This window comes from Vigna unguiculata, chromosome 3, assembly GCF_037176805.1.
Source record: "Vigna unguiculata cultivar grain cowpea cultivar isolate G323 ecotype 2 chromosome 3, ASM3717680v1, whole genome shotgun sequence".
Classification (NCBI taxonomy): Eukaryota; Viridiplantae; Streptophyta; class Magnoliopsida; order Fabales; family Fabaceae; genus Vigna; species Vigna unguiculata.
In genome coordinates this window covers 45,557,655-45,621,027 of record NC_140794.1, presented here as the reverse complement: position 1 = coordinate 45,621,027, position 63,373 = coordinate 45,557,655, and the positions used below count along the sequence as shown (strand labels likewise).

Genomic DNA, 63,373 nt, shown 5'->3' with positions numbered 1-63,373 from the left:
AATTACATAATTACATACACAAAAAAGAAGAAAATCAAGCATCAAAAGATGGATAATCACATTTGGAGATATAAAATTTAAATAAACAAATATTAAGCAAGGAGGAGGAATGTTGAGAATATTACTTAATATCTTTTTCATTTAAATTTGTTTTAAATATATTAGAGAAAGATGATAAGGTCTCCTTTGAAAATAAAGTTTGTGTGATCAAAAAATGCTAACAAATCTACAAGTGTGAGTCAAAGTCCCACATTGGATATAAAAGACAAAGTTAAACATTATATAAGAATAAAGACCCATAATATAATTGTCTTAAAGTTTTTGGTTAAAAATGGTGTCAAATACCTTATATGTGTAAGACTAATGTTATATATATATATATATATGAAAAATATAACCTCACATATTTCTCATATTTTTTGTTTTCCTTTCACAAAAGTATTTATGATCTCTTTTGATTTTTTTGCATCCTTCTTTACATCAAATTTATCATTTATCATTTAAAATTTAATATTTACAACTTTAAGTTGTGTTAAGTCTTATCCTCAATGTTTAATATTGATTTGAATTACTTTATTACATGATTTTTTGTAATTTTCACTTATACATGCTAAATTTCTATTCATACTTATGTTATGTAGAAACGCGATAATGGAATGCGAGTACGACAACCTCATACGTAGCTATCATACGTAGCTAACGATAGCTAGCACTAACAAATGGGGCGAGTGTGAGCGGTGATAGCGGGAGCAGTGCAAAGTTGCAGAAACTGTGAAAAGAAGCAACGCGAGAATGGAAAAATGACATTTTTTTTTCCTGATATTCAACACTTTTAACATGGTTCAACATGTTACAATCGTTGTTTTCCCTACATCTCACTAAAAATCTTTTTTATTACAAATTTGTCGCTATATTTTCTTTGACGGTGGATATTTTTTAAACATCTTTATTTGAGATTGTTGAATGCTTATTTTCTTGCACTAATATTTTTTATAAAAATAAAGTCATTAATTTATAGCCATTAAAATAATGACATATTAGAAACTAAAATTTACTGAAAGAAAAATAATACTAAAAATATTTTGTTGAATAAAGAAAAGAAGACATTTATCTACCAATGTAGATTAGCAAGACCTTTTTTTTATCTAAAAACATGGAAAGAAAATATCATATTTTCTCACTAAAAATATATCTTTTCAACTGAAGTAAAAGTAATTATTTTGATATAAAAATATAATACTTGTGAGAAATTTATAATTATTAGGGGAGGGGAAGGTCCTAAACCTATAATGTACTTCCTTTTTTCCAAAAGATTAACTGTCTAACACAAAATGTTATATATATATATATATATATATATATATATATATATATATATATATATATATATATATATATATTACAGTTGCATATTATAAATGTGTTATTTTAATTGAAATAAAAGTAATGATTTTAATAACAAATTAAACATTAAACTTCATTGCTCAAGTACAAACTAAAAGCATTCCAATGCTGAAGTTACTATTAGTTTTGTCTAAGTGATGACAAACTAAATGTGTACTTTACATTACTAACATTTATTTTATTTATGAAGGGCATAGGATGGATTTTATTATTAGCTTTTTTTCATTTTTTTTTTATAGTGGTAGAGGCTAAAGTGAGTTTCGTGTACCTTGATAAAGTGAAATGGTTTTATGAAATTGTTTAGGCTAACCAATGCTTCAACTAGCAAGTTAGGTTAACCAGGGCATTGGGGCTAAGGTAATTTGTTTTAGACGATTGGGTCATGAGATCCGGTTCAAAAGAATTGGGGCCCAAAAGAAACTTTCATAATTTTTTTAGGCTATTGCTTACTGCAATCTATAATTACTAACTGAACCCACCGACAATACTATGTCACCTCTTCCACCACCGCACACCGTTGTTACAGAGAAAGAAAAAGAGAGAGAAATTGTTACAGAGAAAGAAAAAAAGAAAATGAAAAAAATGTATTTTATGTATTCCAGGAAGTTTTTTTTCCAGAACATAGTTCATATATGAATTTCCGGAAAATACATTCTATGAGGCATTTTTTAGTTCTTTCCAAACAACTTATTTTGAAACACATTTCATATGTTTTGGAAATTTTATTCCAAAAACTACATTTTGAAAATTTTATTCAAGAAGTTCTGTTTCAGAAATTTCACTTTGAAAATATTGTTCTGAAAACTCCAAAATGTTTATTCTAGAAAGTTTTTAAAATATGTAATCCGAAAGTGACTTTTTCATAAAACAAAAATGGTTATTTTAAAAAGATGTCACGGGTGCGCGAATAAATTCTGGAACTGCAGAATAAATTCTGGAACTGCAGAAAATAAAAATCTTCTTTTATTGTATTCAATTTTTCCATGTTGTTGTAAGAATTTTATAAAATATTGTATCCTTTATATTTTACACGAATGTATAGATACTAATATTAACATATAGTAACATATAATTGTGCATGCATAGAGATTATGAATAAAAATGTCGGGTAGAACGGATAATATTTATTGTAATTGGACTTGAAAAGAAAATTTCACTCCCTACCATTTTATTATCAGTTGGATATCCGTTCAAAGAATATTCACAAATTTTTTAAAATGTGCAAGTACCATGAATAATTGTTGGTATTAAAAATAATATTTTATAAGTTTTAAAAATAAAATTTAAATAAGTTACAAAAAAAATATAAATTAAGTTAAAAAAATGAAATTTTAATTTTAATTAAATTTAATGTAATAAAATATATATTAAATTTTATTTTAATTAAATTTATATTATATTTTAATTTTAATTTTGTGTGGGTAACATATTCTCACGGTTACGGATAGTACAATATTCGCATTCAACTCGTTTATAAATTGGTATTAAAATACGTGCTACTTGTTACCAATGGGCAATAAATATCCGTGAGTACCAACTAACTACTGCGAATTTTATCTGCAGGTATCTGTGAGCACAAATATTTTTGTCATCACTAGTAAAGATTGAAAAATTATTTTTTTCACATAATAAAATTATTTTAATTTAGTAAAGGAAAATATTCTTACTATTGTAAACACCTACCAAAACATCATATATTGACCATGTCCATTGTACCATAGAAAGTAGAATAATCTTATTAAAAATGCTTAATACCTAATTTCGTCCTCTAATTTAATTTGAATGTTTAGGTGCATACTGTGTGTATAACAAACAAATGCTTGTCAATATTGACTATGTCCATTACACCATAGTCATTGCACAACAGATGAAACCTTTTACTCAATACAAAATCCAGTCCTATAACATATCACAATTCCTTGAGATCCACGTATCCAATTTGCTTAACTATATCTCTTATCTCAAAATAAATTCATCTATCTAGGTCACAAGACCACTTACGTTTATCCCCATTATATTCATTGTCCCATTATTAACAAAATGCCCACCACGGTAGATCACCATTTCATATATCAACCTATATATATATAATAGTTACCCTTTTAAATATTCATACCTTAAAAACATATTACAACCCACACCCCAAAAATAATCGAACAAGATTTATAAATGGGGAACCACAATCAAAATACAAAGAAGTACTTATTGTGCCTTAAAAAAGTGTCATTTGTATCTTAATTTTTGAAAAAATGCTTTAATTAGGTCTCTTTCAGACATAATTGACTAACGCCGTTAACAACGTGTCACGTGTCAATATGTGATTTTTTTGATTATTTTAAAAAAATTTAATTATTTTTTTATATTTTAAAAAAAAATTAAAAATACCACGTGTCAAGTTATTGTATACATCCATGGACGCACAAAATCTTCCAAATGTCTTTCTTAATCTCACCAATCTCACGAAACATTCCTCAACGCACGATGAAGAATGCCAATCTCTTCAATCACCGTCAAAAACCCTATTGAAGTACTCAAAGAGAAGCTACTGCATGAATGTTTTTTAAAAAATCTTTTACGATTAAAAGTAATAATCAAAATTAAATATTCATTTTCCAACTTGTCAAAAACTCTGCCACACAGTCCTATTCACTACTCTGTTAATGGTTTAGCATCTTCGGTCAAAAGAATCAAATTGACTTCGATTAGAAAATTAAAGGATTAAATTAGACAATTAAAATACTAAAAGTCTATTTAAAAATTCAAATTAAATTAGATAACTAAATTAAGTATTAAATATATTAAAAAATAACACCAAAGGAGTTAAAAAGGTTGTATTTATTTTATATAAGAAACCCATATATGTAATATGTATGTTTACTTTTTTTATAATAAAAAAAATAATTATTATTATATTTAAAATAAAAAAATATTGTAAATAATTTATATTTATTTTATATGTATTTTTTTTATTATAAATAATCATTTTAGTTTTAAAAAGTTGTTAAGTTTATAAAAAGGTTAAATACAAAAGTGACCAAATTTAAGAAAATAATAATATGGGTAAAGTAATTATTTTTAGTTTAAAAAGATGTTATTTAAAGAATAAAATTAGAAAAAAGCGTGTGCACTAAATGACCAAATCCTCTATATAATTTTTCCTTTCATATCGCATACAGTCGATTGACTCTTAACTTACGTAGAAAGTCACAAGTTGTTGCCATTTTTAGTAATTTGTTGTTAGGCCTTCTTAGGCATTCATCTCCAAATATTCCATAGATGCTTAAGGCATTCATCTCCAAATATTCGATAGATAAAAATAAATTGCTTTAAGTATTCCACTGTAGTTTTATCACCGATTCGAATATATTCATCAACATTAATATGTTAGTCATAAGCCAAAATATGAACAACAACGATACACTTTTGCAAAGGTGATATACTTTTTTTTGCGTTGCATATAGCTTTATAATAAACTAGTCATCGTGATTTTTAAAATAGGAGGACAGCGAAGCTACCTCTTTTCAATTAGATCCGGCCTTTTCTAATTAGTAACAAGGTATATAAAAGAAAAGTTCTCTATTTCTTGAAGTAAAACTATTTCACAATCTTATAGTTCAAACAATTCATATAGTAATTTAAAAATAATTAAGAGAAAATTTAGTTTTAACTAGACCATTATAGTTCAATTTTGTTTAATCATTTCAGTTTCAATTTTACTATGATTAATCGATTTGTTGTGTTTTCAATGTTTTTGGACCGACTTTACCGATCGAGTTTTTAGGTTGAGTTTGCTGGTCATGTTTACGTATCGAGTTTATAGGTCCAATTTACAGGTTGAGTTTATTGGTTAGGTTTACAAGTCGAGTTTATGAGTTGTGATTAGGGTTATGTTTTAAGGTCAAATTTGCGGGTTAAGTTTTCAGACCGAGTTTACGGGCTAAGTTTCATGGTCGTGTTTACTAGTCGAGTTTATAGGTCTAGTTTACTGATTCCGTTTACATGTTGAGTTTACGGATCGAGTTTACTAGACGTGATTACAGGTCGTGTTTTTCGAGTCCAATTTTCGAGTCGAGTTTAGGGGTCATATTTATACGTGTTGAGTTTGCTGGTCATGTTTATGGGTAAAGTTTAAGTGTCAAATTTACAAGTCAAGTTTATGGATCTAGTTTATAGGTTGAGTTCACGGGTCGAATTTATGAGTCTAGAGGCCGAGTTAACGGGTCGAAGTTACAGATCAAGTTTACGAGTTGTGTTTATGGATTGATTTTATGAGTCAAGTTTTTGGGTTGAGTTTACCGGTCGATTTTACAGGTTGAGTTTGTTGGTTGTTTTTACATGTTGAGTTTACAGGTCCAATTTACGGGTCGAGTTTATAGTTAGGTTTACAGATTGAGTTTATGGATCGAGTATACGGGTCGAGTTTACGAGACGTGATTTTGGGTAAAGTTTATTGATCGTTTTTACGCGTCAAGTTTACGTGTTGGATTTACATGTCAAGTTTATGAGTAAAGTTTACGTATCTAGTTTACGATTTGAGGTTACAGTTCAAGTTTACGGGTCAAATTTATGGTTTGTGTTTTGAGCTTTTAGGCTGAGTTTACTAGTCGAGTTTGCAAGTCGAGTTTAATGATCGTGTTTATGTGTCGAGTTTATGGATCCAATTTTTGGGTCGAGTTTTCGATTCATGTTTGTGGATTGAGTTTACGAGTCGTGATTATCAGGTCAAATTTGCGGTTTGAATTTACGGGTCGTGTTTATTGTTCATGTTTACAGGTCGAATGTATGGGTCGTGTTTACGGGTTGAAATTACCGGTCAACTTTATACCTCTAGTTTATGGGACGAGTTTAGAGGTCGAATTTACTAGTCAAATTTACGAATCGTGTTCACCGATCAATTTTACGGGTCAATTTTTCATACCGACTTTATGGTTCCAATTTACTGGCTAAGTTTACTAGTCGTGTTTATGGGTCAAGTTTAGGTGTCAAATTTACAAGTCGAGTTTACTAATTGAGTTTACGGATCAAGCTTTTGGGTGAAGTTTACGAGTCAATTTTATGAGTCGAATTGACAAGTCAAGTTTAAACATTGTGTTTACAGACCGAGGTTACGAGTCAGTTTTCAGGCCAAGTTTACCGGTCGAGTTAATGGGTTGAGTTTAAGGGTTTGGTTTACAGGTCAAGTTTTGGGTCCAATTTACTAGTTGAGTTTACGAGTCGAGTTTATGGGTCAAGTTTACAAGTGGAGTTTATGAGACGTAATTACAAGTCATCTATTTAGTCTCCAATTTGCTTGTCGAGTTTATGAGTCATGATTACGAGTCATATGTTGTCTAATTGAATTTGTGGGTCGTGTTTATTGTTCGAGCGTACGGGTTAAATTTATGGGTCAAGTGTTCGAGTTTTGTTTATGCGTCAAGTTTACAGGTCGAGTTTATAGGTCAAGTTTATGGGTTGAGTTTATAGGTCAAGTTTACAGGTTAAATTTACTAATTAACTTTTCGGGTCGAGTTTAAGGAACGAGTTTACCGGTCAAGTTTACGGGTCAAGTTTGTTGGTGTTGTTTACGAGTCAAGTTTATGTGTTGAATTTACAGGTTGAGTTTCCAAAAAAGGTTTGTGGATCTAGTTTACTATTCAAGTTGACGAGTCATGTGTTATCAGATCGAATTTGCGGGTTGTGTTTATTATTCGAGTTTATGAGTTGAATTTATAGGTCTAATGTATTAGTCGTGTTTATAGGTCGAATTTACTAGTCGAGTTTTTTGGTCAAGTTTATGGGTCGAGTTGACAATTTGAATTTGCAAGTTTATGGGTCGAGTTTACAAAACGAGTTTACCGGTCAAGTTTATTGGTCAGGTTTACGAATCAAATTTAAGGGTTTTCTTTACGGACTGAGTTTAGAAGTCAAGTTTTCGGCTTGAGTTTTCAGGCTGAGTTTACCGTTGGAGTGTGCAAGCCAAGTTTATTAGTCGTGTTTATGTGCCTAGTTTTTGGGTCCAATTTTCAGGTTGAGTTTTCGAGTTATGCTTGCAAATTGAGTTTACAAGTCATTATTACAAATCATGATTATCAGGTTAAATTTGTGGGTCGACTTTACAGGTCATGTTTATTGTTCAAGTTGACGTGTTGAATTTTTGGGTCTAGTGTATGGATCGTGTTTACGAGTTGAATTTACTGATCAAGTCTATAGGTCAAGTTTATGGGATGTGTTTACGGGTTGAATTTACTGGTAAAGTTTACGAATTATGATTATTGTTCGAGTGTGGGTTGAGTTTATTGGTCTTGTTTATGTATCGAGTTAACATGTTCAATTTATAAGGTGAGTTCACTAGTTTAGTTAACAGGTTGAGACTACGAGTTGATTTTACGAGTCAATTTACGAGTCGAGTTTATTAGTCTTGTTTACTAGTCGAGTTTACAGGTCTAGTCATGGGTTCAATTTACTGGTTGAGTTTACAATTTAAGTTTACGAGTCGAGTTTACAAGTGGAGTTTACGAGACATAGAAAGTCCTTTATTTTGAGTCCAATTTTGGAGTCGTGTTTATGTGTCGTTTTTTCGAGTCAAGTTTACAGGTTGTGATTGCAAGTCGTGTGCTATCAGGTCAAATTTACGGGCCGAGTTTGCAGGTCATGCTTATTGTTGGAGTTTACGGGTCATATTTATAGGTCGAGTTTACTATTCGAGTTTGTAGGTCAAGTTTATGGGTCTAGTTTACAATTCAAATTTACTGGTCAAGTTTATGGATCGAGTTTACAGAACAAGTTTACCAGTCAGGTTTACCAGTTGAGTTTACGGGTGTTGATTGTAGTTCGTGTTCATCAAGTCGAATTTGCAGGTCAAGTTTGAGGGTCGAGTGTACTAATTGTGTTTATGGATCGAGTTTAATGGTCGAGTTTATAGGTCAAGTTTATGGGTCGCGTTTACAGATGAAATTTACTAGTCAAGTGTACATATATAGTTTACCGGTCAAGTTTAAAGGTCGAGTTTATTAGTCATGTTTAAGGCTCAAGTTTACGTCTTGAATTTATAGGTCGAGTTTAATAATCAATTTTACGGGTCTAGTTTATGGGTCAAGTTTATGGACCACATTTACGGGTCGAGTTTCCAAGTCAAATTTACGAGTCGTCTTTACAAATCGAGTTTATAAGTCAAGTTTTTAGGTCACATTTTTGGACTGAGTTTACAAGTCCAATTTATGAGTTACGTTCACTAGTCGAGTTTACAGGTCGAATTTAAATGTCAAATTTACGAGTCGTGTTTACTGACCGAGTTTACGAGTCAAGTTTTCGAGTAGAGTTGTTGGGCCAAGTTTACTGCTCTAGTTTGCAAACCAAGTTTGTTGGTCGTGTTTACCTGTCGAGTCTATTAGTCCAATTTGCGGATCAAGTTTACTGGTTAGGTTTATGGATCGATTTTACGAGTCCGATTTATTGGTCAAGTTTACAGGTTGAGTTTACAAAATGAGTTTACTAATGAACTTTACAAGTCAAATTTTACGGTAGAGTATATTAGTCGTGTTTAAGGGTCAAATTTACAACTTGAATTTGCAGGTCGAGTTTACGAGTCAATTTTGCAGATCAAGTTTACGGGTCAAGTTCACAGGTCAAGTTTACAGGTCAAATGTACGAGTCATGTTTACGAAGCGAGTTTACAAGTCAAGTTTTCGGTTGAGCTTTTGAGTCGAGTTTATGGACCAAGTTTGTTGGTCGTGTCTTACGTATTGAGTTTACGGGTCCAATTTATGGGTCAAGTTTATGTCTTGAATTTATAGGTCGAGGTTACGAGTCAAGTTTATAGATATAGTTTACGGGTCAAATTTACGAATCGTGTTTAATGATCGAGTTTACGTGTCAAGTTTTTGGTTTATGTTTTCAGGTCGAGTTTACTGCTCAAGTTTTCAGGGCCAATTTATAGGTAAGGTTTACTGGTTAGGTTTTCAAGTCAAGTTTATTGCTCGAGTTTACGACTCGTGTTTACGGGTTGAGTTTACGAATTGTGTTTACAGGTCGAGTTTACAAGTCAAGTTTACGAATCGTGTTTAAAGGTCGTATTTATCAAGTAGAATTTGCGGGTCGTGCTTATTGTTCGAGTATATGGGTTAAACTTACGGATCGAGTGTGCAGGGTGTGTTTATGCGTCAAGTTTACTAGTCGAGTTTATAGGTCAAGTTTGGAGGTCGAATTGGTCAAGTTTATGAATCGTGTTTAAGGAACAAGTTTACCGATTAAGTTTATAGGTCAAGTTTTTGGCCCGAGTTTATTGGTGTTGTTTACTGGTCAAGTTTACATGTTGAACTTATAGGTCGAGTTTACAAGAAAAGTTTATGGATCTAGTTTACTGTTCAAGTTGACGGGTCAAGTTTACAAGTCAAATTTATAGGTTGTTTACAGACCAAGTTTACGAGTCAAGTTTTCGGCTCGAGTTTTCGAGCTGAGTTTACTGGTCAAATTTTCAAGCCGACTTTACTGGTCGTGTTTACGTGATGAGTTTTCGAGTCTAATTTTTAGGTCAAATTTTTAAGTCAGTTTTACGTTTCGTTTTTACAGGTCATTATTGCGGGTGATGATTATCAGGTCAACTTTGTGTGTTGACTTTACGATGTGTGTTTATGGTTCAAGTTTACAAATTGAATTTGCGGATCGAGTGTATGAGTCATGTTTACGAGTTTAATTTACTGATCGAGTTTATAGCTCAAGTTTATGGGACGGGTTTACAGGTCAAATTTCCTGCTAAAGTTTACGAATCATGATTACCGCTCAAGTTTATGGGTCATGTTTTCATCCCTAGCTTACAAATCAAGTTTACCGGTTGTGTTTACGAGTTAAATTTATGTATCGAATTTATATGTCAAATTTACTGGTTGAGTTTATCAGTCAAGCTTATGGGTGAATTTTATGGGACGAGTTTATGGGTTGAATATATACGTCAAGTTTACACGTGTTTATAGTCCGATTTAACGGGTCCAATTTACGGGTTGAGTTTACGAGTCGAGTTTACCAATCGAGTTTATTCGTCAAGTTTACAGGTTTAGTGTTGGGTCCTATTTACTTGTTGAGTTTACAATTTGAGTTTATGAGTCGAGTTTAGAGGTGGAGTTTACGAGACGTATTTACAAGTCGTCTACTAATTGTCCAATTTTTGGGTCAAGTTCACAGGTCAGGTTCTCGAGTCAAATTTATGGGTCATGTATGGACAAATTTGGGGGTCGTGTTTGCTGTTCAATTTTATGGATCAAGTGTACGAGTTGTGTTTATAGGTCGAATTTACTGGTCAAGTTTGTTGGTCAAGTTTATGGGTCTAGTTTACAATTCGAATTTACTGGTCAACTTTATGGGTCGAGTTTACAAAACGAGTTTACCAGTCAAGTTTACGGGTTGTGATGGCGAGTCATTTTCCTCTGGTCGAATTTACAGGTCGAGTTTGAGGATCATGTTTATTATTCAAGTTTACGAGTTGAATTTACAGGTCAAGTGTTTATAGGTCGTGTTTATGGGTCGAGTTTACAATTCAAATTTACTGGTCAAGTTTGTGAGTTGAGTTTACAGAACGAGTTTACTGGTCAAGTTTACGGGTTGTGATGGCGAGTCGTGTTCATCTGTTCGAATTTATAGGTCGAGTTTGAGGGTCATGTATATTATTCGAGTTTATGAGTTGAACTTACAAGTCAAGTGTACGGGTCATGTTTATGGGTCGAGTTTGTTGGCCAAGTTTATGGGTCGAGTTTACACTTCAAATTTATTGGTAAAGTTTACAGATCGAGTTTATAGAATGAGTTTATCGATCAAGTTCACAGGTTGTGTTTACGGGTCGTAATTGAGGGTCATGTTCATCTGGTTGACTTTCTGGGTTGAGTTTGAGGGTCGTGTTTATTGTTCGAGTTTATGAGTTGAATTTACAGGTCGATTGTATGGGTCGTGTTTGTAGGTCGAGTTTATAGTTCAAGTTTATGGGTCGAATTTACTGGTCAAGTGTACAGGTCGAGTTTATAGAACGAGTTGATCGATCAAGTTTAAAGGTCGAGTTTATTGGTCGTGTTTAAGGGTCAAATTGACGTGTTTAATTTGCAGGTTGAGTTTTCAAGTCAATTTTATGGATCTAGTTTACGGGTCAAGTTCATGGGTCACATTTACAAGTCGAGTTTACAAGCCGAGTTTGCTGATCGTGTTTATGTGTCAACTTTACGGTTATTTATGGGTCAAGTTTTTGTCTTGAATTTACAGGTCAAGGTTATGAGTCAAGTTTATAGATCTAGATTATAGGTCGAGTTCACAGGCCCAATTTACAGGTCAAATTAACGAGTTATGTTTACCGACTGAGTTTACGGATCAAGTTTTCGAGTTGAGTTTTCAGACCGAGTTTATCGCTCAAGTTTACGGGACAAGAATGTTGGTCGTGTTTACACGTCGAGTTAACGAGTTGAGTTTGCATGTCGAGTTTACGAGTCGAGTTTTTTTGTCATGTTTATTAGTCGAGTTTACAGGTCGAGTTTACAGAACAAGTTTATCAATGAAGTTTACAAGTCAAGTTTTAAGGTTGAGTTTATTATTCATGTTTAAGGATCATGTTTACGTCTTAAATTTAGAGGTCGAGTTTACGGGTCAAGGTTACAGATCTAGTTTACAGGTCGAGTTCACGAGTTGAGTTTACTGGTCAAATTTACAGGTCAGATTTACGAGTCATGTTTACAGATCGAGTGTACGAGTGAAGTTTTCAGCTCGAGTTTACAAGCCGAGTTTGCTGGTCGTGATTACGTGTTCAACCTTATAGGTCATGATTATTGGTCGTGTTTTACGGTTCAAATTTGCGGGTCGAGTTTTCAAGCAGAATTGACGGGTGGAGTTTATGAGCTGAGTTTCATGATTGTGTTTACTGGTTGAGTTTACGAGTCTAGTTTACATGTTTAGTTTACAGGTTTAGTTTACATGTCGAGTTTACAGATCAAGTTTACAGAACGTGATTACAGGTCATGTTTTTCGGGTCGAGTTTAAGAATCATATTTATATTGGTCGTATTTATGGATCAAGTTTATGTGTCGAATTTACAGGTCAAGTTTATGAGTTAAGTTTATGGATATTGTTTACAAGTTGAGTTCACAGGTCGAGTTAATGAGTCGAATTTACATGTCAAGTTTGTGGGTCGAATTTACGAATCAACTTTTTGGGTTAACTTTTTAGGTTAACTTTTTAGGCTGAATTTACCAGCTAAGTTTACAAGCTGAGTTTACAAGACATGTTTATGTGTAAAATTTACAGGTCCAATGTACACATCCATTATATAGGTCGAGTTTATGGGTTGAGTTCATGAGACGTCATTACTGGTTACATTTTTCAAGTCATGTTTACAAGTCGAGTTTACGAGACGTGATTCAGAGTTATATTTTTCGGGTCCAATTTTCGAGTCGGGTTTATGGTCGTGTTTATAGCTCGAGTTTACAGATCATGATTATGGGGTCGTATTTAGCAAGTCGAGTTGAGGGTCATCTTTCTTGCTTGAGTGTACGGGTCGTGTTTATGAGTCAAGTTTGAAGGTAAATCTTGGTGGGTTGAGTTTATATGTCAAATTTACTAGTCAATTTTACGGGGCCAATGTACGGAACGAGTTTACCGATGAAGTTTAAAAAGTTGGAGACACAATATCAACCCAAGTTATAAATGACTTTGAAAATTGCAGGCACTATATCAACTCAATTTATAGGATTTTCAGAATTGGAGGCACAATTGTTAACCACTATAAATACAAAGAGCTTCAGGAAACATTTTAAAGGGACGATTTTGACATGTGCATGAAAAATTTACGAAGAATAAAAATCAAAGTGTTATTCACCAGTCCCGTTTAGGGAGTATACCCAACTCAAGTTACATAGGGCTTTCAAAATTAGCGTCACACCTACAACTTGGATTTTTAGAATGAATAAAACAATATATTGTATGCTGTCAAATTCATATGAAGTACAAAGCAATTTTTGATACTAATAAAATCAATATATAGCCCAGTTCTAATATGTCAATTGCTCTCACAAACCATCCCCAATCCTTATTGTGAAGAATAAGTAATTCAAATTATGCTCCATCAATCTCAATGTGGATGCACACCCAAGTTACTGAGCCAATATTTGAATAGTAATATCCCGACATCATTAGGACTAAAGAAATAGCCACAGACAGAATGAAGCTTTCTTCTCGCAATAAATTATAAGCAACAACTCATATATATATATATATATATATATATAGGCATTTGAAATTTGAATTAGGAATAAATGTAACTTTATAGGGCTTTCAAAATTGGAGGCACTATATCAACTCAATTTATAGGATTTTCAGAATTGGAGGCACAATTGTTAACCACTATCGATACAAAGAGCTTCAACAAACATTTTGAAGGGACAAATTTGACATGTGCATGAAAAATTTACAAAGAATAAAAATCATGATCCATACTCAACTCACATTTTCAAAACAAATAAATGTGAACTCAACTTATAATCTGAAATCCTTCTACTTTGGCACATCAAACCATCAAAAGACAAGCAAGTAATTCATCAACAGTTCGAATAACAAGGGACAAATAAATTTTTTTATTGCGGATAGAGAAAGTCAAAAGTCACTTTGACAATTCTATTTATGGTGGCACAACTAAAAATATACCCATACGGAATTTGCATAGTGAACCAAGAAAATCAAAGTGCAATTCAAGAATTCTACATGAGACAACCCAAAATATACCCTTTTGGAACTTGCACTGTATACCAAAAAAAATCAAAGTGCTATTCACGAGTCCCGTCTAGGGAGTATACCCAACTCAAGTTATATAGGGCTTTTAAAATTTGCGTCACACCTACAACTTGAATTTTTAGAATGAATAAAACAATATATTGTATGCGGTCAAATTCATACGAAGTACAAAGCAATTTTTGATACTCATAAAATCAATATATAACCCAATTCTAATATGTCAATTGCTCTCACAAACCATCCACAATCCTTATTGTGAAGAATAAGTAATTTAAATTATGCTCCATCAATCTCAATGTGGATGTACACCCAAGTTACAGAGCCAATATTTGAATAGTAATATCCCGACATCATTAGGACTCAAGAAATAACCACAGACGGAATGAAGCTTTCATCTCGCACGAAATTATAAGCAACAACTCATATATATAACCATTTGAAATTGGCATTAGGAATAAATGTAACTTTATAGGGCTTTCAAAAGTGGACGCACAATATCAACCCAAGTTAAAGGACTTTGAAAATTGAAGGCACTATATCAACTCAATTTATAGGATTTTAAACATTGGAGACACAATTGTTAACCACTATCGATACAAAGGGCTTCAAGAAACATTTTAAAGGGACAATTTTGACATGTGCATGAAAAATTTACGAAGAATAAAAGTCATGATCCATACTCAACTCACATTTTCAAAACAAATAAATCATTAGGACTCAAGAAATAGCCACAGACAGAATGAAGCTTTCATCTCGCACGAAATTATAAGCAACAACTCATATATATATATATATATATATATATATATATATATATATATATATATATATATATAACCATTTGAAATTTGCATTAGGAATAAATGTAACTTTATAGGGCTTTCAAAATTGGAGGCACAATATCAACCCAAGTTAAAGGATTTTCAAAATTGGAGGCACAATTGTTAACCACCATCGATACAAAGAGCTTCAGGAAACATTTTAAAGGGACAACTTTGACATGTGCATGAAAAATTTACGAAGAATAAAAGTCTTGATCCATACTCAACTCACATTTTCAAAACAAATAAATGTGAACTCAACTTATAATCCGAAATCCTTCTACTTTGGCACATCAAACCATCAAAAGACAAGCAAGTAATTCATCAACAGTTCGAATAACAAGGGGCAAATCAAATTTTTTTATTGCGGACAGAGAAAGGCAAAAGTCACTTTGAAAATTCTATTTATGGTGGCACAACTAAAAATATACCCATACGGAATTTGCATAGTGAACCAAGAAAATCAAAGTGCAATTCAAGAATTACACATGGGACAACCTAAAATATACCTTTTGGAACTTGCACTGTGTATCAAAAAAATCAAAGTGCTATTCACCAGTACCGCCTAGGGACTATACCCAACTCAAGTTATACAAGGCTTTCAAAATTAGCGTCACACCTACAACTTGGATTTTTAGAAGGAATAAAACAATATATTGTATGCGGTCAAATTCATACGAAGTACAAAACAATTTTTGATACTCATAAAATAAATATAAAGCCCAATTCTAATATGTCAATTGCTCTCACAAACCATCCCTTATCCTTGCTATGAAGAATAAGTAATTCAAATGTGTTCCATCAATCTCAATGTGGATGCACACCTAAGTTACAGAGTCAATATTTGAATAGTAATATCCCGACATCATTAGGACTCAAGAAATAGCCACAGACGGAATGAAGCTTTCATCTCCCACGAAATTATAAGCAACAACTCATATATATAACCATTTGAAATTTGCATTAGGAATAAATGTAACTTTATAGGGCTTTCAAAATTGGAGGGACAATATCAACCCAAGTTAAAGGATTTTCAGAATTGGAGGCACAATTGTTAACCACTATCGATACAAAGAGCTTCAGGAAACATTTTAAAGGGACAACTTTGACATGTGCATGAAAAATTTACGAAGAATAAAAGTCTTGATCCATACTCAACTCACATTTTCAAAAGAAATAAATGTGAACTCAACTAATAATCCGAAATCCTTCTACTTTGGCACATCAAACCATCAAAAGACAAGCAAGTAATTCATCAACAGTTCGAATAACAAGGAACAAATAAATTTTTTTTATTACGGACATAGAAAGTCAAAAGTCACTTTGACAATTCTATTTATGGTGGCACAAGTAAAAATATACCCATACGAAATTTGCACAGTGAAACAAGAAAATCAAAGTGCAATTCAAGAATTACACATGGGACAACCCAAAATATACCTTTTGGAACTTGCACTGTGTACCAAAAAAATCAAAGTGCTATTCACCAGTCTCGTCTAGGGACTATACCCAACTCAAGTTATATAGTAATATTCCGACATCATTAGGACTTAAGAAATAGCCATAGACAGAATGAAGCTTTCATCTCGCACGAAATTATAAGCAGCAACTCATGTATATAACCATTTGAAATTTGCATTAGGAATAAATGTAACTTTGTAGGGCTTTCAAAATTGGAGGCACAATATCAACCCAAGTGAAAGGACTTTTAAAATTGGAGGCACTATATGAACTCGATTTATAGTATTTTACGAATTGGAGGCACAATTGTTAACCTTTATCATTACAAAAAGCTTAAGGGAACATTTTAAAGGGACAATTTTGACAAGTGCATTAAAAATTTACGAAGAATAAAAGTCATGATCCATACTCAACTCACATTTTAAAAACTAATAAATGTGAACTCAACTTATAATCCGAAATCCTTCTACTTTGGCACGTCAAACCATCAAAAGACAAGCAAGTAATTCGTCAACAGTTCGAATAACAAGGGGAAAATCAAATTTTTTTATTGCGGACAGAGAAAAGCAAAAGTGACCTTGAAAATTCTATTTATGGTGGCACAACTAAAAATATACCCATACGGAATTTGCACAGTGAACCAAGAAAATCAAAGTGCAATTCAAGAATTATACTTGGGACAACCCAAAATATACCTTTTGGAACTTGCACTGTGTACCAAAAAAATCAAAGTGCTATTCACCAGTCCCGTCTAGGGAGTATACCCAACTCAAGTTATATAGGGCTTTCAAAATTAGCGTCACACCTACAACTTGGATTTTTAGAAGGAATAAAACAATATATTGTATGCGGTCAAATTCATACGAAGTACAAAGCAATTTTTGATACTCATAAAATAAATATATAGCCCAATTCTAATATGTCAATGCTATCACACACCATCCCTTACCCTTGCTATGAAGAATAAGTAATTCAAATTGTGTTCCATCAATCTCAATGTGGATGCACACCCAAGTTACAGAGTCAATATTTGAATAGTAATATCCCGACACAATATCAACCCAAGTTAAAGGACTTTCAGAATTGGAGGCACAATTGTTAACCACTATCGATACAAAGAGCTTCAGGAAACATTTTAAAGGGACAATTTTGACATGTGCATTAAAATTTACGAAGAATAAAAGTCTTGATCCATACTCAACTCACATTTTCAAAACAAATAAATTTGAACTCAACTTATAATCCGAAATCCTTCTACTTTGGCACATTAAACCATCAAAAGACAAGCAAGTAATTCATCAACAGTTCGAATAACAAAGGTAAAATCAAATTTTTTTTATTGCGGACAGAGAAAGGCAAAAGTCACTTTGACAATTCTATTTATGGTGGCACAACTAAAAATATACCCATATGGAATTTGCACAGTGAACCAAGAAAATCAAAGTGCAATTCAAGAGTTCCACATGGGACAACTGAAAATATACCCTTTTGGAATTTGCAATGTGTACCAAAAAAATCAAAGTGCTATTCACGAGTCCCATCTAAGGAGTATACCCAACTCAAGTTATACAGGGCTTTCAAAATTAGCATCACACCTACAACTTGGATTTTTAGAAGGAATAAAACAATATATTGTATGCGGTCAAATTCATACGAAGTACAAAGCAATTTTTGATACTCATAAAATAAATATATAGCCCAATTCTAATATGTCAATTGCTATCACACACCATCCCTTACCCTTGCTATGAAGAATAAGTAATTCAAATTGTGTTCCATCAATCTCAATGTGGATGCACACCCAAGTTACAGAGTCAATATTTGAATAGTAATATCCCGACACAATATCAACCCAAGTTAAAGGATTTTCAGAATTGGAGGCACAATTGTTAACCATTATCGATACAAAGAGCTTCAGGAAATATTTTAAAGGGACAATTTTGACATGTGCATGAAAAATTTACGAAGAATAAAAGTCTTGATCCATACTCAACTCACATTTTCAAAACAAATAAATGTGAACTCAAATTATAATCTGAAATCCTTCTACTTTGGCTCATCAAACCATCAAAAGACAAGCAAGTAATTTATCAACAATTCGAATAAAAAGGGGCAAATCAAAATTTTTTATTATGGACAGAGAAAGTCAAAAGTCACTTTAACAATTCTATTTATGGTGGCACAACTAAAAATATACCCATACAGAATTTGCACAATGAACCAAGAAAATCAAAGTGCAATTCAAGAATTCCACATGGGACAACCCAAAATATTCCCTTTTGTAACTTGCACTGTGTACCAAAAAAATCAAAGTGCTATTCATGAGTCCCGTCTAGGGAGTATACCCAACTCAAGTTATATAGGACTTTCAAAATTAGCGTCACACCTACAACTTGGACTTTTAGAATGAATAAAACAATATATTGTATGCGGTCAAATTCATACGAAGTACAAAGCAATTTTTGATACTCATAAAATCAATATATAGCCCAATTCTAATATGTCAATTGCTCTCACAAACCATCCCTTATCCTTGTTATGAAGAATAAGTAATTCAAATGTGTTCCATAAATCTCAATGTGGATGCACACCCAAGTTACAGAGTCAATATTTGAATAGTAATATCCCGACATCATTAGGACTCAAGAAATAGCCACAGACAGAATGAAGCTTTCAACTCGCACGAAATTATAAGAACCAACTCATATATATAAGCATTTGAAATGTGCATTACGAATAAATGTAACTTTATAGGGCTTTCAAAATTGGAGGCACAATATCAATCCTAGTTAAAGGACTTTGAAAATTGGAGGCACTATATCAACTCGATTTATAGGATTTTCAGAATTGGAGACACAATTGTTAACCACCATCAATACAAAGAGCTTCAAGAAACATTTTAAAGGGACAATTTTGACATGTGCATGAAAAATTTACGAAGAATAAAAGTCATGATCCATACTCAACTCACATTTTCAAAACAAATAAATGTGAACTCAACTTATAATCCGAAATCCTTCTACTTTGGCACATTAAACCTTCAAAAGACAAGCAAGTAATTCATCAACAATTCAAATAAAAAGGGGCACATCAAAATTTTTTATTTCGGACAGAGAAAGTCAAAAGTCACTTTGACAACTCTATTTATGGTGGCACAACTAAAAATATACCCATACGGAATTTGCACCAAGAAAATCAAAGTGCAATTCAAGAATTCTGTTGACAAAAAGAAGAAGATGAACATCTTCCTCCAATAAGGAGTTTTGATGATGATGATGACTTATGAAAAAGTATGGAAGACTTGATGATGATGCATGAAAAAAATGTTGAAGACTTAAAAGAATGCTTCGATTCAAGAGATACATTGAAGACTTATGGGTTTAGTTATTTAGGTTTTGTAATATGTGTATGTTATTTGAAATAGTTAAATTAGTATGTCAAGAGTCAAAAGGCAAAACCCATGTAGTAGAGCACTAAGAGAATTTTATATATTTGCAAAACTCACTGGAATAATTGATTATTCTTAGTGATAATCGATTATCTCAATTAAAACTGATTTTTGAGAAAAGCCTCTGGAATAATCGATTATCACTGCTGATAATCGATTATCACCTGCTGATAATAGATTATCCTGACTGATAATAGATTATCACAGCAAGAAAAATATTTTCATAAAAGTTTCTGTGATAATCGATTATCACTTATGATAATCGATTATTTATGGCAGTTGCGACTTAACTTTTCATATTCTTAACCTAATTTCTAAATAGGCTTCTATAAATAGAGTGGTAGGCTTTCATTATAAAATACAGAAGTTAGAGAAGTCTGAGTACTTGAGAACTCTCTGTGGAAAGGCTTTGAAAAACCTAGTGTGGGTAGAGCGATAACTTTCATCAAGTGGGATCTTGAGTGATTGAGTGCTGCTGCTGTTGCTAGGAGAAGCCGATCATCCTTTGTGGGATTCAAAGGAGGTGTTCATTCCTTGTGTGATTCAAGGAAGGTGTTTTCATCCCTTGTGGATTTCAAGAGAGGTGTCTTCATCTCTTGTGTGATTCAAGAGAGGTGTTTTCTAAACCCTAATCTTTCTTATCATTGATTGTAAGTTTGGTTTATTTTAGTGATTTAGTTAATCTCGTTTTTGAAAGATTAACAACTGGACATAGGGTCTTTTGATCCGAACCAGTATAAATACTTTGTGCAATTTTCTCTTCTCTACTCTCTTTATTTTATTGTGTTTATTAAAATAAAGGAAAGATTTTTAATTGATCTTTGATACAAAAAGGGAAAATATTAAAAGCACAATTTTTATTAAGAACCCAATTCACCCTCCTCTTAGTTTTTGTCTGCACGCTCAAACATTCCGCTGCGCGATACCAACAAATTCCACATGGGACAAGCGAAAATATACTCCTTTGGAACTTGTACTGTGTACCAAAAAAATCAAAGTGCTATTCACCAGTCCCGTCTAGAGAGTATACCCAACTCAAGTTATATAGGGCTTTCAAAATTAGCGTCACACCTACAACTTGGATTTTTAGAAGGAATAAAACAATATATTGTATGCGGTCGAATTCATACGAAGTACAAAGCAATTTTTGATACTCATAAAATCAATATATAGCCCAATTCTAATATGTCAATTGCTCTCACAAACCATCCTCTATCCTTAATATGAAGAATAAGTAATTCAAATTGTGTTCCATCAATCTCAATGTGGATGCACACCCAAGTTATAGAGTCAATATTTGAATAGTAATATCCGGACATCATTAGGACTCAAGAAATAGCCACAGACAGAATGAAGCTTTCATCTCGCACGAAATTATAAGCAACAACTCATATATATAACCATTTGAAATTTGCATTAGGAATAAATGTAACTTTATAGGGCTTTCAAAATAGGAGGCACAATATCAACCCAAGTTAAAGGACTTTCAGAATTGGAGGCACAATTGTTAACCACTATCGATACAAAGAGCTTCAGGAAACATTTTAAAGGGACAATTTTGACATGTGCATTAAAATTTACGAAGAATAAAAGTCTTGATCCATACTCAACTCACATTTTCAAAACAAATAAATTTGAACTCAACTTATAATCCGAAATCCTTCTACTTTGGCACATTAAACCATCAAAAGACAAGCAAGTAATTCATCAACAGTTCGAATAACAAAGGTAAAATCAAATTTTTTTATTGCGGACAGAGAAAGGCAAAAGTCATCTTGACAATTCTATTTATGGTGGCACAACTAAAAATATACCCATATGAAATTTGCACAGTGAACCAAGAAAATCAAAGTGCAATTCAAGAATTCCACATGGGACAACTGAAAATATACCCTTTTGGATTTTGCAATGTGTACCAAAAAAATCAAAGTGCTATTCACGAGTCCCATCTAAGGAGTATACCCAACTCAAGTTATATAAGGCTTTCAAAATTAGCGTCACACCTACAACTTGGATTTTTAGAATGAATAAAACAATATATTGTATGCGATCAAATTCATACAAAGTACAAAGCAATTTTTGATACTCATAAAATCAATATATAGCCGAATTCTAATATGTCAATTGCTCTCACAAACCATCCCTTACCTTTGCTATGAAGAATAAGTAATTCAAATTGTGTTCCATCAATCTCAATGTGGATGCACACCCAAGTTACAGAGTCAATATTTGAATAGTAATATCCCGACATCATTAGGACTTAAGAAATAGCCACAGACAGAATGAAGCTTTCATCTCGCACGAAATTATAAGCAACAACTCATATATATAACCATTTGAATTTTGCGTTACGAATAAATGTTACTTTATAGGACTTTCAAAATTGGCGGCACAATATCAACCCAAGTTAAAGGACTTTGAAAATTGGAGGCACTATATCAACTCGATTTATAGGATTTTCAGAATTGGAGACACAATTGTTAACCACCATCGATACAAAGAGCTTCAAGAAACATTTTAAAGGGACAATTTTGACATGTGCATGAAAAATTTACGAAGAATAAAAGTCATGATCCATACTCAACTCACATTTTCAAAACAAATAAATGTGAACTCAACTTATAATCCGAAATCCTTCTACTTTGGCACATTAAACCTTCAAAAGACAAGCAAGTAATTCATCAACAATTCAAATAACAAGGGGCACATCAAAATTTTTTATTTCGGACAGAGAAAGTCAAAAGTCACTTTGACAACTCTATTTATGGTGGCACAACTAAAAATATACCCATACGGAATTTGCACCGAGAAAATCAAAGTGCAATTCAAGAATTCCACATGGGACAACCCAAAATATACCCTTTTAGAACTTGCACTGTGTACCAAAAAAATCAAAGTGCTATTCACCAGTCCCGTCTAGGAAGTATACCCAACTCAAGTTTTATAGAGCTTTCAAAATTATCGTCACACCTACAACTTGGGTTTTTAGAATGAATGAAATAATATATTTTATGCGGTCAAATTCATACGAAGTACAAAGCAATTTTTAATACTCATAAAATCAATATATAGCCCAATTCTAATATGTCAATTGCTCTCACAAACCATCCTCTATCCGTACTATAAAGAATAAGTAATTCAAATTGTGTTCCATCAATCTCAATGTGGATGCACACCCAAGTTTCAGAGCCAATATTTGAATAGTAATATCCTGACATCATTAGGACTCAAAAAATAGCCACAAACGGAATTAAGCTTTCATCTCGCACGAAATTAGAAGTAACAACTCGTATATATAACCATTTGAAATTTGCATTAGGAATATATGTAACTTTATAGGGCTTTCAAAATTGGAGGCACAATATCAACCCAAGTTAAAGGACTTTGAAAATTGGAGGCGCAATTGTTAACCACTATCGATACAAAGAGCTTCAGGAAACATTTTAAAGGTACAATTTTGACATGTGCATGAAAAATTTACGAAGAATAAAAGTCATGATCCATACTTAACTCACATTTTCAAAACAAATAAATGTGAACTCAACTTATAATCCGAAATCCTTCTACTTTGGCACATTAAACCATCAAAAGACAAGCAAGTAATTCATCAACAGTTCGAATAACAAAGGGCACATCAAAATTTTATTGCGGACAGAGAAAGTCAAAAGTCACTTTGACAATTCTATTTATGGTGGCACAACTAAAAATATATCCATACGAAATTTGCACAGTGAACCAAGAAAATCAAAGTGCAATTCAAGAATTCCAGATGGAACAACCAAAAATATACCTTTTTGGAACTTGCATTGTGTACCAAAAAAATCAAAGTGTTATTCACCAGTCTCATCTAGGGAGTATACCCAACTCAAGTTATATAGGGCTTTCAAAATTAGCGTCACACCTATAACTTGGATTTTTAGAATGTATAAAGCAATATATTTTATGCGATCAAATTCATACGAAGTACAAAGCAATTTTTTATACACAAAATGAGGCTCATAAACCATTGTTGTTTCATTTGATACTTGAATAGTTATACCTAGAAAGCAACCCCTTAGTGAGAGTGATGGGATAAACTTTTTCAATCTATAGAACTCACACAAGGTTAGGCTCCAAAAAGGCTGGAGGTTTGAAGAAGTTTGATGATGTTGAAAATATGTTTGGCATATGGTGGTTTTGATGTAATGCCAAACTCTATGACTAAAGGAAGGAGATGCTTGGACAAACTCTTAAGGAATTGTGGCTAAAAGAAACTTAAGAGAAGTGATCTAACCTTAATTACCTAAGATAAGTAATATGACATATAATTCACTGTATAGCAATACTCAAATTGAAAAGTGATTTACATGGAAAACACCCTATTTGTAACCTAGGAAGCCCTACATATCTCAAAAAGAAAAAGCAAAACCCTAATTCTACAAACTTAAAAAAAGATTCATCCTCAAATCTTCATGTTTCTCTATGACAAGACCTTTTTCTTATCATTGATCAACCTGCATATCATTCCCCAGGTATCAAAAATCTATATACAATAATCATCAACCAAAAATTCAAAAGATTTGTGTAGCACAAACAACATATATCTAAATGAAAGAATAAAAGAAGACGTTATTTTAATTAAGGCACTTCACAAAAATGCCTTTTCTACTTTAAGCTAATTGTAACCTAGAAGGTAACAACTCAAAGTGTGATTTTGAAAAGTCTAGTCAAGAGTTTAAAGAGGAAGTGAATTTGAAAAAGTTAGTAAAAATTGAAATTGAGAAAGATGAATTAATTTTAAATTAAGAAAAATTCAAAGATTGAAAAACTCCCCTTTATCATCTTGCACCAAACTTGTCAAAAGAAATTACGTTTGAAAGCCCTAAACTTTAAGCAAAAAGGAAAGCAAATAAGCTAAACTATGCGGCCTAATGGAAAGACTAGAAGGCACTTAGAACCTTCAAAGCACTTACCAACTAAGATGCGCTTCACTATAAGAAATTAAGGGTCTAATTAGGAGATGGGATTGAACACCAAAGGCTCCCCCAAGACACCTAATTAGGCCAAAATTACAAGAAGTAAAACAAGTAAAAGTTACAACTCAAATAAATAAAAAGTGCGCATCTTTTTCTTTCCAAGTGTTTCTCTCATCCTTTTCTTGTCTCTTTCGCTAAGGTTTCAAGTCTCCTTTAGGTTTCCACCGCAAAGATGCTACCTCAAAAGTTATTTCACCTCAAAAGAAAGTCTACACATAAAACAAGCAAAAGTTATTTCACCTCAAAGAAGAGAAATCAAGAAAAGGCTTAAAAACAAAGAAGGTTAACTTCAAAGGGATAGTTTGTATGACAAAACCAAGAGTACCAAGAAGGAAACAAAGAGAACCAAGGTTAAGCAAACAAAGAGAATCACCTAAAGAAATGTACTAAAATGAATGAACAACACCAAAAACAACTTGAATAAAGAGGATGCTTATTTATCTCTTTGGTTGATCGCTAATGGTGCATATAGTCACTCTTTTAGCTCAAAACTGAGACCAATAGTTCTAGAAAGTCCATTTTACAGCCTCAAAGTAGTTTCAAATTTCAAATGCAAGCAAAATAAACATCCAAAAGAAGGTAGTAGTGGTTTTAGTGCACTTGTTTTGATCATTTTTTTCTTTTGCTCTTTTTGTTCGTGAACTTCTTTTCTACTTTTCTCAATAATTTTTCAACACCAGAAAAAAACCACTAGAACATATTTTCAACACATATGTTGCACTTGAATAAGAAGCACATCAAAATGGAAAGAAACCTATTAGAATCAAAAGATAGAATATGAAACTCAAGCAAATATAATGAAAACATAACTCTATGAACTTGCTAATGAACTAATAACAATTAAGAACTCAAATATGCAAAATAAAAGCACTCAAATGAAATAAATTCTACTTACAACAACAGCTAACACAATTATCATCCTCTATTAGACTAAATATAAAATATGTCAAACAGTACATAGGTGAATTTTGTCTTGTAATAATTTTCCACAAGCATCACTAAGAAAAACACCATCACTAAATCTACAAAAAATATTTATGAGAACCTCTATTTTTGAATTACTCCTACCTTGTCAAACTTTTAGAGAAATAAACTCTCCAGGTTTATTTTCTCAAGCACAATCATAGATATTACATTAACAGAATTAATGTAATCTAATAATGACTAACATATATTAAAAGATAAGTTAGCTATGGTATCCCTAAATTCACATTCAACACGAACACTTTTTTGCTCAAGTGATATAAATTTGTTTCGAGATTCATTAACTAATCCATAAACTAATCCATTAATTGCATCATCACACTCTTACACAATTCTAATCATACAATCACACTTACACACTTAGCCTACATAATACTACATCACAATTAAGCAAACAAGACATAACAATTTTTTTATTAATACAATATTAAGTTCAAGACTCATGGCTAAATCAACAAAAAATATTTCACTAGAATTTCAACACTCAATTACTCTAAATAAATTCTAACCCCCAACGGCAATTAACAATGCTATCATCCTTTATTACACTAAATATAAACAAATTCCAAACCATACATGAACCATGTTTGGCTCATAATAATTTTCCACAAGCGTCACTAAGAAACACCATCAAATCTACTAAAAAGGTTTACAAGAATTTTTGTTTTCTAATTACACCTAACATGTAAAACCTTTAGTGAAAAATATTGATCTACTCTAATTACTAACACACAATTATAGATATCGCTTTGAGAGAATTTACATACTACTAACAATTGTCTATACAAGTTATTTCATTCTTAAATTCATGTTCAACATGGCCAATTTTTTTGCTCAAATCATGTGTTTTTTTCACTAGAACATTCACTTACTAATAACTATATCATCATATTACAAAACAATTCTAATCACACAATAACACTAACATTCCTAACCAACATAGAAACCCATCACAATTATGAGCAATATATAACAGATATATTGATAAAACAATCCTAAGTTCAAGAATTCATATTTAATTCCCAATACATCCTACAAAGTTGGCTGAAAATTAATCTACATAATTCTAATCCAACCGAAAATTAACCAAACTACCATCCTCTATTACACTAAATAGAAACATTTTAAACGATACATAAGTCAAATTTATCTCAACAATTTTTTCGTAAGCACGGGTATGAAAAGAATCAACATTATATTGATACAAAAACCTCTATTTCTTAATTACCCAAACATGTCGAACATTTCGAAAAAAAATATTAACCAAGACTAATTACTCACACGTAATTGCAAATACAGCATATTGGAATCTTATTAGGAGTAGCCCATTTTAAAAACAACACTCAAAGCTATGTGGTCATCAAACCATGTTCAACATAACCACATTTTCACTTAATTGATATGTTTCACTCGAAGATTAACTAAATTGCTAACTACATCATCGTACTCCATAATTCTAATCATACAATCACACTTAAATTCCTAACTAGCATAATAATTCATCATAATTAGGCTACAAGACATAACATATCTTTCCAAAACAATTCGAAGTTGAAAAACTCATACCTAATTTTTCAAAAGCCATTCACTAGAAATCAAGCACTCAATTATTCTACATAAATTCTAGTTATAACAAAAATTAAGATAGCTATCATCCTCTAATAGACTAAATATAAACATAATACATAAGTGAAATTCATTTCATAATAATTTTTTGCAGGCATCACTATGAAAAAAAAATCATCATTAAATCTGCAAAAAAAAAATTACGAGAACCTCTATTTTCTAATTACTCCTACCATGTCAAACTTTTAAGGGAAATAAACTCACCAAGTCTAATTTCTCTAGCACAACCAAAGATATTGCATTAGCTGACATACTCTTATAATGATTAACATATATTAAAAAATCAATTAATGTTATGTTATCCCTAAATTCACACTCAACACAACCAATTTTTTGCTTAAGCGATATGATTTCACTTCAAGATTCACTAACTAATTCATCGTCACACTCTTACACCATTCTAACCATACAATTACACTTACATAGTTAGCAAACATAATATATCATAACAATTTTATTCATACAGAATTACAAATTACCTTATCTGAAGAACATAATTATTTGTTCCACTTTTGTTTCCTTTTTATTGCTTCTCACCGCACCTGCAGCCAAATCCAACAAAATTTCTAAATTACAAGAAGTTTAGACACATAATGGAATGAATTAGAAGTGCAGGAAAATGAATTAGAATCCTAAATTGGAAGAACCTAAAGTAATAAATTCAAGATTTGCAAGAAAATGTATAAATTAAAATAAATAAATTAGGAAAGGGGGCGAGAAAATACACTAACCAAAGTTAACACCATTTATTTAGAAAAAATAAACCTCCCAATGTTGACACCCTTTCTTTAGGGAAAAAATTGTTTTATCCTAAGGTTAGTAGGCCAGCAGCTACTTACAGTGAAGAAAAAGCACATATCCAAGAGGACTCACTATCCTATCTTATCCTATAATGTTATCGAATTTGCCTGAAGGCTGAAGATGAATGTCGTTATGCTTCAGTCTTTAAAATGACCTTACCCATAAATGAATACTATGATTTACACAGTCCATTCAATGGCAAGGGTTCAGTCATAACCTTAAAAAATAGACCTAAATTTCATCTTTTTATGAGAAATTATACTGTCTCATTTTAATTATGAGAATGTTAATTATCATGATAGTCGTTTAGAGGGTAATATATTTGATTTACGAAGTAGATTTTTACATCCAGTACTACAAAAAAAATGGTTATTTGTGAAGCTTAAAATTACAAGTTTTAACAGTCAAAAATCGTCACAAATGAAATTTTTTACCATTAAAATAACCGTCACAATTACACATGTCAAAAATATTTTACTCGTTGGTATTGTTGTCAGAAAAGAAAAAAAATATTATAGTGGTTAAAAACCACTACAAAATGTAGCCTAACTTGATTATATTTTATCATATTTTTACGGTTAAAAACCAATACAAAATATATCATATTTTGACGGTTAAAAATCACTATAAAATAGATCATATTTTCACAATTAAAAACTACCAAAAATTATTTAAAATATTTTTAAAATGCCAAAACGTATTTATTAATTATTAGACTAACTCTATAATTAACTTTTTTCTCTTATATTGCATTATTAGACAAAATCTAGTTTTAATTATCCAAGGTTTCCATAAATTTCGAGGATATACTCTACACAACTTAAAAAACATAAATGAAAAAAAAAAAATCTAATTCTTATAATATAGGAAAACACGTGAAATGGATATAATTTCACTATAGATTCAAATCCCCTAATCTATAAAAATCTTAAACAAAGGAAACCAGTTTGTTTTGATACCAGATGAAGCACAAGACTTGGATGCTTTAGGTTTGTAACTGATAAGGGGTATCTATGTAAGATTAACTTTAACTAATTCACCGTTATCATTAACTTTAACTAATTCACTGTTATCATTAACTTTAACTAATTCACTGTTATCATTAACTTTAAGTTCAACTGCAACACCTGCCAATTTCAAGAGTCACACTCTAACCACTTGCCATAAAATCAAGTTCTATTAATAATTATAATAATAACAATCTATAGAAGATGCTAAAATACTGAAAAAGGACAAAAATAACACCAGTTTTCTATTTGCTAAAACCAAACAAGCATAAAAGTCATATAGTATACACTCAAATCTACAAAGACAATTTCTCCAAGGTTATCAATCCTAGTTTAACTACTTAGGTCAAAGAAGAACAATGGATTAACAGAAATCAGCAATCTATAAAGGGGTTATCAACGTTGATATTCAAATAAAAAGGCTTAAACACCAATACACAACCAGAGCAATGAAAGAATACATAAATTCCCATGATTACTCGGCATTTTACTATTTTCAACCAGAGCATTTAGTTTTCAATGAACAACTGAAATTTTAGATCTTAACCGGCCACATTTTACTACTTAGCTTTTAATAAAGGTGGAGTTGTGACTATTTTAGTTGTTTTCCCTATCTTAACAACTGTGTATATTTCGTAAAATGATGAACATAATGCCCTCAACTAGGTCCTACATTTATTTGAAGCTGTCAAGTTCACTTAATATTATTTGGGTCTGTATCGCACATCAACACCTCCTTAATTATCTTCCTTCTTCTTTCTCTTTTTTCTCTCATAAACTCCTCATAATGCACCAGTCTTGCTTAAGGCCTACTAAGGAATCTCCATCTGATCCAGCAGTATAGCCGCTGCCGCTATGTAGTCTATCATCGAATTAAGATACATGTTATGGCCTTTGTTTGTCAATTCAAGATGTTAATTGCACAGGCCATTTCTAATGTTTTGGTTTGGCAACTTATTCCCTAAAGCAGAACTCCATTTTTCCTTTTCATATCAATTTCAGCCTATAAATATTGTGGCAAGTGAAGTTTTAAGCTTCTGGTTGAATGATTTTAGTAGGTTTATAATATGGGTATGGTAATTTGATGATTTATTGCAAAGCCAAAGATGCAGCGTCCAAAATTATTGTCAACGGGGTCAACGACACTAGATCAGCTAATTTCATACACACTTTGTTGCCATTGAACATAAAGAAAGCCGCTAAATACAAATGCAAACAAATGTTTTAATGTCGCAAAGAAGTTCTGCCAAATTATTCAAAGATGTACCTCCTCTACGAGATCCCCTGCTATCCCTCTGACCACTTCACATAGATTGTTTAGTAAATGATTCACTGATCCAGAAACTCATGTCCTTGTAACAAGGAGGATACTTCAAAGATAAACATAAAAGAATTAGAATGTTCTAACAAGATTTTAGCAAGGTGTCCATTGAAATAAAAATATAAATTCTTCAACACTAAAGATAAAAATAAAGACAGACATGCTGAGAACATAAATGACAAGATCTAGGAAAGATTACTTAGTTAAATGCCTTCTTAGCATAATACATAGAAGATGGATATCATTTCACGACAATAAATTTGTTATTAGTATAAAATAACTAACTACCCAAATTTAATCATTACAAGGCTTTTAACATAGTAATGCAGTAGAGCCGTGAAAAATATAAGTCTACAGCTAACTGTAGACCATCTTAACTTTCAATCACATGAATATTTCTCATCTAGCTTTCTAGTTTCAATTGCAGGACACATTAAGGACTAAGAATAAGAGATATTCCTAGACGTGAACATACTCGGAAAAAAGTTATTACAAATGAGCCAAGTATAGGCAGCCATTTAGACATGTAGCTGTTACCTTTGAAAATGGCTTAAATTTGACTCCCAATTGACCCTTGGAAAACTGTATATAAAAAAATAAAAAAGGAAGCAATACATTAGAGACGATATTACAAAAAGAACTAAACAAATAACATTGTGAATCTCAAGATGACTACATCATGAATTTGTGTGGTCACAACACGTGGTTTCTTCCTTTGACTAATTAGAACAAATTACTCCTAAACTAATAGCTTCATTTGACTCTTCTAAGTATATACTGGTAAATTTCTTCATTAACACACTCGTGCTTTCCATTAGAATCCCTCTTCCCCTGTCCTTTGTATCCAAATACTGCACTAGGGAAGACTATGAATTATGCACATGTATTTTTTTTATATTATCCTACAATTTTTAATAAATTTTGGAACTGGTTAAAACATAAAGGGAAGCTCAGAACTCCTATCAGTGTCAGGTCTAGAGAGGTCAAACGTATACAACCTTACCCTCGAAGTGGATATTTCCAGAACATCCATCACCACTAAGTCAAAAGTCATAAAGCAAATATCTACACTAAATAATATTTGAAGAGTGTTTTTGAACAATACAAAATGCATGCATTGACATGTGCAATAAAGATGAAGTATCTACAAGATTTAAATTAATTAGTTTCTTCGCTTCAACTAATTCATCTTACAAAGCCTCATTAATATTAAAATGCAGCAACTAATAATGAAGTATGTCTACCGACCATTTCAAAATACCAAATAAATGACTTGCTAGACCCTCAAGGCATTTCTTTAAGTCTGTTGCTGCAAATAATTGAATCCCTACGATAAACATCTCCTGTAACAAGGAAATGAGTGTGACCACTTCTCAATAATTCTGCCTCATGAGCACTTGTGTGGCATCTTAAAACAGTCTGAGGGTCTACATAGTAAGTGTCATTATAGCTCCTACTTACATGGTCTTCAGGAATCAAGACATCATCAAAATTCTGCAACAAGAAAAAGACCGTAAGTAGCCTAGACCTCATCAAAATTCTGCAACAAGATTGTAACAAAGAAACCCAACCACATAGTTCAAAACACCGTGCAATTGATTTGATTCTAGTGCAGCCCCATTTAAAATTAATCAATCAATCATTGCAAGAAATCTTTCAGTATTAAAAATAGTTTTATATTCTTTCCCCTCCTTTTATGTTCCATTTGTCACAATAAACTCACATTGACACAACAATTTCCTTGTTTATTTCCATTAAAACAAACAATCTAGTAATCTGGAGTAATTTAAATACAGAAATAAAATCTAGAAAACGACATTATATAATTGTGAATTGACCAAATTCACCTAATGCACCACCAGTCTCTACAGCAACAACTACCTGGAGAAAATTGAATCCAACAAAAAATGTGCCTATATATTTGGAGTAACTTGTATGCAGAATACTTTTCCCTGTTACTGAAAATATATTACGCATAACTCTGTGATGCAGCCACTAAAGAAAAATGTGAATAAAATAATATAGATTGAATCAAACCGCTGCATGCTGATATCTTGATGATGGTGAGACACCTGGGGCAATTGCCCATTCCCAACGACCATCTCTATGTTTAGCAAGTTCATATGCACTTGCCAATGGATACAAACACAAGTAAAAAAATATTCTCAGAAAAGTATAGGAAGAAATAATTCAGCCGCAACAAATAATTGTCATTGAATAGGAATTCAGTTAGAGTGGTCTGAGTAACTCAAAGAACTCCAATAGTTTATGAATGTTTCTCATCATTTAGATTCAAACATCAATATGAAAAACATTCAATTAACTATTAACAGATTTTGTTCTATTATGGACCAGTTTCACAAGACAAAGAAATTATATAAAAAGAAAAAGTGTTATAGTATTAATATAATTAATATAATAAAAATAAAATCAATGAATTTGAATGCTATTAATACTCTAGCTGCTAGGTCCACAGCTTTTTCCACAAAATCAGAGCTCTAAATTGACACATGGAAAAGAGCTTAAAATTCATACTATTAAAAATACTTTGTCAAAATTTTCTAACCCTGTTATTCAAGTTTTATTAATAAGAATTATTGCTCCCACATTATCACTTCACTATTTGTTATTGTCTTCTACACACCAAACAAATGCACGTATGAGGAGTTATAAGCATAATTCACATTGTTATAATTGGAGGCGGAGAAGATAAACCACAATGATTATAGATCAGAACAATTAGGATATGAAAAATAACCTTTGTCTTCACATTTTACACATGCTATCTGCTTCACCTGTGATTCAGTGTTATCAAGTGTTTCAAATAAATCCTTAACAGGCTTCATACCAAGTAATCCCCCTTCTCTAATAGACTCGGTTCCTTTGCAGGTGGAGCAAGCCAATCGCCTCATGTTGCCACATCTCTTGCACATCCTCCGATGAACTGCAAATAAAAGATTGCAACTTGTGTCAATTAAGGGAGGATATCGTCAAAGAGAAAGCACCAATGCCTCACTGCAGATTTTGTTTACAACATTTTTCTCCTCATAGTTCTGCAGAATCTACTATTTTACTCTTGTGGTTCTAGCAAACAATTCCCGAAATTCATCACAATATATAATAGTATCTAAACCTCCTGCGGAACATCCAGATACAAGAGCCTGAAAAAGAAAAAAACAGAGATAATATCAAAACGAAAAGGGTGGGAAAGGAGAACAAAGTAACGAAATCAATGGGGTCTTTTTTTTTCGTTTTTGTTTTGATTTCATTTGGTTTATGTTTTCACTTTTGCTTTGATTTTAGGTCATGTGTGTTTTTGGTTTAATTTTTGAAGAAAATGATGCTGGAGTGTGGCAAATAATTTTCAAAAATTGACTGAAGCAATTTGAGTTGAAGCTTGATTAGGTGAAATGCTAGTGTCAATGAGCTTACACTCAAGGATTTTGTTTTACACATTGACTAACATGATATTGGTTACTTTTATTTGAGATTCTTTGCAGGCATAGTATTTGTTAGGTTAGGAACGTGTTGAGTAGAAATGTGAGGTTAGCAAAAGATTGGTACCTAAAGTATTAGGTTGGTGTGGGGTGCTCTTTTAGTACTAGATGTTTCTCAGGTAAGATTGGTACACAACAAACCAATGAATCATAGTAAAATTGAAACTCAAATGATTGAACAAAATTGAATTATAGTCATTTGTTAAAACTAAATTTTCTCAAAATTGTTTTTGAATTACTATATGAATTGTTTGAACTATTACCAATGGACATAAGATTATGAAATTGAAGTAGTTTTACTTCAAGAAATAAAGAGCTTCTCTTTTATGTACCTTGTTACCAACCAAAAAATTCCGGATCTCATTGGCTTTGTTTTAGATAGATATTTTCCTCCATATTTTTTGTCTGGCTACTATTTTTCTTACATTTCTGTAGATTTGATTCCAGGATGTCTAACTACTTATGTTCTCTGTAAAATAAATCAAATCATACATTTGTATTCAATGTAAAAGATAGAACTTTGGTACAATGCACACTTTAAACATAAAACGGAATAGATAAATTCTGATGTGATTTTATATGAAAAAAGAATTAATCTTAAGTAGTTATTTATGACACAAAAGTTCAAGATAAGTAAAGCAACATAGGTTCTTATTCAGTAGTATCTAAGCTAAACACCAAAGGAGACTTTATAGCTATAGTTATTGCTAGATCAGATAACACCAAAGGAGACTTTATAGCTATAGTTATTGCTAGATCAGATTACACCAAAGGAGACGTTATAGCTATAAAGTCTCCTTTGGTGTTTAGCTTAGATACTACTGAATAAGAACCTATGTTGCTTTACTTATCTTGAACTTTTGTGCCATAAATAACTACTTAAGATTAATTCTTTTTTCATATAAAATCACATCAGAATTTATCTATTCCGTTTTATGTTTGAAGTGTGCATTGTACCGAAGTTCTATCTTTTACATTGAATACAAATGCATGATTTGATTTATTTTACAAACAACATAAGTAGTTAGACATCCTAGAATCAAATCTACAGAAATGTAAGAAAAATAGGAGCCAGACAAAAAATATGGAAGAAAATATCTATCTAAAATAAAGCCAATGAGATCGGCCTTTTCTGGTTGGTAACAAGGTACATAAAAGAAAAGCTATATATTTCTTGAAGTAAAACTACTTCAATTTCATAATCTTATGTCCATTGGTAATAGTTCAAACAATTCATATAGTAATTCAAAAATAATTCAAAGAAAATTTAGTTTTAACTAGATGACTATAATTCAATTTTGTTTCAATCATTTCAATTTCAATTTTACTATGATTCATTGCTTTGTTGTGTTTTCAGTGTCTTGGCTGGTTGAATGGGGCGATCTATGAAACAATCTATGGTATGGGATTATGAACAAAGTAAAAATCAGTGCGACAATATTATTTTGCATAAGTTGTTAGCGCGCCTGGGATTGATTAGGCATAGGAATAGAATGTTGTTGCCCAGGATTGTGAACTTGATATGGAATTACAAGCCCTATTAAATAAACAGTGATTGGCTAAGACAGAGAAACCAACAAAAAACTAAAGTATAATATCAAGATCCAAATGAATGCTAACAACACACAATTGGAATTTTGCAACATAACAAGAAGTTGAAGTTACCAAAAAGCTATTAAGCAAGCAAGAAAGGTCCAAAAAAAGAAAGCAATTGTATGAACAAGCAAAACTACCTGTAATAATGGATACAAGTTGGCCTTCAGAGGGAATCAAAAGTTAACAATGTGGTTCAACCTTTTTGAACTTTCAAAAATTAAGCATTTCATCACATTTTTCCTTTTTGTGTAATTTGTATTGTCCATATTATTATTCAAAAATGTATCAGAAATACAGTAGGGTTAACAATCCTACTAACACAGAGCAAGCTCCTTCAAGGAAACAACATTCCCACTCCTAACCGGATTTTTTTCTCTCCCCACTACCTCTTATTTTACTTCCCCATATTCTCCCTATCCCTCTCATTCCTTAATTGATTCGGTTACATCTTTTGCCACCACAACACTACTTTTCACACCCTTTTTCCTCCTTTCATGCACCCTCCAAACCTTAGGCTTATTGTGAGTGTCTAGGCCCATCTTCCTTGCCCTATCAATTTTGGTCAAACGGTTACTCAGCCAACACCTAGATTTGTAATTTCAATGTGCCCTTTTTGGTCGAAGGCTTAAACTCAAGATTAACAAAAGATTCCTGATGTAAGATATAATACTCGCATCCTTTATCTTTTGGCAATCAATCACTTAGTTCAAATCCACATACAATCTAATCCAATAAAAAATAAAAAAACATACATGTATTTGGTGTTCAAATTCAAACCAAACAATTAAAAATAAATTTCTCTTTAGATACGAAAATCGCCATGGCAAAAAGCAAGAATGGCAAAGGAAACCAAAATTGCAAGTCAACAACGGCTTTAGATACAGACATTGCAATGTTCTTAACAGGTAAATTTAAAAAGTTAATATCAATGGAAAAGTTTAAAAGGAACAGTGTTTCAAAAACAACTACCAGGATCATATGTTACACCAGGAGACAAAAATCAAATGTTAACGATACCTCGCACCAATAGGACACAAGACAGTGTTTAAAAGGAACAGTGTTTCAAAAACAACTACCAGGATCATATGTAACACCAAGAGACAAAAATCAAATGTTAACGATACCTCGCACCAATAGGACACAAGACAGTCCCAACAACTTAAGCTGAACTTGAAACAACTCCAAGTCAAATCACGTTAGAATGTGAATATAGCCACTATGCCAAAGTCATAAAAAACTAACCTGGATCAGTCTATGAAGCTCCGACACGGCGTCGGAGCCACGCTTCCCCGCGTCGGAGGCGCACCGGACACGGACACTTGCCGGAAGCGCACACGACGCGGTGTCGGAAGCTTTGTTTTTGCCGGACACGGCCTTCTCTCTGGATGCAGAAAAGAGACGTTTGTGCTGCTGAAAAAGTGGAACGCGGACGCCTTGCAGAGTTGTCTGTTGCATAGTTGCAACCAAATTCGCGGAGAGGAGAAGGGAAGATAGAAGATAGGAAAGGGAAAGTTAAGCAAAACAAAAAAAAATCTGAAAAGAAATACATCTGTTCAGTTTTCACTTTATCTAAAATTTTCTTAAAATATTTTATTTAAAGAGATTTTAACTTCTTTTATCATTATATAATATATTATATTATAATTAATTTTAATCTATAACATCTTTCATTTTTTATACGTAAATAAATATAAATAAATTACTAGATACATGTTCCATATTTCAAATAAATATAAATAAATTACTTTATATATAAAAAAATAAAGATAAATATATAAATAATCTTAACTAAAAATCTTAATAAATTATATAGAATTAAAACTAAAAATTTTAACAAAATAATCCTTAAATATATCTATTTGAATATCTTTATATCTCATCTTTTAATAACAAAAACCTTATATATGTTCTATAAATACATATAGAGACTTACAAAATATACAAAGAAAAAGAAATCAGTTAGAGGTAAAAGAAAGAAACGTTGAGATTTAGTGAGCGAAACACATAGTCATTGCAAAAAAGCTCTTAGAGGAAGAAGGAAGAAGCTCGGATAGAAGAATAAAAAGAGATATATTTTGAGCAGGAGAAAAAAGTAAATACTGAGAAGAAGAAGTGTGTAGAAAAAGGTAAGTACTCTTTACGTCTTCTCTCCTTCTATCTATTAAATTCTTTGCCTTCTATATTAAATTTTATCCACACCCTCTTTTTTTTCTACTTATTAAATTCATCCATTAAATGCTAATAATTTAACTTTTTTAATACTTAATGTCATTCTATGCATCCATCATATTTGCTATAACTTATACATGTGAGAGTATTATGTTCCTTGTTCTTTTAACAATATAAAATAATTTAATAATTTAACATTACTTTAAAAATATATTATTTTATAAATAATTATATTTTATAGATAATTATATTTTATATTATTATTAGATTATACATGATACTTTATTAGTTTTTAATTTCAAATTTCAATACATATGCATTACATAATTTTAATTTATTTTATAATTTAAATTATAAACATAAAATTATAAGTTTTATATTTTGAATTTAATTTTATAAATATATTATGTATAAAAATTATTTAAATTATATACTTTGGTTTTATTTTTAAATTTTAAATATTAAGTAAATTTTGTATTTTCAATTTATTTTATTATAGGAAATTAAGATGAGTAGACCTAATCAAGCTATTGAACAAGAAGATGAAACAAAACCCCTTTGGAGATATTTTACAAAGATAAGAAAAACTCCTGGTGGTGGAAATTATATGGTCAACTGTAGTTTGTGTGATTTTGAATTTAATGGATCTTACACTCGAGTGAGAGCTCATCTCTTAAAAATTAAGGGAGAAGGGGTTAGAGTTTGTCCAAAAGTGAATCCGACAAAACTTGCTGAGCTTAAAAGATTGGATAATGAAGCAACTTTGAAAATTGAAAATTCAAAGAAGAAAAAGGTCTCTCTACCACCTGTATCCGAGGAAAGAAAGCAGACAAGCAGTGGTGGTGTTCACCAAAAACTCAAGGGTCCTCTAGAAGCTTCTTTCAACATTCAAGCTAGAGATGCTCTTGATTGTGAAATTGCAAGGATGTTTTATTCTTCAGGATTACCATTTCATCTCGCAAGAAGTCCTTATTATAGGAGTGCCTTTTCTTACGCTGCCAATACTTCTAACCTTAGTGGATATGTACCACCATCATATAATAAATTGAGAGGTCCACTGCTTAATAAAGAAAGAGCTCATGTAGAAAATCTTCTGCAACCTATAAAGAATTCATGGAAGCCAAAAGGTGTGACAATTGTTAGCGATGGATGGAGCGACCCTCAAAGAAGACCTCTTATCAATTTTATGGCTATCAATGAGAGTGGACCAATGTTTTTGAAAGCAATAGATGGATCTGGTGAGACAAAAGACAAGGATTTTATTGCCAAACACATGAGAGATGTAATTATGGAAGTTGGACCACAAAACGTGGTACAAATTATCACAGACAATGCAGCAGTATGTAAGGCAGCAGGTATGATCATAGAATCAGAATTTTCTTCAATATATTGGACTCCTTGTGTAGTGCACACCTTGAATCTTGCATTGAAAAATATTTGTGCGGCAAAAAATACAGAAAGAAATAGTGATCTTTATGAAGAATTTTATTGGATCTCACAGATTGCTGATGATGCTACATTTATTAAAAACTTCATTATGGGGCACTCTATGAGATTATCAATGTTTAATAACTTCAATTCATTGAAGTTTCTTTCTGTTGCTCCAACGAGATTTGCTTCAACCATCATCATGCTTAAAAGATTTAGAACCTTGAAAAGAGGACTCCAACAGATGGTAATTAGTAATGAATGGTCTGATTACAAAGAGGATAATGTTGATAATGCACGAACAGTCAAAGAAACTTTATTGAATGATAATTGGTGGATGAAGGTTGACTATATACTTGCTTTTACTGCCCATATTTATGATGTTATCAGAAAAACAGATACGGATATGGCTACTCTTCATTTAGTGTATGAGATGTGGGATTTAGTCTCCATTGTAAGCATCTTCAATGATATTTTCCATAGATAATCAGACTGAAATAAGGGAATATCCCATTAAGCAATCAATCTTTCATATTGAATGTAATTGTAAACATAATCACAAATTGATAAATCTATAATCAAATACGTACCTGGCTTGTTGCAGCAGTAAAAATCTTCTCTTCAAACCATTGAGCAATCTTCTAAAGTTCATGCAATCCCTCTTGACCAGAAACAGAAAGATGTCAGTTTAACGTGTCATTCTATAGAAGATGAAGAAAAGCGATTTAATAACTAAATAATACAAATTATAGAAAACTTATGGTCAATAGACAATCCCATAATGTTATAAGCTCGTTAAAATGTAAAAATTACCTTACTGAAATCATACACATATTCAAAACAAAAAACAAATATAGTAGAATGGATATCAGAAATGGAGTGCAAGCAGCAGATTTAAATTTAAATTTTCGAATTTCCCTCTCTTTTCCCTGTAATATTCTCAGCCAAGGCTAGCATGAGTGGTTAAGTATAGCAATGCCTTTCTTTCGAAAATAACTTCTAAAATATATGAAAAAATGAGAGTTTGAAGCAATTGTGAGAGTAGTTCTCATCCATGAGTTTTATCTTGATTTTTAGTAGTCCAAGTGATTACTCTTCCTTGTTGCTTATCATGAAGATGAAGATGGAACTTCAAGTTCAAGTAGCAGACCAGTTTCTTCCACCATTTAAGTATTCTCCTCCTCCACCTTTTCTCCATTAATTTGTGTTCATGTCCTTATGCTCTATAATTTTTATTTCAACTCTATCCTAATCCATTTCTATCCATAGTTATGTTCTTGTTAATGATTTTATTTGGCTAGCTTGAATTCTACATTGTTCTAGTATAGAATTCTAGATCCTACACTTGTTCCTGTTCTATATTGATCTTGTGATTAGTGTCATTGATTCAAGCCTCTCAAGAAATGATTTCAAGTTTTAACGCAAGGATAAGATTCAACTCCAATTGTTGTCTTGTTTCGTATGCATTTAAGTTTCCTTTGCATATATGAACTCTATCAAAAACATAAGAGAAAAAAAAAATCTACTAATAGTACTATAGTTTTCCACTAAATATCCATCAGCCACACATTCTCTATGAAGAGAAAATATGTATAAGCTATTTAAGAGCAAAATACACAATCCTAAATCTAGTATGCAAAGAAAAACATGCTCCTCTGTGAAAATAATGGCAGTAACCTCCAACCAAACACACCAAATGAGAGTAATGATAGTGCGTGAAAAATAATAACAGCAAATAGAAAAAATAAACTCAGCTCTCCTCCCTTAAGATATCTAAATATGCACCCACAATAGCAAAAGTTCATTCTAACACATTCTGCAATAACACCAAAAATTGAAAAACTTTCTATTTTTCGGTGATATCATGGTCAACACCAAAGTATGACTACTCCAAAGTTGTTAAACTCTAGTTACTACCTAGAATCAAGAGGGAATGGAAAGCTAGAAACTCGAATCATAAGATCTTAAATTTCAACCTAATAATAATTATAAATAATACATATGCATTAAAAGAACATAGGTAAAGAAAAAAAACTCACATCATTAGAAAAACTTAAATTGAAAATTCATAATCATAAATGTATAGACAACTAGAGAGAGAAATAAAATTTTTAACATGATAGAAATAATTCAAAACAATTCATAAAAGTTAATAATTTCAACCTGGTAAATCACATCACCAGAGTGATCCTACCCTCAATAAGTTCAGCTTGCGCAGGACCTTTGACATGTAAAATGATACGATCTTACAAGGCACAAATGATTTTAACAAAATTGTCCCACTAACACATCAATGAGCATGTGCAACGCTGACATGCTAAACCTCATCCCTACACTTTAATTATGACATTAAAACCAATAATAAAAGAAATATTTTATTAAATATTCGTTTGAAGGAAAAATGAACCCATTTAATTATTTTGTTAACCTAATCGCCAGACATTCGAGCATATATTTCATATCTTTTTGCATCAGAGGATTACAATTACACAATATGACGCTGTTATTGATGCTCTTTCATATACATTCATTTATCACTTGGAAGGAAGACCAGAGTCCGCACGGAAAAATCTATGAAATTATGAACAAAAGTAAAAATCAGTGCGACAATATTACGACTAAATCTTACATTCTGTTGACAATTCTTTGGCGTGACTCTTGCTGCAGTCCACCTCTCCAATCACTGCTATCCATATTGGCTTCAGTACCTTGATTAGGTCTCCAATGATTGTTATCCATCTAATCTTGATAAACTGAAAAACGAAAAACGGACTATTCTTGTCAAATTGAATTCCTAAAGGAAAGAAAGTGCAAAAGATGAATATAAATGTATGAAATATTATGAATATAATCCAAAATAATCCATATAAATAAATGGTTTTCAACAGTCCATCAATAGATTGTATAGTCAAGAAAGCCGTTAAACAACAAAACAAAACGTTATAAAAACCTAGGTTTATAAGATGCACGCAAACACATTAAATTACATAAAGTATTTCCTCAATCTTGTCCATATTAGTTGTCATGTTCTCATATCTCAAAGATCGATTCAAACGAAACATTCTCATACTCGAAGATCGATTCAAAAACGCCCCTCTTTTCTACTTGATATTTGGATTAAAGAGCTATCCATGACTGTGGAGCCAATAATCATCTTTCAACGATAAGAGAGAAAGAAAGAAAAAAGAAATCCAAAATTAGAAAACGGACCTGATGGTGGTGGCCATTTTCATGCGATTCGTCGATTTGTGGGCAGTGTTACAGATTGCGTGTCTGACTCGTGAGCTTCGACCGTATTGTAGGTGACTTAGAGGTAAAGAAACAATTTCGAATTATTATTGTTATTATAAAGCCTTCTAACTTATCAATATTTTATTACATATAAAATATAATACGGACAATAAAATCGTATTTAAACAGTTAAGATTAAGAAAAAATTTAAATTATACATTACTTCTGTAAGTGGTTGATAAATTATTATTAATGTATGATTATATTATATTAACTATTGACTATGTGTATTTATAATTTATGAGTTTTTAGTTTTCCATATTTATTTTAACTTTGTGAATACAAAATGTGACTGGAATCGAGAAATTACATTGTTTTATTATATTATTTTGAAATGAGATATTATATTTCTACTCGTATCAAATTTAACTATTTTTGCATTTGTATTATCATGTTATTGTATTTTATTTCACCAAAATATATAAATTCGTTAAAATTTGAAAATATTTACGATTGGAAGTCAAGGAAATTTATTTATTTTTCTCAATAATATTTAAAATAGTAAAAAGAAAATTGTATTAGGTGTGTATTTTTATTAAATTACTGGAAGAATAATCATTTAAATCACTAACACCGTTTCATTTCCGGTCATTGACGGTTAAAAATGATTATGAGCAACGGATTTGTAGGTAATATTTGTCTGTCATATCCGCATATTTGAAAGTGAGAGAAATAGTCAATTAGTGAGATGGTGATTTTTTTTCAATCTCGTTTGAGATGAGTTATCAGAGAGTACACCTGTTTTCACAATAATATTTTTTTGTTTAAATCTCGTTATTTTCACATGCATACACTATTGTAAGAAGTGTTGTAAACTTATATGGTAGTTAAAGAAGATGGTCGGAGAATGCATGATTTAGGTTAACACGATGAGAATTGGTTATATTGTGATTGAATCGATTATATGACAAAACAAAGGAAAATGGAATCGATTTCACTAAGAAACGGTTATGTTGTTGTTCTAACTAATTTCAGTATATGAAATTATTTTTAACCTTGTTTTGGTGTTGCAGTATGAATAATGTACGGATTGTACAAGAAAAACATTTATAATTGAGATTTTGGCAGAGGCATGGAGACAATATGCACTCATCTTTTTCAAATGTATAATTTATAAATTTATATTTTGAATTATATATTTTAGAATATAAATTTATATTACTGTACAATTCATAATATAATAATCTTTAATGAAAATTTGTACTCTGAAATATAAATATATATTTTAAATTATGTAATTCAAAATATATTATTTATTTTATATTTTAGGATGTATAATTTAAAATACAATTCATACAAATTTGTAATTATTATAATTTTAAAAATATAAAAACATTGATATTTAATATCATAAATTATAGGATTTGAAATATTTTTTAAACATTTATAGATTACACCAGAATGTCTACGATTACATATTCTTAAAAAGAAATTAAATTACTTTTTTTCTCTTATTTTTGCTCTTATTTTTGTTAATTAGTGTTGGTCCTTCGGTTTTTGTTTTGTTTCAATTTGGTATTGCTTTTTTTAAAAATAATTTAATTTGATCATTGCGTTAGTTTGACCAAATGGTGTTAAAAAAAATTGTTTGTAATTTTTTGTACACATGTCACTTTGTGTCATGTGTTAAAATGATTCAATTTAGTCATTATATTTGTTTTTAATTTTAATTTAGTCATAATTTTTGTAAAAATGGAGCAATATTGTCCCTCCTTAGATTGTGACTCAAATCAGAGGCGGACCTCTTATGACAGGGGAGCCACGGCTCCACCAGCTTCTTTTTTTTTTTCTTATATATATTTTTTGAAAAAATATTTTTATGTTATTATTTATATTTAAAAAACTTTGTTAACATTTAAAAATCAAGTTTTGCCTCTCTGTTGTTTTTTTTTTTTACTTCTTTATTTGATGTCTCTCTTTTTCGTACCTCTATCTCTTATTCTCCTCCTCTTTCTATCTCAATTTTCATCATCAATCTCTTATTATTTTCAAAAGCAAATTGCACCACGAAATGATTGAGGAGTTAAGAAACATTTTGGACTAAATAATTTTTCTTTTGAGTAAGTTTATTTTTTACCCGCTTTTTTCAAAACAATATTTTTTACTCTTGTATGTGACTTTTTTATGCTCTAGGCATATCTCTATTTGTTAGAGATTATAAAATCAAGCTCTAATTGTTTATCAAACTCTTTTTATATAAATAGAGCTATTTTAGACTTTGAAGTTGGGTAAGGGAAGAACAGTATTAAAAATATATTTTAAGGTAAATGAAGTTAATTATTTAGAAGTTGTTAATTTTCTTAAAATATTGAGTTTTGGTTTTGAGATTTAATGTGCGATATTCATAATTTTATCTTTTCCTACATAAGACAAAGGCTGAATTTTTAGCAAGCACTATGAAAACTATATCGAATGGGATATTGTTCCAAGTTTTAGTTCTGATTAAATTATTGAAGATTTTAAAGTATTGAAAGAGCGTAGAGGAGCACTCTAACAAAAGAAAACTTTTGTTTTTTTTTTAATATATTATTGTTGATTGTTGATGATAAACTTTATGTTACACTTATATATATATATATATATATATATATATATATATATTATTGTTATATGTTTTGGATTATATTATCATATGTGCTTGTTTTGAATAGAGAAAATAATATCAGAAAATGAAAACTTTTTTTAATTATAAAAAAAAATTATATATATAAAAAAAATTTTGGATCCTCTAAAATTTTTGTCCAAGTTCCGCCACTGACTCAAATTATTTGTTGTATAAATCATATGGTAATATTCTTTATAAAATTAACATTTTTATTAAATATTTCTAGAAATATTGTTAAATTAACTTTAAATTTTATACGAAACATTAAATTTTGTTTTGTTTTTAAGTTGAAAGGAAAAATATGTTTTTGGTCCCTGGTCGAAACTTGATCACTGTTTGGTCCTTGTACTTTCAAATCACTGTTTTTAGTCCCTATTTTTGGACGGCGTTAAAAATAACAAACGGCGTGTCACATGTTATTTAATTATTTTTATTAAAAAAAAAAACTAGCTTCGCAACAACTGGAAAAATATGTTTTTGATCCCTCAAGTTTGACCTCAACTTGGAAATGGTCCCTGGTCGAAACTTGATCAATGTTTGGTCCTTGTACTTTCAAATCATTGTTGTTTTTAGTCCGTATTTTTGGACGGCATTAAAAATAACAATCGGCGTATCATGTGTTATTTAATTGTTTTTATTAAAAAAAACTATTTTCAAATTAAGTTCAAACTTCAGGGATCAAAAACATATTTTTTTCCAGTTTTTTTTTTTTGTAAAACGTCGGCCTAGCCGACGCTATTGTTTTATATTAAGAAAATTAAATAACACATGGCTCGCCGTTTGTTATTTTTAACGTTGTCCAAAAATAGGGACTAAAAATAATGATTTTGAAAGCACAGGAACCAAACACTGACCAAGTTTCGACCAAGGATCATTTCCAAATTTGGGTCAAACTTGAGAGACCAAAAACATATTTTTCCCTAAATTGAAATTTAGTTCCCAAACTTATGTGAGATGAGTTATTTGATTTTTAATCTTCACTAAATTTGCAGTACACTTGATGTCTTTATATATAATGACAAATTGGTTAATTATTAAAATTAGGTTTGGAGTTTAACTTTATTTAATAATAAAAATAAAACTAAAAGGTTTGTTTAAAAATATTTCTACAAATATTTAATAAAAATGTCAATTTTAGTAAAAATATCGACATCAGATCTATACAAAAAGTGAATTGAGTATCAATTTAGGTAGGAACAATATTGTCTCATTTTTACACAAATTGGGACTAAATTGAAACTAAAAAAAAAAATATAGAAATCAAATTGAATCATTTTGACACGTGACACAACTATTAAATGACATGTGTAAAAAAGATTAAAAAAAATCACAAATTGACATGTGGCGTAACACTGTTTGGTTAAAATTGACGACAATGACCAAATTAAATAATTTTTTTAGAAATGAAGACCAAATTGAAACCAAAAAAACTGGATGGCCAATTTGACGCTACTTAATAAAAACAAGGTTAAATTTTTTTTTGGCCCCTCTATTTGTCAAGTAATATTAGTCTAGTCCTCAAGTTTTTCGTTGTCTCAATTTGGTCCTCATTTTCTTAAAAAATGATTCAATTTGGTCCTTGCCATTAATTTTGACTAGACTATGTTAAAGTCAACGCCACATGTCAATTTTTTTATAATTATTTTTTTTTTATGATTTTTATTTTACTTTTTTGAATTTTTTTTTGAATTTTTTTAATTTTTTACAAGTGTCACTTCATAGTTGCTCCATGTGTCAAAATGACTCAATTTGGTCCCTATATTTGTTTTTAGTTTCAATTTAGTCCTAATTTTTGTAAAAATGAAGCAATATTGTCCTTCCTTAAATTGACACCTAATTTAATTTTTTTATAAATCTTATGATGATATTCTTAGTAAAATTGACATTTTTATTAAATATTTGTGGAAATATTTTTAAACAAGTTTTTTTTTTAGTTTTGTTATTAAACAAAGTTAAACCCCAAACTTAATTTCAAAAATTAATAATTTTGTCATCATATATAAAGGCATTAAGTGTATCATATTATACAAATTTAGTGAAGATTAAAAATTAAATAACTTGTCAAACATAACTTTAGAAACTAAATTTCAAGTTCAAAACAAAACCAAAGTCTAATGTTTTGTATATAATTTAAAGTTAATTTAAAATAATTATAGAAATATTTAATAAAAATGTTAATTTTAGTAAGAATATTACCATAAGATTTATAAAAAAGTAAGTTGAGTGTCAATTTAAGGAGGGACAATATTACTTCAATTTTACAAAAATTGTGACTGAATTGAAACTAAAATTAAATATAGGAACTAAATTGAGTCATTTTAACACGTAGAACAATTGTGAAGTGACACGTGTAAAAATTAAAAAAATTCAAAAAAACCATAAATTGACAAGTGGCGTTGACTTCAACATCGTCTAAATTGAATCATTTTGAAGAAAACGATGACCAAATTGAAGACCAAACTGATATTAATTGACAAATAGAAGGACCAAAAGAGTATTTTAGCCTAAAAACAACAACCAAAAGAGTAATTTAATAAAAAAAATAATTTAAAATTTATAAATTTATAAAGTTACACGTTAAGTTCACTAGAAATACTCAATCATATATCCACCGTCCTAAAAATATTCTAAAAGATTCATAACGGATTTTGCTTATCCATATATAAATCAAACATATTTTTCAAAATAAATGTTTAGACTTAGCCATGATTTTTGTCTTTGAATCTCCCTTTTATATCTGAAATCAAATTATGAATTCTTACACGACATAGTTGAACAATTATGATTAGAACGCTAACAAATCTGTTGTTGACGTCAATCATCTTGATTGCCTTAAGGAGTAGGTAAAGAAAAAACATCTTTTTAATTACATTTACACAAAAAAGTGGGATAAAAAACACATAAAAAGATAAAAGAGGAGTATAACGCGAGATATGAGAAATAATAACATATTTTATATGTGTTCATGTGTGAAAATATGATTTGAACGAGCTTGATGATAAAATTTTTGTATTTTTTTTTAGAGTTTTAGAGGTGAAATCGAAAGAATTTAAGATAAAAGGAAGTGAATTTTAGAATAAAATTTTGAAAATTTATGAAAATGTAATAATAATTTAAAATATATTACTCTTCAATACTTTACATTAGAAAAAAATAATATATATTACTTTTCAATACTTTACATTATACAACTGCTGTTTCATATTAATAAAAATAAATAAATATGTTATTATATGTTATATATATATAGATAACAAAAAAAAATATATATATATATATATATATATTTAGCTTTTTAATAATTTAGTGTATAACATGTATTTTAAATATATATTTTTTATAAACAAAAAATTACTTAATAAAAAAAAATTATTTTGCACTCATATATAAATATTATGGACAAAAGCGTCAAAGGTCACATGATTATGTATTTTTCTTCTCATCTCTTCAAAGTGAGAATCTTACGTCTTTTTCAAAATTATCTTCCAAAATTAATTCAAATCCTTTGAAATAAACACTAAGATTACTCTCAAATCTATCCTTGCAAAGAGTACATCTCTCTTAAAGCAAATTCTAAGATGGATTACATTGACTTTTCGACTAATTGTTACCCAACAATTTTTCATTTTTTATGATTTTCTAAAATTATCTTCTAAATTTATATTTAATGATGCAAATATTTTATTAACTTTTAATAAATTAACTGGTGTTTTTCAATTAAACATATTAAAATAATTATTATTTTTTTAATTTTGCATGTTAAATTATTTTGATTGGATCGTATAATCTTTTAGAAAAATCAATCAAATAAATAATCTTTTAAACTATTTTTTATTTTGTAAAAAACAAAAGTGATCTAACTCATAAAGTTAACTAGAAAAAATAAAGGTAGATGAACTAAAAATACCAATTCATCCCTGTTAAATTATCAATTCATCCGATCAAATCATGACAGTTGCTGAGACTTTATCATTCTACTTTAGGTTTCAATTATAATTAATGATGTTCAAAACTATTAATTAATCTCTCAATTAAAAATATTACTAATGAAATAACTATTATAAATTAATCAAGGTCACAATAGGATTGGTAGAACAAGCTATACACATGGTAATAAGGGTAAGTATATATGTTTTATATAAGTTTCAGCAATTAACTTGGCTAATATTATAAGAAATCTTCAATGAGACGAATTTTAACATAATTTTTCTCTAGCAAAGAGGATATATGATAGATCTTTAGCATTTAGCAAGAAGGGTATGATAGAAGACTATCTCCTAAATTTCAAGTGGTACGAATTCGAGAATAAATTCTGTTTAAGGAAGGTATGATAGAGGATTATCTCTTAAACATGTATAAGAAAATTTTGAGGAAGAACATTTGCAATTCAAAGGATCTATGACAAGGTCGAAGATCAAAACACGTTTCCTTGAAGCTTATAATGTTCTACGAAGGAGGAAACTTAAACAACATGAAGATCATGAGCACATTTAAAAAAGTTGTTAGAAATATGAATGTATGTTTTTATGTTTTTGGATTTTGGGTTTTCTTTTAGAAATTAGTTTATGTTTTTGGGCTTTTTGCTTTTTTTTTTAGAGTTTATAGGTTTTCTTCAACTTATGTGGCTATATATAGAGGTATAAAAAACTAATGTAGGCACTTTTAGTCATATATTGTATTTCATTTCACTAAAGAGAATATTATATTTGTTTTTTACTTAGGCTTCAGGTTCTTATAAAATATTAACATGTGGCGAATATTCACTTGACTTATTAATCTGCTAGATTGTGTCGTCCTTCATTTTTGTTTTATTTCGCATTCTTCTCTTATTTATTTTTATTTTGCCTATGGAAAATTCAAATTCAGAAATAACCGTACTCTTTCCAGGACAGGATCGTATCAAATATTATTGTCATTCGAAAATATCAAACATGTGTTTAAGTATCTTAAATAATTTTCCAACCAAATTCGGGCTCAATTTTGTTCCAAGAGAAAAAAAAATATAAAGTATATCATTCCATTGGTCCTTCATTTTCATAAAGAAATCTCAAGTGATTATTTTTTTTGTCTCAACTAGGTTTCTATTTTGGAAAATTTGTTGCAATTAGGTCCTTTTTTTGTTAGTAATACATTAACAATGTTAATCGTGTGTCATGTGTCATCATATGTTTTTTTTTTATATATATATATTTTAAATGATCATGTGCCAAACTGACATTATGTCACGTGACAAAGAGAGCGACAATGCCTAGGGATGTCACAACAATCCGTACCCGCAGGTATCTGCGGATAAAACATGCATTGGGTAGGAAATGAATATTGTAAATGGATACCCACGGGTAACGGGTACGAGTATTTTTAATACCCGTATGTTAACGGGACGGGTACGAGTATTATAGTATCCGTACTCGCTATACTATAATTTAAATAAGAAAATAAAAGATAAACATGATTAAAATATTAACATATTGATTTTGAATGGGTTATTTTTTGTATCAATTAGTTTTTTTAAAAAATAATTTCTTTGTAAACTTTCATTCAACCATATTTAAATGGGTTATTTGGACTTTATTTAAAATTTATGAATGTTATGTATTGCATTTTATTTGAATTTATGATTAAAATATATTGTTAAATATTTATTTTTATTTGTTTGTAAATACCCGCGGGTACCCGTGGATATCCGTAGATATTAAAAAATTATGCAGGTACCCGCATAACGGATACCCAACGGATATAGATACGGGTACGAGACAAATATTTATTGTATTTTATTTATGAATGTTATGTATTGTATTTTATTTGAATTTACGATTAAAATATATTGTTAAATATTTATTTTTATTTGTTTGTAAATACCCGCGGGTACCCGTGGATATATGTGGTATTAAAAAATTATGCGGGTATCCGCATAACGAATACTCGACGGATATGAGTACGGATACGAGACAAATATTTATCCAACGAGTAGAGTACGAAGAGCTACTACCTCTATCCTACTGGTCCCGTTGACATCCCTAGCAGTGTCACGTGTCACGTGTCACTATTGAATATAAAATTTCTCAATTTAATATATGTATTTGTTATTTTGTCTCTATTTAATCATTACTATTATTTAAGTTTACTGAATTATTTCCTTTTTCTTTAATTTCTAATCCTAAAAATTTGTAATTTATTTTCCCCTTTATTACATAATTATATAACAAGTCTACGTGGATATAAATACTTATATTTCTATCCATTTACTACAATTTGGTACACCTTGTTAACATATATCAGTACGTCATTTTATTCAATTTCAATGGATGTCCCTGGGTTATAAGATTATAAGTATGCACCGAAGAAGAAATATTGATTCTTTTTGAAGAATTATTTGAAAATATTGAGTATCATTTTTTTCATCTCTCAATAACATCATGTTTAAATTTAAAAGTTTTCCCTTTTGTATCTTCATTAAAAGTCTTATGTGCGAAAGCCATAACATCCTTCTCAACTTAACTACTTTACCTTTGATTGCTTGCTTACTTGTATCATACAATAAACTTTTGAATTATAGGGTAAAGTTTGCTTCATCAACATTTTAATTAAGTTATTATCCTCTTTGTGAACACGAATGCTTTGTTGTTGTTGTTTTCCGATGTTAAATTAATGATTGATGAACTATAATAATTACATATTGCAATACCTCATGATCAAATTAGTATTATTTTATTTAACATTGAAATTGTTGTACATGAAATTTTCTCTTAAACATATTTTCATGTAACATATCGGATAATATCAAGTTTGATAAGTGATTTAACTTTAATGGGGATAGACAAATTATTACTAATAAGATAATTTTAAATTGATGATTAAAATCTATGTTGAAATTCAAATCAATTATAAATATATATACAATTTTAGTTTTTTTTTTCAAGATTTTTCACTAGAGGTGAATGATTTTGTAATAAATTATAATAATAATAATAATAATTATTATTATTATTATTATTATTATTATTATTTAATCACACACAAAAATACAAACAAATATAAAAAAATAAAATAAAAATAAGAAGAAATAGTTTTTTTAAATGAACACCCTTTATATACCTTGTGAATTTGCATTCGACAATAAAAAATTGTTCTTAAGTGTATCAATGGTGTCAAAATTTTCTTCACAACATTACATCATTACAATTGGAGCCAATGAATTTTTTTAATATATTTTTTCCTCGTCTTTAATTCACAAAAATGTAAATTAAAAATAATTATTTTTTCCTTTTACCAATTCAAATATTTTTGCTTATTATGGACAAATTTTTGCAAAATGATTATACGAATGAAAAAGAAAAAAAAATTGATTAGCTTATGTATATAGCTTGTAGAAGTTATTTAATTTATAATTTATTTAATTTTTATTTTTAATTTATATAAAAATAGTTTTTGTTCATGAAAAAATAGTTTTTTATATACTTTTTTCTATCCTAAACTGTATAAAAAAGATAGTCTCAAGATATCATTTGTATGATTGAGTCATTTATCTAGTCTTTTCTAATTTATTTGTGTAAATAATGACGGGTCTTGACCAATAATTTTAAAAGAGTCAAAGTAATGCACTCAAAATTTATATTTTCAATTATTATCACGAATACAATAAGAATAATACATAATTTAGTATAATCATAACTATAAAAGAAATCACACATATAATGAATTTTGTTTTTTCATATTCTTAAACTCATTAATAACTAAATCAAAACCAAAATTTCAACTATTTTTTTAACGTAAATAATCATATCGTGGGCGAGAAATTCACCTCCAATTTTATTTCGCAATCTTGTTTTGATAATCTTCATCGTAAAAATTGATCTTTTTATTGTAGTTGTAGAAACACGAAGAATTAAAATAAGATAAATCAAACAATCAATAAAGTAAAATGTCCTTGACTTTCTTAATTTTGTCAAAGGTTGACATAATTCAAGTATGGTTGATAAATTCTTTAAATCTGGATAGTCTAGCCTAGAAAGAAACATTTTAAACCAATTAGATTGAAATTTTCTTGAATGTTTCTCCTCAGGAAAATGATAGTTTTGAAGTTGTATTAAAGTTCTTCTAGTTTTATCTCTTTGACTTATTGGATAATCTCATAATTGAGGATGTTTTTCTGAATCACCTTACAAAGAATTAATATGAAAGTCCTCACCTATAATTCTTTTAACCTTAGTATCTCTCTAATTTAACAATTGGATCACTAATATTATGTTTGAAAATATGTGAAAAAGTTGAATTTATTTTATTTTCATCTCGAATAACTTTTTTTTATCACTTTTTAAAAAATAATGTATTATTTTATTATTCATCAATATACCTATTTTTTTTTTCAAACAAGGTTTAAGACAAAAATATTTTGTTATAATCTAATAAAAAATTTAGAGACATAATTACTAAAAACAATTCATAATAATCAAGCTATGGTTAAAAATTGTTTTTTAAAAAAAACACACAATACACAATTTTTCCTTTTATATATAAAAAATTCATGAGATAAAAAAATCTAACAATTAAATTAATATTTCACAATTAAATACATAAAAGACAATTACCCTTTTATTTTTAAAGAAAATTTTTTTTATTATTTATTAACATTAAATTAAATATTGTACTTTATAAAAAAATTAAATAAAAGATACATAATTTAATTCACCAATTTCCAATACATTATAATATTATATATATATATATATATATATATATATATATATATAATTTAAAAAATGTCAAACATAAAATTTAAAATTTTTCAAACAAATTTGGAAGGGCATTGCCCACCATGTCCTTCTATCCCCGGCCACTACGTGTAAATATATGTCGGAAAACCTAGTTTTTGAAATTACAAAGATCTGACTTTAAGATCTATCTCATGAAAAAAACTTTAGGTTTTGCAAGCAGTGCATATAAATGAACTTGGTGTAATAGCATTTTTTATTTATTTACATTTTACTAAACTTTATATTTTTTAAAAAAGACTCAATATTTTAAAGTTGTTTAGAGATGATATATTGACATATACCGTTACTCACCTTTTTACAAGTTTATTGTTAAATTTTAAGAGTAAAATAAAAGAAAATTAACATTAATGTTGATTTAATAACAAAGAGAAAGTTGAGCCTTTTTTAAAAAAATATAAAGACTACATTATATTAAATATAAATAGAAAAATATATTAAATTGAATCATCAGTATACATACAAAGACTAACCATGCTATTTAACCAAATGAATTATTACAAAGTTTAATAAACTTATTTTCTAACACTCTAAATACCCTCTCCAATAATAATTGACAAAGAATGTTATATTACCTTTCATTTTCTTCTTTCTTCCGAGAGAAAGTAACTCTTCAAACATCATTCTCATAAGCTTACAGATAAAAAAAAATATTATATGCTTTATACTTATTTTTATATTTATAACTAAAGAATGAAACAAGTTAGATTAATAAGTAGATTATATAATAAGTAATAGATAACATAAATTAAAATGGAATGTGTTGGGTGAAATGATAGATTTTAAAAAATCTATAAAATAATTTTTTTACTACAAAAATAAGGTGCATATATAAGCCAAACCATGGTTTAAAATCTCTCTGCAACTCCGTTCATCTACCATGACCCTGCAAGCTGATTCAGCAGCAGCACCACCACCACCTGATTCCGCAACCACAAACAGCGTCGTCCTCAACTTAGAGGAAACCCCTCAACCGCAGCCACAGCCATCGTCTCCGCCTCGTCCACAACCGTCCCGTCCCACGCCTCCGCCAGAACTGCGCCTACCAATATGGTGGCCGGAAGACGGAAATCTCAGCATGGATTGGGTAGAGAACCTGATGTTGTGCTTCGATTGGTGTTCTCGGAATCTCCCTCCGTCGGAGCTACCTTCGGTCCTCCCCGTCAAAGTCTTCGACTCGCTCATCCTCATCGCTTCCAAGATGCTTCACAAGGAACCCAATTGCGTCACCATAGACCCCTTTCGCCCTAGTCCCGACAATAACTCTCCATCTGCCGCCTCCGTCGTTGTCGTCGGTGACGTTCACGGACAACTCCATGATCTTCTCTTCCTTCTCCGAGATGCCGGCTTCCCCTCCCGAGATCGAATCTTTGTCTTCAACGGGGATTACGTGGATCGAGGAGCATGGGGCCTCGAAACCTTCTTGCTGTTGTTGGCTTGGAAGGTAAATCTGTTTGGCAAAAGAGAGCTTTTGTTCTCACCTGATTTATGTAGTTTAAAACCATTTCGTGCATGGTGGAGTTTATGCTGCTAATGTACCGTATCAATTCAGATTTTCAAGTGACTGTAGTTAGTTTTCCAGTTTGTAGATATAGATGATGTTTGTTAATACTTTAAGAGATTAGTCTTTGACTCTTGGACTGAGAATACTTTCACCAAAAATATTTTGATACTCCTGTCCTGATCTTATTTTGCTGAAGTAGAAGATTTTTTTTTTTTTTAATTAAATTTGATTTAGATGCACCAATAGTGTTAAGGTTTTCTTCGCCATCATTCAATTACGCATAGGTATGTGAAGTAAGTTTGTTGACTATGTAAAGATCTTTCCGCTAACAATGCATGGAAATCTCACTCGTTATTCTCCATGAATGAATGGGTTGGAAGTTTTCCAACTTTTAAATAATATTCTCGAATTTGAAGTTTCACTTTTGGATTTTGTGCTTTCTGTTTTTACCGCTTTCCTTGAACAGTCTGGCATGATTCAGTTCAAAAGCTTTTTGTGTATTTGCATTTTGTGGTATCAACATAACAGTTCAAATGATTAATGTGCAGAGTTTAAGTTGATGTAAATTATGCCCTACACTTTGTTTTACGGTTTAGACAGATAGATGGTAATATGCATTGTTTTGATGGTCTTTATTGTTTACTGTTTGTTGAACTGATATAGCTGACTTCATTAATGGGATAAGTTGCTTGCTGTTGAAAGATTTAACTAAATGAAATATGGTCTATTCTGTTATGATCATTGAGGAATGGGGTAATTCCTCTCTCTACTTTTGTGATATTTATGGCACTATAACTCGTCTGTCAGGTATTAATGCCACATAACATATTTCTGCTACGAGGGAATCATGAATCAAAATACTGTACCTCAGTTTATGGTTTTGAGAAAGAAGTAATGGTAAAGTATGGTGATAAAGGTAAGCACGTGTACCGGAAATGTTTGGGGTGCTTTGAAGGTCTTCCTTTGGCTTCTATTATAGCAGGGTGTGTATACACGGCTCATGGAGGACTTTTCCGCAGTGTAACTGTGACGCCGTCAAAGAGGTTTAAAGGAAAGAAGAACCGTAAGATTAATGTCAATCATGATAGCAAAATTCTATCTCTTGGTTCCTTGGAAGAATTGTCTAAGGCTCGACGATCAGTTCTTGATCCTCCTTGGGAAGGTCAAAATTTGATTCCTGGCGATGTTTTGTGGTCTGATCCATCAAAAACCCCGGGTCTTGCTCCAAATAAAGAAAGAGGCATAGGCTTGTTGTGGGGTCCTGATTGTACTGAAGAATTTTTGAAGAAGTACCAACTAAAGGTAACAAAATAAGTTACTCTTATGTTATGGTGATGTGTTTGATTGTCTTTGTGGATTATATCAAATCATTATGTTAATTCCTTAAGAAGTTATTTGTAGTAAATTTTATCAGATCATATTTTCTGAGTAAATAATTGTTTGTTGGACATTGATATTTTGAGCGCACATCATCATTTACCAACTTCAGAGTTTTGGTTGATTTATAACATGATTGTATTGTTTATCTAGGGAAAAAGGAAATAAAACTCAATTCGTTAGACATTGATAGCTATTGTTTTAGTAAACTTTCTGACAAGTGGGGAGATAAAAAGAGCAAAACCCAAAATGTAAAAGCAAGTTGTTAGATCAGGATTTGGGACCTTGGTTGGCTGGTCCATTTGCTTTTATTTGCTGTACTAGCCAAATATGGTACTATTACTGATTGTACCATAGGGTATTTGATGCAGTCCAGGGATTCAATTAGGTTTAGATTACATGGAAAGTTAGAAATTATGAAAATAGGTTAGGTAGGTAGAAGGGTTAACAATTAAAATTGTGTTCCGACTCAAAATTGCATGAGCTTATGCATTTAGCTGTTCAATTGCAATCAAACTTGTTTCTGAGCTCAGGTAAATTCGAGTACGCGAGGGTGGAAAATTTTAGTCCAAAACAATGCAATGCAGGGTCATTTTGAGTCATTCTTTTATAGAACAGAGTTTTTGGGATTTTCTTATCTTCCTTGTCTTTACATCTGTTGCTTACTGGTACCTGTTCTGCTCATTGTTGCTGCTTGCTGCTTGGGCTTCCTCTTATGACTGCTGCTTGCTCTGTGAACAAAGAGTTCAAAGTTGACTGATTCACTAAGCAACATGAGAGCCGTGACACTAAATCGCATTGGACTATTTCTTTTACATTAGGATTTTCTTATTTTTGGACCTCGCACATTACAGGGGACTAATGATAGTTTTGGCCCAATGGTTTCAACAATAGACCTTATACAAATTTTTACTCTTAGAATAAAACTTACACTGGCGTCCTACAAACTTGTAACATAAATCAAATTAATTAAAAAAATTAAAATCCAAAATATTTTGGAAACTGAAATATAATATTTTAATTAAGATATTTTAAATTTTGTATTTTAACTTAATAGCAAAAAGCTAGCAACCTTCCTCTCTAGTGTGTTGTCTGATATTAATTTTCATCTAAAATGTGATGTGTTGTGCATGTATGATACAAACAATTGTGATGAAATTTCTGTATTGTATAGTTTCTATTATACATCAGTTTTTAATAAGTAAATTCTTATGAGTTTACAGGTTAATTTTACCGGTCTGAGTTTATGGAGACTCTACTAGTTTATGTAAACTCATGTTTGACAACCTTGGGTGGGATGTAGGGTTTGTGTAACAGGACTTCACCTCTTTGGTGACAATTCAGATTTGATCAGAATGAATTATAATTCTAATTTGTGCACAAAAGGAAAAATATACTCCTAGGGAAAAGAACAACAAGAGATAGTTTTCCAATACATTAGTTCTCTCGACTGCTGTTTTCATTCTGTTGAAGTTACATAAAAGATATTTACAATAACTTCTACACAAACTGTTTTTCAATAACTTCTACACGAGTTATTGTTCTGATTTGTTTTGCGGACTTTCATAGCTAGTCCATTCGGCAAACTCATTTTGACATCTATCAACAATGACCCAGTGGTAGCTCTTTTCTATTTGAAACGGTTTCACACATCTATCATTATTCGGTTTGCACTTTAATCCCAGCTTATAGGTAGTCCTTTCTGTAGTCTAACTCATTGAAAAAAATGTTGTTGAGACTTCAGCACAAGAGAACATATTTGCTTCAAATTCAAGCTTTATTCAGTATCTAGCTAAATTATGATTTAGGCTGCTTGTTTATGTGAGCAATCAGGTGTACATGTTACTCTGATCCTTAATGTTGAATAAACTACAAAATAGCTAAATGCTCTCAGTGCTTCGCCTACTGTTTTGTCGTGGTTCTGTAATGTTTTTTGTTTTATTGTTTATAATTATTGCTGATGTATGGATGGTCACTCATATTTTTAATTTTCAGTTGATCATCAGATCACATGAAGGCCCTGATGCTAGGGAGAAAAGGGATGGTCTAGATGGAATGGATGAAGGTTACACCATTGACCATACTGTAGATTCTGGAAAGCTGGTCACTGTGTTTAGTGCTCCAGATTACCCACAGTTTCAGGTTGGTTATTAATTATCTTGGCTCAGGATTACTCCAAAATGTTTTCCTTAAATAGCAGAGCATTTTACTGCAACCCTACACAGATTTTACTGATTTAAAATCTTGGTTTTGGGCATGGGAGGGTGTATGTGTGAAAGGATAGCATCATTCATGTATTAAGTGGATGAGCATATAAAATAACATACGTCACTGGTCAGTTGCTGTTCTGCTTTTTAAATGCTGACTTTATTTGTATGATATAGATAAGTAGGGAAAACAACTTGTCTAGGATTCAATTAATAGTGTGAGTGGGTCTTGACACAATGGTGAGTGTTCACTGCGTTGTGACTTCATTGCCCCCGGTTTTAGTTGTGGAAGCAATCTTTTCTATGTGATAAGGCTGCATTTAATTAAGGATCTCTATCTGCATGAGCTATGAATAATCTCTTGTACTTTCCTGTTTTAATTCTGTCAAGCAATAAGTTATAACTAAATCAACACATTTCTCTGTTAAATGTTGGAGTTTCTTATCGTGAGAATTATTTTTCCTTCAGGCAACAGAGCAGAGGTATAACAACAAAGGTTCCTATGTTGTCCTTGAACCCCCGAATTTTGACAATCCTATATTTCATGGATTTTCAGCAGTTACTCCCAGGCCGAAGGTAAAGAATTCTTAACTCCTCTCAATATCATTGAATATATGATCATCCTGATGGGTAATGATCTTAATTCTTGGATTAATGGGTTAAAATTGCATTATAACTCCAATTTGTATTATAAAATTTGTGCAAAGTTAATAATCGTATTCTTGATCTGTGGGACAGGTACATGCCTATTACGATTACGAAGAGGTGATAGACTCCGATGAAGAATTGGACTTAGCATCCATGGTAACTTCCTGAGGATTTTTTCTGCTGTGAATGTCAAAAAGTTTTCAATTTGTAAAATTTGTATGGTTATTTTTTGAGATTATCAGCCTCTATCATTAACTTATATAATTGTTAATTATATATCCGATTTATTATGTTTGTGAAATCAATTGCCCCCAACAGTAGTTACTGAACAGTTCAGTATGACAACTGTAAATTGTCAAAGAAACTCTGCAGGTTCTCAATCCAATGCATGTTTTCAGTTAGTTTTCTTCGGTATCAGTTCTTTCTTTCAGAAACTTACAAGAGTTTGTCTTCTTTGGTTGTTTATACCCATATTGTTTTACTAATAGTAGTTTAAGGCTGTGTTCGAGAGAAACTAGCTAAAAGTTGAAACCCTAAGTGAAAGCTGATAATTGAAAATTGTGAAACTAATTTATTATATCAGTAGTGTTTGGTAAAATTGTTTATTAAAGTAATTGATGAATTTTATTTGCGAAGAAATGGTTATTGATTAAATCCAATTAAATATACTTTCTCTGTCCTAAAATCATTGCAATTTTAGCTTTTAAGAATTTCAAATGTGTCGCTGTTTCTAATTTTCAATAAAATAACAATTTTCTCCTAATTATTTTCTAATTTAAATTACATTAATGTTTGCTGTAACATATGAGTGCAATCTTTTTATTGAGAAGTGAAGTTATTTTTAAATTTGTTTAAAAAGGGGCATTTATTAATGTAAGAAAAACGTTAAAAATGTAATCATTTTGGTACTAGAACAGTAATAAATCTAGTTTTATTTAATAAAAATTAAATTGCTTACATTAGTTTATTTTTATAGTTTTGATAAAAGAAAATTATATGTATATAAGCGTATAATAATATAAATTTATAATAACATTTATGCTTTTTTTTCTCAAATTAGTTACACTAAAATTTATTCACCCGCAATAAAAATAAAAGCAAACAAAAGATTATAGATATAATGTATTGAATTTAAAATAATTTATAATATTCTATTTTAATTAATGATTAGGGAAAAATTTAAATAAATAAAATAAGTAATATTGTTCAATAAAATCTTAACATGAATTGAGATTACAAAATATTAAATTTATCGCAATTTTAAAAATCATGTGGAGTTGGCAAGTTCGATTTGGCCGGAAATCAATCTAACTTGAAAACCTGTCAACAACAAACGAAATTTAATTTACGTTTGAACAGTTAATTAAAAAAATAGAAATTTTTATTACACTGTTTTTAAGATTAATTTTTAAGAAGATTTAAAAATTGGTATAAGTAATTTTATAATTATTTTTCTCATAAAATATATGATTTAGTCGTTTTTATCAATTTACTTTTTTACATCTTATGTTGTTATAATTTGATACGATATTAATTTAATAATTTTATTTTGTACGTAAATATGGTATTGCTAATAAATATTATTGTATTTTAACAAAGTTTAAAATATGTATTATGGTATATTTAACTTAGACTTTTTAAGTTTATTTTGAATGTAAAAGATCTATGTTATATTCAGTTTTTAAAGTTAAAATATTATATTTTTTTATTAATATTTTATACATTAGTTTATTATTATTATTATTATTATTATCATTATTTTAGTAATGTTAATTTGACTATGTTTGAATCAATAAGGTTTGAATTACATATTTTTAAATTATTTACTTTTGACACTATTACCCATCGAAAATATTATCTATAAGTTAATTAAGTTTTTAATGACTAGTTTAAAATTCATATAACGGTGTAAAATTCTTTAACACAGACAATAAAAAAAATACACTTTTTGATAATATATTTTTTAGTAATATGATTTTTAGAATATTTTTTTATCATGATAATATAAATTAAATTTTTTTAAAAAATATTTCGTTTCATTCAATCATTTTGTGGAAATTAGAAACAAATGTTAAAGGATCCTTGTGACGGAGATCTTTTCATCATTGAGTTGTTTAGTACAATAATTTATCGAAACAAAATCCTATGCTTAAAATATATATTTTATAATACATTTTTCTACTTTTAATGACTTATAATTTTATGTAATAAGATTCACTAAATTCAAATATATATATATATATATATATATATATATATATATATATATATAACTATTTAAATTTTAAAATTATTGTTTACTGAGTATTAATATTGATTGCAGTTTAGTTTCATTGATTATATGAAAGTAAAACCACTTAACTTTATTATGATAGTATTAAAACTAAATTCAGCTTTGATAACTATAGAAATAGGTTAATTTTTTTATTTGTTTTTCAGATGTCAATAAATGAGATATATAACCCATAAATATATTCAATAAATCACTTCACTAAACTATAATATTTGACAGAAATTTTTTTAAAATCACAACCTAGAAAACTTAGAATTCATTATTTAAAGTACATTATAATTGATAAAATATACTTCTTAATGCATATTTACATATTTAAAGTATATTATCATATATTTATGTACTTAGCATTTAAACGATTCCTTTAACTCTGGGGAAAGATTAGTTCGTTTTGGTAGCAAGGAGTTTTAATAAAGAAGCAAATTTAGCTGAGTATGGTGGTTAACATCAAATGGTTTGATTTTCAACAGCTAGGAAACCTTACCTAACAGATACTAACATACGGTTAAAACTGTAAATCTCAACTTGAGAGAATGGGTGAAAAATATAAATAAAATATTAACAAAATTCATAGTAGAAGTTGACATGAATATGAATTCAGGTGAAGAAGTATCCTATAAATCATGGTACCTTAGGAATCTATGAACCATCTCTATTCGGATTGCTCAAATGGAACTCGAACAAACAATTGTCCATGCAAAGTCACCACAGCAGAAGTCTGATGAGTATCAATTCTTGAAGGCAAACTCACAACCTGAATTAAATATGGAAAGCACACAAGCTACTTATTCTCAACAAGTACTACAGCTTCACAACTTTTGTAGACAGAAACTATAATCCATGGATACAAAGACATCAAAGATTGAAACAACAATTTTTGAAAATAAATAGATCCTTCGTATCATAGCAAAGATAATATACCTTCTTGAAAGGTGTGACCCCCCATGGATTATCAGAATGTTCAGGCTCACCGCTTATGACCAGGCGTCCAGCTGGGTCTGATTGAACACGCACCTGATTTCATGAAGTCAATAATATTCTCCATTCAAAACAGTTCAAATGCAGTTTGGTAGATTACACTTCTAAGTTCATAGCTTATTGCATCACAAGCTAAGAGCACAAAGGAAAAGTTTCACAACTACCAGATCTTACAAAAAAGGTAATATCTAGAAGTAATTTGGGTCAGTGAAAACACTCTCCTGTAATTTCTACAATATTTAATTTGAAAAAAAATGGCAACACGCAGATTTTATTGAAATGTCTTTTCTCCTGACAAATGAGGGTAATTTGGGTTTAGTTTTTAATTTTAGTCCATGACATACTTTCTTTTGACCATCATAGTTAATATAAATGACATTGTCATG

At 30.3% G+C, this 63,373-nt stretch overlaps 3 protein-coding genes, 1 long non-coding RNA gene and 1 pseudogene across 23 annotated transcripts in view; 2 read left to right on the top strand and 3 right to left on the bottom strand.

The window, feature by feature from the left end:
* Window positions 1-17,732: 17,732 nt before the first annotated feature.
* On the bottom strand, window positions 17,733-37,316 carry LOC114178168 (uncharacterized). 18 transcript variants are annotated; one of them, XM_085670902.1, is made up of 11 exons: window positions 36,959-37,314; window positions 33,757-33,784; window positions 33,382-33,567; window positions 32,661-32,751; window positions 32,471-32,581; window positions 32,085-32,117; window positions 31,885-31,966; window positions 31,161-31,205; window positions 30,570-30,672; window positions 27,974-28,036; window positions 17,733-25,093 (listed from the first exon to the last, which is right to left on the bottom strand). In XM_085670902.1, the coding sequence occupies exons 1-6, from the start codon at window positions 37,169-37,171 to the stop codon at window positions 32,099-32,101; spliced, it is 648 nt and encodes a 215-aa protein (XP_085527028.1). In that variant the 5' UTR covers window positions 37,172-37,314; the 3' UTR covers window positions 17,733-25,093; window positions 27,974-28,036; window positions 30,570-30,672; window positions 31,161-31,205; window positions 31,885-31,966; window positions 32,085-32,098. The 18 variants fall into 18 exon arrangements, with proteins under 18 accessions (XP_085527028.1, XP_085527026.1, XP_085527037.1 ...); XM_085670900.1 differs by having other exon boundaries at window positions 31,872-31,966; window positions 36,959-37,313; XM_085670911.1 differs by having other exon boundaries at window positions 32,505-32,581; window positions 36,959-37,309.
* Window positions 37,317-38,384: 1,068 nt separating this feature from the next.
* LOC146887904 (uncharacterized) lies at window positions 38,385-39,438 on the top strand (annotated as a pseudogene).
* A 166-nt stretch (window positions 39,439-39,604) lies between these two features.
* On the bottom strand, window positions 39,605-42,636 carry LOC146887903 (uncharacterized). Its single transcript, XR_003603299.2, has 4 exons — window positions 42,524-42,636; window positions 41,943-42,066; window positions 39,904-39,974; window positions 39,605-39,805 (listed from the first exon to the last, which is right to left on the bottom strand). It is a non-coding gene; the product is annotated as an uncharacterized LOC146887903 (long non-coding RNA).
* A 12,194-nt stretch (window positions 42,637-54,830) lies between these two features.
* On the top strand, window positions 54,831-60,117 carry PP7 (serine/threonine phosphatase 7). The gene is made up of 5 exons (XM_028061188.2): window positions 54,831-55,424; window positions 56,292-56,786; window positions 58,857-59,003; window positions 59,537-59,644; window positions 59,807-60,117. The coding sequence occupies exons 1-5, from the start codon at window positions 54,861-54,863 to the stop codon at window positions 59,882-59,884; spliced, it is 1,392 nt and encodes a 463-aa protein (XP_027916989.1). The 5' UTR covers window positions 54,831-54,860; the 3' UTR covers window positions 59,885-60,117.
* A 2,417-nt stretch (window positions 60,118-62,534) lies between these two features.
* Window positions 62,535-63,373, bottom strand: part of LOC114176226 (AT-rich interactive domain-containing protein 6-like) — an 8,633-nt gene continuing 7,794 nt past the window's right edge. For all 3 annotated transcript variants that reach the window (XM_028061185.2, XM_028061186.2, XM_028061187.2), the window contains 2 exons: window positions 62,931-63,023; window positions 62,535-62,763 (listed from right to left, as the gene is read on the bottom strand). In XM_028061185.2, the coding sequence (XP_027916986.1) occupies window positions 62,662-62,763; window positions 62,931-63,023 (195 nt within the window). In that variant the 3' untranslated portion in view covers window positions 62,535-62,661. The remainder of the gene's footprint in view (window positions 62,764-62,930; window positions 63,024-63,373) is intronic.

Excerpts from the sequence above, each read along its gene's own strand:
- LOC114178168 (XM_085670907.1), bottom strand. The coding sequence starts at position 37,171 with ATGCAACAGACAACTCTGCAAGGCGTCCGCGTTCCACTTTTTCAGCAG. Across the intron at positions 33,785-36,958 it reads AGCTTCATAGACTGATCCAG|GCTCTTGTATCTGGATGTTC; the intron begins GTTAGTTTTTTA and ends TTTCTTTTTCAG. Across the intron at positions 32,582-32,660 it reads CAAGATATCAGCATGCAGCG|TAACAGGGAAAAGTATTCTG; the intron begins GTTTGATTCAAT and ends ATATATTTTCAG.
- PP7 (XM_028061188.2), top strand. The coding sequence starts at position 54,861 with ATGACCCTGCAAGCTGATTCAGCAGCAGCACCACCACCACCTGATTCC. Across the intron at positions 59,004-59,536 it reads CAGATTACCCACAGTTTCAG|GCAACAGAGCAGAGGTATAA; the intron begins GTTGGTTATTAA and ends TTTTTCCTTCAG. Across the intron at positions 59,645-59,806 it reads CAGTTACTCCCAGGCCGAAG|GTACATGCCTATTACGATTA; the intron begins GTAAAGAATTCT and ends TCTGTGGGACAG.